Below are 72,089 nucleotides of genomic sequence, written 5' to 3'. Positions count from 1 at the left end.
ATACTCCATTGTGATAATGTACCACACTTTCTTTATCCATTCTTTGGTTGAGAAATATCTAGGTTGTTTCCAGTTTCTGGCTGTTAGGAAAAAATGCTGCTGTGAACATAGCTGTACAAGTGCCCTTGTGGTATGATGAAATGTCCTTTGAATATACTCCCCAGAGAGGTATATCTCAGTCTTGGGGTAGATTGATTTCTAATTTTCTGAAATCCACCATATTGACTTGCAAAGTGGCTTGAACATATTTGTATTTTGAAAAGCAGTGGTGAAATGTTCCCCTTGCTCTACCTCATCTACAAACTGAGTTGTAACCTGTGATTTTGATCTTAGCCTTTTTGACTGATGTAAGAAGAAATCTCAATGTATTTTGATTAGCATTTCCCCAATGATAGAGGATGTCGAACATTTCTTTAGGTGATTTTCAGCCATTTGATAGTCCTCTGTTGAGAATTCTGTTTGGATATGTACTCCATTTTCAAATTGGCTCATTTGATTTTTTGATATCTATTTTCGTGAGCTCTTTATATATTTTGGATATTAATCCTCTGTCAGATGTGGGCTTGGTAAAGATCTTTTCTTATTCTGTTGGCTACCCTTTTGTCCTTTCCTGTACAAAAGCTGTCTGTTTTTATGCCAATACCATGCAATTTTTTATTATTCTACTTCTATAATACAGGTTTAGATTAGGAATGGTGATGGCTCTGGAAGTTCTTTTATTGTACAGGATTGATTTAGCAATTTTAGGAGTTTTTGTTTTTTCATATGAAGTTGATAACTGTTCCTGTAAAGTCTGTCTATACTTGTGTTGAAATTTCAATGGGGATTGCATTGAATCTGTAGATTGCTTTTGGTAAAATGGCATTTTTTACTCTGTTAATCCTCCTGATCCCTGAGCATCTTTTCTTTCTATAAAGACTTGAAGCTCTTGTCAAGCAGATCTTTCACTTGCTTGGTTAGAGTTACACCAAGATATTTCATAATATTTCAGACTATTGCAAAGGGTGTTGATTCCTTTCTCTACTCATTTATCATTTGTAGATTAGAGAGAGTCGTTTTTTTTAACTTTTGAGTTAATCTTGTATCCAGCCACTTGACTAAAACTCTTTCATCAGCTGTATGAGTTCCTTTCTAGAATTTTTGAGTTTGCTTACGCATACTTTCACATCATTTGCCAATAATGCTGTTCTGACTTCTCCCTTTCCTATTTGCATCCCCTTGATTTCCTTTAGCTGTCATATTACTCTGTTATTCTAGATAGAAATTCAAGTAATATATTGAATAGGTATGGAGAGCTTGGACAACCTTGTCTTACCCATGATTTCAGTGGAATTGCTTTGAGGTTTCTCTCCATTTAATTTGATGTTAGCAATTGGCTTGCTGTATATTGCTTTTATTTTTTTTAGGTATGTCTCTTATATTGCTGATCTCTCCTAGACTTTTATTGTGAATGGGTTTTGGATTTTGTCAAAGAAATTTTCAGCATCTAATGAGATGATCATATGGTGTTTTTCTTTCAGTTTGTATATATGGTGGATTACATTGACATATTCTCATATGATGAATCTTCCCTAAATCTCTGGAATGATGCCTACTTCATAATTATGGATAATTTTTTTGACCTGTGCCTGGATTCAGTTTGACAGGAGTTTTTTTTTTTTTAAATATTTTTACACCAATATTCATGAGAGGAATTGATTTGTAATTCTCTGTCTTTGTGGGGCTTGGTTATCAGGGTGACTTTAACTCATTTAAAGAATTTGGCAATTTTCCTTTTGTTTCTATTCTTTGGAAAATCTTAGGATTAATGATGTTATCTCTTCTTTTAAACTTTGATGAATTTCTGCACACAAACCATCTGGCCCTTGTTTCTTTGGAGAGTCAGGGAGACTGTTAATGACTGTTTCTGTTTCCTTTCATGTTGAAGGTGTATTTAAACTGTTTATCTGATTTTGTTTTAACTTTATTAAGTGGTATCTATCAAGAAATTTGTCCATTTCTTTCAGTTGTTCCAATTTTGTGGAGTACAGTTTTTTGAAGTATGACCTAATGATTCTCAGAATTTCCTGAAAGTCTCATGTTATGTCCCCATTTTCATTTCTGATTTTGTTAATTTGGATATTGTCTCTCAGTCTTTTACTTCATTTAGAAGAGCTTTTATCTATTTCATTGAAATTCTTGAAAAAACAAATCTTCCTTGCCAAATTGAATCTATTGACATTGAGAGATATTAATGACTAGTGCTTGTTAATTCCTGTTATTTGCTGTTGTTGTTGTTGTTGTTGGTGGTGGTGGTGGTGGTGTGTGTGTGTGTGTGTGTGTGTGTGTGTGTGTTTCCCTTCTTTGTGTTTTGCTGTTTTCATCATTGTAGGTAACTTCCTTAACTTGTGTTTTTTTCTTTTATTATCTTCTGTAGAGCTGGATTTGTGGATAGATATTGATTAAATTTGATTTTTAATGAAATTTCTCATTTCTCCATCTATGGTGATTGAAAACTTTGCTGAAAGTAGTAGTCTGGTCTAGTATTCAAGGTCTCTTAGAGTCTGAAAGAGGTTTGTCCGGATTTTTCTGGCTTTTAGTATCTTTATTGAGAAGTCAGGTATAATGCTGATAGGTCTGCACTTATATGTTTTTTGGCCTTTTTCCTTTGCAGCTTTTAATATTCCTTCTTTATCCTGTATGTTTAGTTTTTTGATTATTATATGGTGAGAGAACTTTTGTCCAGTCTCAATGATGTTCTGTAAGCTTCTTGTACTTTTATAGTTATTTTTTTCTTCCATGACTTTGTTGAATGTATTTTCTGGGCTTTTCAGCAGGAATTCTCTTTCTTCTTCTATTCCTCTTAATTTACTTTTAGTCTTTTCATAGTTTCCCAGATATCCTGCATTTTTTGTGCTAGGATTTTTTTTTTTTTGTATTTAACATTTTCTTTGACTGATGAATCTATTTTCTTTAACATTTTCTTCAATGTTGGAGATTCTCTCTTCCATCACTTGTATTCTGTTGGTGATGCTAGTATCTGCAGTTCTTATTTGTTTACCCATGTTTTATATTTCCTGAATCCCTTAGGTTTTGTTTTCTTTATTGCTTCTATTTCCATTTTTTAGGTCTTGAAAAGTTTTAATTGTTTCCATCATCTGTTTGATTATTTTTTTCTTAGGTTTTTCAACATTCTTTAAGAGATTTATTTATAGCTGGGTGGGGTGGTGCATGCCTTTAATCTCAGCACTCAGGAGACAAAGGGAGGGATAATCTCTGTGAGTTTGAGTACAGGCTGGTCTACAGAGCAAGTTCTAGGACAGGCTCCAAAGCTACACAGGAAAAACCTGTCTCAAAAAACAAACAAATAAACAAACAAAAAAAACCAGAAAAACAGATTTATTTCTTCTATTTCCTCCATTTTTCGTTGTCTTTTCCTCTGTTTATTTAATATATCTTTTCATTTCCTCTTTAAAAACTTCTATGAGCTTCATAAAGTTATTTTTAAGGTCATTTTCTGGTGCTTTAGCTTCTTTAGACTAATAACCACATTGGTCCTGTAAGTACAATTAAATATCTTCTCTGATTTATACCACAGATGTTAGGAAGAAATTCACCTATTTTTGAGAATAAATTTTTATTTTCCAACAATTGAGTAGGTCACAATCAACTAAAACTAGGAGAGAAATATTGGAATAATATAAAGAACCTTTTTTATTTCTTCAAGTGCAAAACAAAGAGACAAAATCAAGTGGGTGTCCAAGTTCATCCTAAAAACAACATAAAGAGATCATTAGAAATTAGGCTTCAAACATGATAATATTAAATCAGACTAATTGTGTTTATGTATTAACACTTGTTTTCTAGACCTATTCTTATGGTAATACAAGTCCTATTATTGTGTTGTCTGAGAATGTGAAATATAAACAACTGAGAAAGAAATTAAGCAGAGAATTAGATACAACATGTTTTTAATGAATGTACATTTATGTGTAGATAAATTAAGGAAATAATCAGTATCACAGAAACTTTTGAACATTAGTGCAATTTATGCCTAAATAATCAATTTCTTGCCTTCAAAAGTATTCCAGTTATCTAAACTAGAAAGATCACATCAATGAGAACTGTTGAGCCATATACTGGTGAGATTTAAGTACCAAAAACTGAGGAATTGCAATTTCTCTCACTTTGGCTCTCAAGAAAACAGTTTCTTGAAAGGGATTGGTGCCTCAATCCCTTTACTGAAAGTCTTGCCTTGTCAAATGTGATCCCAGTTCAGACTAGGTATTCACTTTTGCTAGGAGTCTTGCATGGGTTCATCCTTGTAGAATCCTGCAAGTTTTCCTATAACCGGCTTTTTACCTGAGTCCAGAATTTCACACCCAGCCTTCTAGTCATCTCTTTCAGTACTCTCCCTCTCCACCTCCCCAAGGAATTATTCATGTTTACCTAGTTTACCCAGGAGAACTCTTCTATTTCCCCTTCCCAGGGATGTCTATGCATGCCCACTTGGGCCCTCCTTGTTACATAGCATTTCTGAGGCTGTGGATGTAACATGGTTATCCTTTACTTTACATCTCATAGCCAGTGAAAATTTTGTCTTTCTGACTCTGGGTCAATTTTTCCTTGTCCTAAATCCCATTTTACTCTGCACAATGGGTGTTCAAAAGCATATATCCATTATTGTCATATGAAAACCATAATTGTTGGCTTTCATAGAGGCAGAAGTATTTATTGTACAATAAAGAACAGAAAATTCATATCTATAAACACCAATTTACATCTTTGCTATTTATAATGGAAGAGCAGACATATTTTTACATAGACATTCTGGTAAGGCTAGTGACTGCAGTTGTGGAGATGTTTTTTATAGTGATGAGAGTCCTGGTCGGGGGAGGGGTAGTAGTTTTGATGGCTGTGACAGTTATATTGCTAGATAGTGTAGTCACATTGGTAGAAGTAGTGATTGTGATGTTTGTAATGGTATAGTTGTTGAAGATGATGGTGACAATGATTGGTCTAGAGAGTAAATGGTGATGGATATGATAGTGTTGAGGAAGGGGTGATGCTGACAAAGATGGTAATTGTTACTGTTGTGATAGTGATGTAAGGGTGGTAGGAAATGATGGTTGGGATGGTGATCAATGTATCATGGTGGCCATGCCTAGGTTGAAGTATTTAGATGTCATAGTAGCGCTAGTGCAAGTGCTGACATCTCATGGTGTAGAGTGATGTTAAATTGACTGTGAAGTAATAACAATCATGTGTGCAAAAGTATTGCCATTGTCTCATGCATGTGAAATAATTTCATATGTAATTTATTCTTCATAAAGACACTATGGCATGGATACAGTTATCCTCAGTTTGACCATTAAGAAAGTACAAAGAGATTACTTCATTTTGCCCAAGGCCACAGAGCTAGGAGGCCCTGAAAACTATACTCTGAACCAGGTATTTTGCCTTTGGTTCTTTATATTTCTTTCTTTTCTTTCTTTCTTCCTTCCTTCCTTCCTTCCTTCCTTTCTTTCTTTCTTTCTTTCTTTCTTTCTTTCTTTCTTTCTTTCTTTCATTCTTTCCTTCTTTCTTTCTCTCTCTCCCTCTCTCTCTTCCTTTCTTCCTTCCTTCCTTCCTTTCTCTGTCTCTGTCTCTGTCTCTCTTTCTATCTTTATATATGTATGCATGTATGTATGTATGTTATTTAAATTTATTCATTTATTTTACATCTTAACTGCAGTTTCTCCTCCTTACTCTTCTCCAATTATCTCCCCATAACTCACCTCTGTCCCGCTCAAATCTACTCCTCTGTTTCTGTTCGAAAAGTTATAGGTCTCCTATGGGTATCAACACAGCATGGCATATCAATTTGTGGTAGGACTGTGTTCTTTCTCTTGGTCAGGCAACCCAGTATGAGAAACAGGTTCCCAAGACCTGCCAAAGTACCAACAACAAGCCCTGTTCCCACTGCTATGAGTTTCACAAGTAGACCACATTATACAACAGTCACACATATGTAGAGACCTTAGGGTCTCATCATGATGGCTCCCTTTGCTGTTGTTCCAGTGTCTGTGAGCTCTTATGTGCTCAGTTTAGTTATCTCTGTGGGTTCCGTTTTGATGACCTTGAGCCCCCGACTCTCACAGTCTTTCCATTATCTCTTCAACAGGATTCCCAATGCAGACACCAGTGCTTGGCTATGAATCTCTGTATCTGCTTCAGTTACTTACTAGATGAAGGTCCTCAGCTGGCAACTAGGGTAGTCACCAATCTGATTATATGAAATGGACAGTTCAGGCTACCTATCATGATTGGTGGGAGTCTTATCTGGGGTTGGCTTGTGGATTTGGGAGTTTCCATTTTACCATGATTCTACCTTATCCCCAAATGCATCCCTATCAAAACATCTCTTTTATTACTCATACCCCAACTGGATTACATCATACCCCAATTCCCACTCATACCTAGTTTATCCAGGAGATTCTTCTTAGGGAAATCTATGCATCTCAGTTCTCTGTTGGGACCTCATTGTTACCTAGCCTCTCTGCAGTGTGTATTGGAACATGGTTATCTTTTACTTTAGTGCTAATATCCACTTATGAGCAATCAAATACCATGTCTGTCTTTCTGGATTTGGGTTATCTTACTCAGGATGATTTTTTTCTAGATCCATCCTTCAAATTTGTAGATTTACCTTCATATTTCATGATGTCAATGTTTTAACAGCCGAGTAAAATTCCATTGTGTAGATATACCGCCACATGCCTATGGACATCTAATTTTTTAAAGAGGAACCAAAAATGTACAATGCAACAAAGAAGGCATCTTTTTACAAATGGTGCTAGTATAACTGGATGTCAGTGTGTAGATTAAAGCAAATATATCCATATTTTTTGACTCTGGACAAAACTCATGTCCAAGTGAATCAAAGACCTCAACATAAATCCAATTACAGTGAACCTGATTAGAAGAGAAAGTGAGAAAGAACTTTGAATTCATTGGTACAGGAAACAGCTTCCTGAATATAAGACTAGTAGCACAGACACTAAGATCAATATGTAATAAGTGGGACCTCATGAAATGAAATAGCTTATCTAAGGCAATGGACACTGTCAATAAAACAAACTACCAGCCTACACATGGTAAAAGAACTTCACTCACCCCATATGCAACAGAGGGCTAATTTCCAAAATATATAGATAACAAGAATCTAGACATCGGAAAACTAAATAATCCATTTGAAAAATGGGGTAGAGACCTAAACAGAGAATTCTCAAGAGAAAATCTCAGATTGAATGGAAACACTTAAATAAATGTTCAACATCCTTAGCCACCAGGGAAATGTAAATCAAAATGATTCTGAGATTTTATCTTACACATGGCAGAATGGCTAATACTTAAAACCAAAGTGGTAGCTCATGCTGGAGAGAATGTGGGACAAGAACACTCTTCTAACTGGGTGGTGGTGGCCCATGCCTTTAATCCCAGTGCTTGGGAGGTAGAGCCAGGCAGATCTATGTGATTTTGAGACCAGTCTGGTTTACAGAGCGAGATCCAGGACAGGAACCAAAACTACACAGAGAAATCCTGTCTCAAAAACCCTCACACATAGAAAAGAACACTCTTCTGTTGCTGGTGGGATTGAAAATTTATACATCCACTTTTGAAATCAATATGGTGGTTTTTCAGAAATCTGGGAATTGATCTACTTTAAGACTCAACTACATCACTCTTGACCATATAACCAAAGGATGCTCAATCATACCACAAGGACACTTGCTCAACTAAGTTCATAGCAGCTTTATTCATAATAGCTAGAAACTGAAAACAACCTAGATATCCCTCAATTGAAGAATGGGTAGAGAAAATAGTTTTAATGGCTAAACTGTTGAAGTATGATTTTTCACTTATCACATACTTTGCTTGGGTCATGTGACACAGTTGTACAACCTCAACAACAAGACCATCAGATGTTAACAATATAATAGAAAAGAAGAGTGTATTGTGGGAAGGAACTCCACAGTGAGTGGTGAGACCAGTGATCCTCTTTCACTAAGCTTTATCTTTCCATGTGAGGACCATTTCAACATGATGACCTTAAGAACCAAGCCTTTAAACCACAAGAGTTTGGAAAGAAATGACATCTAATCATAACAAATTAATTCCACATCTCATGTACAAAGTTTGGTACAATTGCAGAAGGAAACATTGTTCCATTTTAATAATTTTATATAAAAATTCATGAATTTCTTTCAAAAATTTATATGCAAAATAATGTTTGGGGATTTTCAGACGACATGTGTCCATTGTATTCCAGTTGAAATAAAGGCAATAATATTAAGAAGAATATCTACTCAGTAGACAAATCCCCAGCGTGAATTAGTTTTTAGTCTTGTTTGAAATTATTTGACAGAATTTACTTAAGCATGGAAGTGTTAATTTTATTTATTTTCATGGCTTGAAGGTAAAGTCTGTCTTGGTTGGGAAGTCATGTGAGACAATCTTGAGTCAACTGGTACCACCACATCTGTGAGCAGGAAAGCAACAAATAAGAATGCTATTGTTTAGCTCATATTCTCCATTGTATTCAGTACAGGAACACAACCGAAAAAAGAATTGCAACTGCATTATCCAATCCATAATAATTCAACAAAATCTGGAATCCCTGATAGACATTCTTTGAGTTTTGTTATCATATTTATGCTGAATCATATCAAATTGATAATTAACATTATGCACTACAATGACCTTGGTTTAAGAACACATTTCTATGTGCCTCGACAAGATCCTTCAATCTACCATGCAGGATAACATCCCATACTATCCACCAGCTGTACAAACTTGTAGAAGTTTTTTGATTGTAGTGTATTATATATCTGGGATGTGAAATCCCACATTTAATGTTTCCATATATTCTAGTGAGGCTCCAATGTAGACCCTGAGTTGGAATTTTGCTGTTAATATCTGCACATAACAAAGGAAATGTTGGAGAAATGATGTGCTAGGATTATATGATAAACAGTATGCTAGAGGGAAAAAATAACTTTGTCATCAGAGACACTGACTAGAACAAATTAAGGGAAATAACCCCCAGGCATCCTCAAGACCCATGCTATCCTTCTGTCTCAACAATTTGAAATCATGCACAAATATACTGGGGGACACAGATGGTATGGTATACCATATCATTCTGGATGTCAATTTTCTAGGCCCAGGCATCCTGATAATAGCTAGGCAAATCAAGCTGTAAGCTAGGGACACTTGACACTTTTAAACACATTACTACATACAATGTTAAAGAAGTTTAATAAGAATCTTGAGACTTTGATTGCAGAGAAAATATGGAACATAAAATAGTACCAACAAGCTCATATGATGGCTACAGCAACTGTGTATTTTCTGCAAATCTCATGAAATCCTAGAGCTATATATAGAAGACACCTTGTTCCATCTAAGGAAACCAATTCATCTTCAAAATGAGTGATACTTTCCTTTGATTATTATTATTTTTTTTGGTTTTAGCCAAAACATAGGAATCAGTGTGTAGTATTGTCAGACGCCAAGTCCAGTCTTCAAATTGAGTATCTAATATAAGTAAGAGCATTGTTTGTAATAGCCAAAACCTGGAAACAACCTAGATGCCCTTCAAATGAAGAATGGATAAATAAATTGTGGCACATATACACAATGGAATAGTACTCAGCAGAAAAAAACAATGACATCATGAGGTTTGCAAGCAAATGGATGGATCTAGAAAAAATCATCCTGAGTGAGGTAACCCAGACTCAGAAAGACAAATATGGTTTGTACTCACTCATAGGAGGATACTAGAGGTGGAACAAGGATGACTGGACTGCTACTCAAATCACCAGGGAGGCTACCTGGAAAATAGGACCCCAAGAAAGACATGAGAATCGCCCAATGATGGAGAAATGGCTGAGATCTACATGAACAACCTGGACATGAGTGGGAGTAATGAAGGGCGAAGGGCACGGGAAAGAGAGCCTATGGGAGCAGGAGATCCCAGCTGGATCAAGAACAGAGAGGGAGAACAGGGAATAGGAGACCATGGTAAATGAAGACCACATGAGAAAAGAAAGAAACAAAGTGCTAGAGAGGCCCACAGAAATCCACAAAGATACCCCCTCAATAGACTGCTGGCAATGGTCGAGAGACAGCCCAAACTGACCTACGCTGGTGATGGGATGGCCAAACACCCTAATAGTCATGCCAGAAATCCCATCCAAGGACTGAGGAATCTGGATGCAGAGATCCTTGGCTAGGCCCTGAGTGGAGCTCCAGGAGTCTAATTAGCGAGAAAGAGGAGGGTTTATATGAGCGAGAATTGTTGAAACCAAGGTTGGATAAAGCACAGGGACAAATAGCCAAACAAATGGAAACACATGGACTATGAATCAAAGGCTGACGGGCCCCCAACTGGATCAGGTCCTCTGAATAGGTGAGACAGTTGATTGGCTTGATCTGTTTGGGAGGCATCTAGGCAGTGGTACTGAGTCCTGTGCTCATTGCATGAGTTGGCTGTTTGAAACCTGGGGCTAATGCAGGGACACTTGGCTCAGTCTGGGAGGAGAGGACTGGACCTGCCTGGACTGAGTCTACCAGGTTGATCTCAGTCCTCAGGGGAGGCTTTGACCTGGAGGAGGTGGGAATAGGGGGTGGGCTGGGGGAAAGTGGAGGGGGGAAGTAAGGGGGAGAACAAGGGAATGCGTGGCTGATATGTAGAACTAAATGGTATTGTAAAATAAAATAAAAGGAAAAAATATTGACACCATAGTTGGAAACATAAAAAATAATAAGTAAGAATAACTCAAATTTGGAGTTGAGGGTCCTAAACTAATAGCTAAAATATACACACAGATGACATGGTCCAGAAATGTGCAGACCCTGTGTCTGGTGCTTCCATCTATCTGAGCCTATATGCATCCTTTTTTCTCATTTGATTATGGGAACAATTGTCTCCTAATGTCCTCCAACCCTTATGGCTCTTAAAATCTTTATGCCTGCATTTGTGTGGAATTCCTTGAGCTCTGAGGGGAGGGATTTGATGTAGCTCTCCAACTTAATCTTCCTCTCCACAAAATATCTGGCTCTGGGTCTCTGTATCTTCTCCCCTCTGCTGCTGGAGGAGGCTCTTCTGATGATGATTGAATCAGATACTGATCCATAAAGATTGCATATTATCCACAGGAATCATTTTATTGGGTTTCTTTTTAGACAAGTAAGTAGTCTTTGGTTTTACTCCTGGTTTCAGAGCTATCTAGTGTCAGGTCCTTGACTATCCATTCAGTTATGAGTGTGAGTTCCATTGCAAGAAGTGGACCTTGGTAAAAATAGACATTGTTTTTCTATATTTAAAACTTCCCTGACATCATTGCTCTAGCATATTTTGCAGGCAAGACACATTGTAGGTCAAAGGACTCTTTAATGTAGGAGTGAATGGTTCTCTGACACTTATGCCTGCTTTGGGGTTTTCCCCCTTTCCTGTTAGGTTGCCTTGTCCAAATTCAATGTAATAATTTTTCTTTACATTATCATGTTTTTATATTTGGCTCTTAGCCTTTTTTTCTGATGAGAGATATAAGGGGAGTGGTTCTGGAAGGAAGGGTAGGTGGGGAGAAACCAGGAGGAACAGAGTGAGGGGAATTTATAATCAAGATACTTTACATGAAAAAGTATCTATATTCAAAAAAAGAGGAAGAATATCCAAGAAAAACTAGTAAAAGATGCATGCATCCTAATGTAATGTTCCACATCATCCCATAAAAAAATGCCATAAGTCACAGAAAAGAGCCTCTGCTTTCTCATTATTTCTGAATTTCATTTGTAATTACTGTGGATAGTAGGACAAGTTGACTCTTCTTTAATACTCAGGTTGTTATGGAAAAAGGATTTTTGAAACCTAAGAGAATGTCTAAGTTAAAGAACAATGTGTGTGTGTGTTTATGTAAATGTGCACATGTATGTAAATGAGTGTTTATTTGCAGGAGTATATGTAGGATGTGAAGGGCATGATAAATAAAGAAGAAGGAAAATGAGAAAATTTTCTGTTCTTAACATTATGTTTTTAGTGAAATAGAATAATGTCTGGACTCTCTCCCTATCTTTCCTACAGTCACTGTCACTCTTCACAAGACCTGATTTTCAAGGTAAGAGATGCTTAAATTTTATTATTTTTGTTACATATCGATGTATATATGTCATATAAATACAAATACTTGGTCCAAAAATGAATCAATTAATTTATGTAAATTCCTCTTCATCCCATATAAAAGTGAATCATCATTTAAATACATGTCTATATACTCTCCACTGTAATGATTTAGTATGGAGTACAACCTTACTCTATAATTTATACTGGAAAAGCTATATTAGATGTTTTTATGTAAAATTCAGACTAATGCATTGCTGTTATCCAACTCAACAACAAGCATAGGTATAAAGAAGGAAACCAGCATTACTGACATAGTAATGTCGGGTCATCAAAGTCCATGTGAACTGAGATCAGGACCATATTTTAAAACTCTGCTTTGTAGTTTATTTTCTGCTTTTACTCATGAGACAAAGTACATATTTTGACCTAAAATTTGAGCATCAAAATGTTAGTGTATTCTTATTGGGAAGTATGTTCTAATGATAAAGGAAAACTTAATGAGTATTTTCAATTTTAAAATGCACATTTCCAAACTTTTGAAAAGTATTTCTCTCAGGTCTTAACAAAATAATGAAACATTTTGGAGCAAATATGCAAAGAAGCAGCCCTGCACTGGAGGCCAAGATACAGAACACCTCCACTGCCACCATAGCCTTGCCCTTGGTGCTATGGTATACAGGGAGGAAGGTAACCCAGACACTACAGAACACCAGCATGCTGAATGTCAGGTACTTGGCTTCATTGAATGTGTCAGGCAGATTTCTAACCAAGAAAGCTACAGTGAAACTTCCCATGGCAATCGAGCCCAAGTATCCCAGAACACAATAGAAGGCAATGATTGACCCTTTGTTACAGACAATCAAAATGTGTTCTTTTTCAACATGTAAGTCAACATCAACAAATGGTGGGGAAGTTCCCAGCCAGATCGCACATAGAATCAGCTGAATCACAGTGCAAACTGGAATAATGAAGTTAGGTGCCCCTGACACCAGCAGCCACCTCATCCTTCTACCTGGAGTTGTAACCTTGAAGGCCAGTAGTACTGTAAGTGTCTTGGCCAAGACAGTAGAAGCAGCCACAGTGAACGTTATTGCAAATATGGTCTGCTGCATGAAGCATGTGGCCATATTGGGTTGGCCAATGAAGAGCAAGGAGCAGAGAAAGCAAAAGATGAGGGAGATGAGTAGAACATAGCTCAGAGCTCGGTTGTTGGCCTTGACTGTGGGAGTGTCCTTGTGCTTCAAAAAGACACCCAGTACAAAAGCTGTGAGAAGAGAAAAACACAGAGCCAAGCAGGCTAGAGACATTCCCAAGTGGTCTTCATACCCAGGAATGCCACCACTTTTTTGAGACAGTGATTTCCTTCAGGGTTGGCATACTGATCATCAAGGCACTTCACACACTGATCCATGTCTGGTACAGGAATAAATGTATCATTAGTTTTAATATTTCTTGGTATTTTACAGGACATATTATATCAATGCATTAAAATTTCTTCTGAAATAGCCTTTTTTTCATTTTTATTTTTTGTTTTTTTTGAGACAGGGTTTCTCTGTGTAGCTTTGGAGCCTGTCCTGCAACTCGCTCTGTACCCCAGACTGGCCTTGAACTCACAGAGATATGCCTGCCTCTGCCTCCTGAGTCCTGGGATTAAAGGCTAGCACCACCAATTAGCCTTATTTTCTTGAGGTAGATAGAAAGTTATTTTTTTTTATTTAAGAATTAATAGCAATAACAAAATCTAATATTTTAATGCACAATTTTGAAAGTCTGTCATTTATCATTTATAGCCAAGACATTTTAGTTGTTCATCAGAATTAATTAACATGTGACAGAATATTGTTTACACAACTAAACACCTTATTGAGTACAATATAGAAACACATATTTATTCTTAACATTTCAGTAGATTATAAAGTATAAAATCATAAAAGCAGGTTCTTCCATAGATAACTTTTGTCTTTCTATCAGCTGCAAGGCAAGTACTACATACCAGTGGCCTTTTGTAACTTCTTGTGTACTGAAACACAAGGCCACATGAGTAATGTCAGGGAAAGCAGAAGATTCATGAATCATTTACCACATAAAGTCTCTACATGTTAAATGTATCCCATTTATTATTAGGTTTCTTATGTATTTTGGTAATAAACAGAATCTCCCAGTTTACTAATTTCTGTAAGTTTGGACTATAATAGAAAAATATTTATTGAGAACACAACACAAACTGGATACTTTCCATATTTTTAAATTAAACAATTTTATTCATTTATTTTACTTCCAGACCACATTTTCTCTTCCCTTATCTATTCCCATTTATTTCCCACAGCTTTCCTCTACATCCCAATCCATGTCTCCTCTGTTTCTCTTCAGGAAGGGGCATGCCTTCCAGAGGTACCAAAGAAGCCTGGCATATCAAGATGAGGTAGGACTAGACCCCGCCCCTAAGAACATAGATAAGGTACACAATAAAGGATAGAAGGAAGAGCTCTCATTTACCCATATCATGTAATTTATTACATCATATTTTTCAACTGCATTCAATTAAATGGATCAACAGAGCAAACTTAATGTAACAATATTATCCTTATTATGAGTCTTCCATTCATGACTGTATATCATTACCAATTACTTTTATTCTCTCATATTTTAGTATGTAACATTATCCAAACAATTGGACAAAAACATTCATATTCTTTTATTTTTCTAATCATTTTATATTATTGTTTGCTATAAAATATTTTATTTTCATTATTTGAAAATACACATAATCAGTTAACAATTTAATAAAACCTGGTACATTATTTTTATTTTCAATTACTCTAAAGTTAATTTATGTAAAACATAGTTTTCATCAATTTATTTTCTACTTAGTATTCCATGAAACTTTTTCCCATTATTTACTTGGTCCTCTACCATATATGTTTAATATTTTAATAGAATTATTTGTATGTAAACTCTGCATGAATCTCCATGCTAATGATGTTTAAATTATTTAGAACAATTTATATTCTCTTCTGCAGATTAAATAAAGCAGCAATTTTATATTTAAGGTTTATGTTACTACTTACTCCCAAAGCAATTAATTCCTTTTTTCAGTTACCTGCTATGGTACTTAAAACATCACTATTAAATGTTTCCTGGGTACCTTGTCACTAAAAAGATATCCCCACCTATTCAGTCTGAAAAGTTTGCATGCATACTTGTTTTCATTATTGAAATATTAAAATAAATGTTTCAATTTTGAATTCTATATGTTGTCTAAAATTTCACCTGTGGACTAGACTACAAATGAAAATACAACCAAACAACTGACAGCATGATCTAAACAGGACATATGAGAAAATGCATGTCTCTTAATCAGGAAGCATCATCCATGATCATCTACAAATTATCACAAATCTCACATATGCTATGTAAATAAGAATGTGCAGATCCCAAGTCTTAGGAATGAAGAAAAAATTAGATATATTATGAAGGACTATTTTCCTGGCTAAGATAAATGCTATAGTGATATTTAGTACTCTAAATCAGTTTCCAAATGAAACTACTATGTAAATAGGTGCTGGAGTAATGATTCAAGTATGCGTCTCAGGACACGGGTTGTGATGCTCAAAGGCAGAATTGCTGCTCATTTGACTACATGATGAATTTTATCTTTTCAATTCCCAGAAGCTGTCATTTGGACAACAGAAATTAACTAGTCTAATGAATCTGTTGGTATGTAGTATATTTACCTGATATATTGGAAATCTCATTCTCTGGGCAGGGGATGCAATCAAAACAGCAGACAACCTTTCCCTGCTGAGGGGATTTTCCAAATCCTGGACTGCAGGGCACCCTGCATATTGAGGATGGAATCTGAGAAATAAAACAAATGGAATATATTGAAAAAGTCTTATCTACTTGGGAATAGTGATAGAAATTTAGAACATGGTACTATTGAAATACACCCTTTTATAAATTTGCAAATAAATAAAAAAGCAACATTCATTTTGTGTTGTAGTTATAAATTGTAGATGTATTATGATTTATATAATGATAAAATAATCATTTTTATATATCTGTTTTTATTTAATCATTATTTATCTATCTGTTGCATACATAGACATATAGACATATTTGTATGTAGCTACGATGTTGGAAGACATTGCTGTCTGGTAAATGCCAAAACCTCCCCATGGCCTGGCAGCTTATCTCAGTAGCTCTCTAACATGGGCCTCCCTTCCCCCAGAAGAATTTCCTGCCCCTACCCCTGCCCTTATTTGGAGAATGTACCTGAGCCTGTGGGACTAAAAAGCTGTCTCTAAACCAGATAGATGCCTGTCTCTAAAGCAGATGCTGATTCATCTTTGTTTTGAACTTTGGCACAAATCCTTTCTAGAAGATTTGTGCTAGGAGTTCTGCTATAGAACACTCCTGCCACATATGAAGCCTTGTGATGACAGTTTGCCACTTAATGCAAATTATCATTTGTCCCCACTCTCCTCAGTCTTATATTTCCTTATATTCTAGAAAAAAGTTGAGCTGATTCATCAAAGACTGTCTCCTGAAGAGCTGTCTCTGCTCATGCTCAAGGGCCCTGTACAAAGCTTTCTGTCAGAGCTTCTGACTGGGCCCTCTCAACTTTGTGGCCCACAAGCCAAGAGTAAAAGAAGACCCCTCACAAATTATGAATATTCATACTACTGAAATAAAATATGTCCTGAAAGAAAAATTTAGAGATGTGAGAAATAAGTTAGTGAATATATTTGAAAATACTCTATCTCAGGAGGGTGCTAAAGTCAACCTTGAGATTTTGGTAATTATGTTGCTTGTGGAGTTGTTCAAGTAAGTCCAACAAACCTGACTAAAGTCTATGATCCACTTTATCATCTCTTCAGACATATACAATTGTTGACCATGTAGCAAATGTTTGGAAAACATTCCTATTTTCACCTTAAGTCCAAGATTAGGCAAAAACTCAGTGCTGTAGTTAATGTCATACTCCACATACTGATTTTCTTTCTGATTCATGTTCACTTGTTCTCCAACAGGGTTTTTAAATTGTATGTTCTTGAGGAAATGGACCATCTGAAACATTTATTATTTTAGGTTCAAGTATGCCTACACATTAGAAGAAATATTTAGAGGTGTAGATTTACACTAATTATTGTTAATCTGTCTAGAAATGTGACATAATACCAAATACTCATACAGTAGAAAGAAAAATTCAAATAGGGATAATAACATTATTATTATGGAAATACCTCTAGCTAGAGGTATTTCCTGCTTTGCCCACAGTCAGGACAAATATCTCTTAACTGCCAGTCCCACAGCCGCTCAGACCCAACCAAGTAAACACAGAGACTTATATTGCTTACAAACTGTATGGCCATGGCAGGCTTCTTGCTAACTGTTCTTATAGCTTAAATTAATCCATTTCCATAAATCTATACCTTGCCATGTGGCTCGTGGCTTACCTGCATCTTCACATGCTGCTTTTCGTCGTGGCAGATGGCAGTGACTTGTTCTGCCTTCCTGTTCTTTCTTTTTTCCTCTCTGTTAGTCCTGCCTATACTTCCTGCCTAGCCACTGGCCAATCAGTGTTTTACTTATTGACCAATCAGAGTAATTTGACATACAGACCATCCCACAACAAATACCAACCTCTCACTGATGTTAATTATTTAACACTTGCCCACCTGAATGATATTCCTGGAGAGTAGAGAGATATTACCCACATTATTTCTTCCAAATGTTACCTGATAATTAGCTAAGGAATTGAGGTCGTTAGTGTGTTTAAAAAAGTGTTGAAGAATTACTTGCTGTTATTTAGAATCTATTCACTTGATTGCTGACCAATATCTTGATCACTTAAAAGGACATTCAGCTTCTTGTTGGCTTTCAAATTGTGATGGAAAGAAATACATTAATATTTAAAATATTAAAAACATGCATATGTGGAAGAAATATTATGGGAAATATTCTTGGCATAGATCATGAACATCTGTCTGTGTCAGAGTTGGCTGGATTGAAGTCTATAAACAATAAATTTCCTATGAAATTCTGTCTAATGTACACAATTGTTGTGTATGATAGAAACGACCATGGAATTCTTGGAGAAAACCTATATTATCTATTATGAAATTATATTTATGACAATACATTACATTCATTGGAATACATATTACCTGCCAAGAGTCAAACTCCAGTTTTTCCCCAGAATATGTTGACAATGTATCTACTTCTTGTAGCAGCATCTCATGGAGTGCATGGGCCACAGAATACACAGTATTGTATAGGACATAACCTGTACCACTCACAGACACTTCAAAATGTTGCTGGAATAACCACTGCATTCCTTTTTCTATTGAGCAATTCTTAAGGTTCATAGAATTAAATGAAGTCAGAGAACAATTAAAATAAATCCAACAAAATTTGGCAAGGGAAATTTTATTACTATGCTTGGAAGGATCTGCTGTCTCAATAAATTTTTTTAAACCAGGTAATTCATAAAAGTGAAGTAAAAAAGTAAATGTCCCATAGAATGAATCAAGAAGTAATCTGCCATTATGTGTTATCATATCCCACTGTAAAGTAGTGACCCAGATCCTCTTAAGGTTTGATAATCTGTAGAGTCTAAGGTTAAGTTGCAGATGAGAGTCTTTGTCTCCATAAATGACAACAACTTTGGCTGATGACGTTGTGATCTCATTATAATAAATATTTACATTTTTCCGGAATAGCATTTTATCTTCCATAATAATATGCACAAAGGCTAAGCACACACTGTTTCTTTGCATCTCTCTTCTTAATTCTGAGAGAAATTCCAGTCCTAGGTCATCATCTGAAATGATTGCTCCAACCCAGTTCCATCTGAAATACACCACCAAAGACACCATGGACAAAGGCAGAGATGTGTCCTTAGGTGCCATGTGGTAGAGATGTGGAAACTGTTCATGGTTGCTCAGGAGAGGATGAAATGGTCCATAGTAAAACTGAAAGACAATGAATTGAAGAAGGTAGAATGCATAATGATCAGTCTAAAACCAATTGTGCTCATCATAACCTGGAAATATTAGGGCATGTGGATCTTCATCTCATTAAATCTTATGTAATTTCTTGTGAATATCTTAAAAGGTACAGATGAGCCAAATCTGCTACTAAAATACTTCAAATTTCTCTTTGCTTTGGGTCTATTTATGCTAAAGTACTGGTATATGTCAATGCTTTCTGAGTATATATGCTTTCAATTCTATGCATCAAAACACACATATACATAATTTTTTCTTTAATCAGCCTTGGTATCTGATAATCAGCATGAAAGGAGCCAATGTTTCATTAACTCACACATGCTTACCTCTGGTTTATTTGTGATGTACAGGAGTTGTCCAAGCATAGCAGATGATAACCAAATTGGACCTGTAAGTGTGATTAAATATCTTCTCTGATTTATACAGCAGTAGTTAGGAAGAAATTCACCTAATTTTGTGGATAAACTATTCATTCTCCAATCATCCAGGAGGTTACATTCAACTTTAACTAACAGTGAAATGTTGGGTAAAATGTGAGGGTCTTTGTTGATACTTTCAAGAGCAAAATAAAGAGACAAAATCAAGTGGATATTTTTATATGTCAACCTGAAAAGAGAGCAAACAGATCATTAGAGATGGAGTTCTAAACGTAACATTAAATTAAACCATTAGGGTTTTTTTTTTGAATCAGGGTTTCTCTGTGTAGTTTTGGTGCCTGTTCTTGAACTCTCTCTGTGGACCAGTCTGGCCTCAAACTCACAGAGATCAGCCTGGCTCTGCCTCACGTGTGCAGGGATTTAATGTGTGTGCCACCACTGCCCAGCCTTAAACTAATAGTTATAATGTATTTAATGCTTGATTTTTTCCAATTGCTTTGGAGACACAAGACCTGTTACTGTGCTGTTTGAGAACATGAATTTCTGGAATTAAGTAAGAATTCTTAAAAGTTTTGGAGGTGGATCTCACTCATGTGGGATGCTCTGATTTTGAACTCTCATACAGTTTTATTTCTTTGTCTGTGAGCATGGTGAGAAGAAGGTCTTAGAAGACACTGAATCGGCTCATTCCATTATTATAGAATTATTGTAAATAACATAAATGTAAAATAGGTGGATATTATCTTCTACCCAGATAGTGATAGATTTTTAGAACAAAGCAACTGTTGACAATGCCCTGACTTGGTTATGAATATAAAGAATGGATAACAAAATATATCAATCTGTATCACCATCTCTGGGAACCTTTAAATTTGTAAGCAATATTAATAGCATATTTTCTTTTAATTTTTCTCTGTATTTCATGCACCTTTGTCCTTTTCCATTCTATTTGATGCTCTGTAATCTTCAATGATATATTATTGTTTAGAACAATGACCATATATTACAAAGAATAAGCCCTCTTCACATGGGCCCTTACTGTGGGATGTCTTTCTGTATGATGTGAATATGTATTGCTCTGATTGGTTGAAAAGTAGTTGTTTGACCTATGGCAATTCAGGTTATAGCTAGGTGGAAAATTGAAAAGAGAGACAGGAAGAAGAAAGGCAGAGAGGAAAAGACTACATCCTGCTATCGAGGGAGCAACATGAAATCACACAGAAGTAAAGCCACCGAACACATGGTGATATATAGATTAATAGAAATGTGCTGAGTTTAGATAGAAGAATTAGCTTATAAGAAAATTGAGTCATAAGTCATGGCTATATAATTCATAATTAATATAAGCCTCTATGTGTTTAGTTGGGTCTGAGTGACTGAGGCACCAAGTAGGACACAGAAAATCTTCCAGCTACAGCCCCTTAGGTTGATGATGAATAATTTAATTTTCATTTGTTCATCTGAACATGCTAGTCTTATTTCTAGATTACTGTTGGTTTGTGCTAATTATCAAAATAATTGTCTTTCTCTAATATCTTAACTTTTAATCTCCATGCAGATCCTCTGATATCAATAATGGAGAGGGTGAGTGAACTGGCTTACATCAGTAATCATATTGCTGAATACCCTGTCAGCATAGAGCCTTCATCCAGTAACTGATAGAAGCAGATGCAGAAGCCGGGCGGTGGTGGCGCACGCCTTTAATCCCAGCACTCGGGAGGCAGAGCCGGGTGGATCTCTGTGAGTTCGAGGCCAGCCTGGGCTACCAAGTGAGCTCCAGGAAAGGCGCAAAGCTACACAGAGAAACCCTGTCTCGAAAAACCAAAAAAAAAAAAAAAAAAAAAAAAAAAAAAAAAGAAGCAGATGCAGAGATCCACAGCCAAATACCAGGCTGAGCTCCAAGAGTCCAGGCAAAGAGTGAAGAGGGATTCCTTGAGCAAGGGCATCAAGGTCATGATGGGGAAATGTACAGAGCCTACTCATGGGAACTCATGAACTGTGGACCAATAGCTGTGGATCCTCCATGGGACTGGATTAGGCCCACTGTATAGGCAAGGGAATTGTGTAGCTTTACGTGCTTAAGGACTCCTCCCCAGTTGTGAGATCAAGATCCAACCCAGGTGCATGTGTGGGCTTTTTCGAGCCCAGTGCCTCCGGTGAGACACTTTACACAGCCTTCGTGCGGGGGGGGGGCGGGTTGGACCTGCCACAAATGAGTGCACCAGGCTCTGCTGACTCCTCATTGGAGGCCTTGTCTTGGAGGGGTTGAGTTGGGGCCTATGTTGGAACAGAAGGCTGGAGGATGTAAAGAGGTAGGGGAGGGCGATCTGTGGTTGGTATGTAAAATGAATAGAAAATTTCTTAATAAATAAAAAAAATCATATGTAACAATTTGTTAATAATTTGTTTCATTGTCTATTTTTCTCTTATTGTTTCAGCTTTTGTTTCCTCTTGTGTATATTCTATTTTTTTAGGACAGTGTTCCATATCTGAGTGTACTGTCCTATTCTGTTGCTCTACAGCTAGTAACCAATTGAATGAATAGTATATTTGCCCTAGAATTTATGGTTCTAATGCTTGAATAATTTTACTCTGAAGTTTTCTATTCTTTTATTTTTAAAGTTTTCTGTTGGATTCAGAAATAACCAAGCCTGAATTGTTTTTTAGTGCTCTGCCATTTGGGTTGGATTTTACTGATGTATGGGTATTTCCAGTTTTAAATTTGAATTATCTAGTTCAAACAACAAAGTTACTATTCTATGACATTAATATCTAAAATCGCTAAAGTCATTTTTTCCAAATAAAGTTTCAGAATTTATAGTTCTTATTCTTATGGATTTAAGTCATCAATTTCCACGAACTCTTACTTTCTATTCATCTTTCATTTAAAGGTTTCTATATCATATCTTTGACCAATTAGTGATTTACATACTTTTTAAAAAATCATTTTTCAAAGTAACATCGTCAATATTTCCACATTTCCTAATATTATTGACCACCAGTTCTGGATTTGCATTTTAATCTATGGACAATCTGAATATATAACTGAATATTATTTACCCTTCAATTCATCACATTGTCTTCTTCTCCAAAGCATGAATGTGATAAGTTACTGTCAAACTTGAACACTGTTTGTTTTGTAGACCAAAATTTTGTTGCCACCATTTGTTTATAAGCTTAAGAAAATTCCTTTAACCCCAAGATTTCTATTGGTTATCCCTACTGGGATAATCCTCATTTCTTATCTAGTACCATTCCTCTGTGTTTTTTTAGGTATCTCTTGCTTTATTTGAAGTCATGAACTTGCTGATTTGTAAAGCCTTTATACATATATAACAGAAATAATCTAAACACAAATCTCATTCACCACATAAAAATGGTTATAGATTAATAGATTAATGGCATATAGATTAATATTGGCCATTAATTAATTCTCAAAAGGGAAGAGTCAGTTTTCTTTAAGAGTATGACCCGGCTATTCATGTAGATCTTGTCCATTTCTCCGTGTCTTTTTTTTGGGGTCCCATTTTCCAGGTAGCCTCACTGGTGATGTGAGTAGCAGTCTAGTCATCCTTGTTCCACATCTAGCATCTTCCTATGAGTGAGTACATACCATATTTGTCTTTCTGAGTCTGGGTTACCTCACTCAGGATGATTTTTTCTAGATCCATCCATTTGCCTGCAAACCGTGTGATGTCGTTGTTTTTCTCTGCTGAGTAGTATTCCATTGTGTATATGTGCCACAATTTATTTATCCATTCTTCAGTTGAAGGGCATCTAGGTTGTTTCCAGGTTTTGGCTATTACAAACAATGCTGATATGAACATAGCTGAGCAAGTGCTCTTGTGTCATGAGTGGGAACAATGAAGGGCGACAGTCGAGGGAAAGAGTGGGAGATCCTAGCTGGATCAAGAAAAGAGAGGGAGAACAAGGAATAGGAGACCATGGTAAAAGAAGACCACATGAGAAGGTGAGAAGGGGAGGAAGCAGAGAGCTAGGGAGGCCCACGAAGATCCACAAAGATACCCCCTCAAAAGACTGCTGGCAATGGTCGCGAGACGGCAGGAACTGACCTACTCTGGTGATGGGATGGCCAGACACCCAAATAGTGGTGCCATAAACCCCATCCAAGGACTGAGGAATCTGAAGGCAGACATCCACGGCTGGTCCCCTGGTGGAGCACTGGGAGTCTAATTAGTGAGTAAGAAGAGGATTTATATGAGCGAGAATTGTTGAAGCCAAGGTTGGATAAAGCACCGGGACAAATAACCAAATGAATGGAAGCACAGGATCTATGAACCAAAGGCTGAGGGGCCCCCAACTGGATCAGGCCACCTGAACGGGTGAGACAGTCAGTTGGCTTGATCTGTTTGGGAGGCAGCTGTGCATTGGTGCCAGGTCCTGGGCTCGTTGCATGAGTTGGCTGTTTGAATCCTGGGACTTATGCAGGGACACTTGGCTCGGTCTGGGAGGGGGGAATGGACCTGCCTGGACCGAGTCTACCAGGTCAACCCCGGTCCTCGGGGGAGACCTTGATCTGGAGGAGGTGGGAATGGGGGGTGGGCTGGGGGGAGGGGTGGGCGAGAGGGGGAGAACAGGGGTTTCTGTGGCTATTATGTTGAACTGAATGGTGTTATAAAATAATAAAAATGAAAAAAAAAAAAAAAAAAAAAAAAAAAAAAAAAAAAAAGAGTATGACCCATAGTGGATCATTCATTTCCCAGTGGAAGGACTCATGCAGAAAATTAATCAGAAGCACAAAATATACTTGGTGGCTAAATAAAAAAGAGTGGTGAAGGAGAGGAGCAATTATCATTAAATTACATTATACCAAACTCTTAACCAACTAATAAAAATTGTGCCTTATGCAATTAGCTTCAAATCATGACAGTATTATATGAGTTCACAATTTTGGAGATTTAACTTTATGTGAATGCGTTCAATTGCTATTCCTGGTAGAACTGTGCATCTAGGTTGGAGACAGTGAAGGACAAAGCATTTACATAATATCTTGAGTAAACAAGAGAAAATAGTAGAAAATAAATTAGGATTCTACAATTCCAATTGAATACCTTATCCCTATATCAAGTGTGCCAAAAATAAAGTGTCAAACTGAAGTTTGGTTCATCAGTATTCAAGAATTTTAGTGACCCTCAAATCAAATCTATAATTATTCTTAATATATAAAGAAATAAAATACAGTCTCCCAGCTGCGATTGGACCAAGCAAGCCTTATTCCAGTAACACATGGAAGCTGATGCAGAGAGATCCATAATCAAGCACCAGGCCAAGCTCAGGGAGGCCAGTTGAATAGAGGAAGAGTGATTATAAGAGGATGCGGGGTCAAGATCATGATGGGAGCAATCTGCAGAGACTCCTGAACCAATCTCAAAGCAAATCATGATCTTTGGACAATTTTGGAACCTGCAAGGCACTGGACTGGACTCTCTGAATTCCAGAGACACTTGTGTAGCTAGGTATGTGTGAAGGGGCCCTGGCAATGTGATCTGGGTGTATTCCAGGTGAATGAACTGGATTTCTGGATCTCATTATCTATAGTCAGACACCTTGTCCACACTTGATGCAGTGGGGAGAGGTTTGGTCCTGCCTCAACTGAATGTACCGGGATTAGCTGTCCTTCCTCATGGGAGAAGTTACCCTGTTGGAAGAGGGGATGACGGATAGGAGAGCAAAGGCAGGAGTGGGGGAATAGAGGGTTAGGGAGTGGAGGTATGGGGGAGGAGAGGGAATGGGAGGAGGGGTGAGAAGCAGATCTGTGATTAGTATGTAAAATAAATAATTTTTTTTAAAAAAACATACAATATACTACCTTTCTGTCATCAATCAATCCAATCACAAGTTCTAGTGAATTACTGAATCTACAATGGAAAAAGCCTCTGATTAGTCACAGATATTCTGATTATGTGTGTCATCAAAGGAGTTGGAATATGGGAAATCTAATTTATTATATTCTACACCAAAAAGGCTGATTATACTCTGAAGTATCTAGTCAGACAAGTCAACAAATAATCATTTTTAGTGATTACATTTTGAAAACTGTGCTGTATAACATGAATGAAAATATTTTCTTAATTAAAAAAAAAGAAAAAAACCAAAACAAACAAACAAAAAATGATTAACTCTAAAACTCTTCCAGAGACAACATGAAGTACAAAATCCAGTAAAGCACATAACTTCATTGTTACTGGCATTAGAAAAAAGTTTTGAGACATTTGGTAATTTTGAGATGTCTTTGGCCAAGTCATGAGTAAACATGTAACTGAAGAAAAATGGCTGGTGGATTTCAAAATAAAACAAGGGGGCTTCACTGAAGATGATGAATGTGTGACCTTCTCTGTGGTTTTTTGGTATTTTTTTCTAAAATCTGATGTGTAAAAATTTATATCCTGTTAAAACAAGTTTTTGATATTATTTTTTCAACCACTTTTTTCTTGTTTGAGAATTTCATGCACATGCATAGTATGTTTGTCTATACCTTTAACTCACATTCCTTTCAAGTTTGAATTTGCCACCTATCATTGTTTGAAATTAACTACTGTCTCAATATAATAATAAAGTTGAATTAAAACTTGAAAAAAAAAGAAAACTGTGGATGCCTATATTTGTGTGGTATATTGAAGCAATTCTTCAATTCAAGTTTAAAATGAACTCATAGCAAACATTTCATTTTAATACTCTAATTTGTCACAATATCAATTACTAATGTTCTACAAGGCCCATGAAAAGAAACAATGACTAGGGTAGTCACATATTGACATATGCTACAGTCAAACATGTTTACTAAAAACAAATGAACATTTCTTCTGGGATCCAATAAAAATCAAATTCAAATGATATTTACCTGATTTGGAAGCTCTCATTGAATTAAAAGATGTAAAATAAAACAGAGAGGATGTTAGAGAGTGTTTCTTTCAGTGTTAGATTACAAAACTGAGGGATAAACACACTAATTTCAAAGATATTTTAGCAAATTATAAATGCTAAAAGTTTGAAGTTGCTAATGAACAAAAAGGGTGAAAAATTTTAAATTAAGTTCATAGGATATAGGGTTAGCTGAAAATAATATAAAAATCATAAAAATATGATTAATAAGTATTTAAGCAAAATGCTTATTCATAACACAAAAAATTTAAACTAGATAAATATTTGAAATATATATGAATATATATGGTATATATTTGTATGATGTGTATATATGTATATATTTATACATATATACTATAAATTACCTGTATTATACATGTGTTTTGGCAATGAATAGTTTATTTGCTTTAGTATAAAATTAGATCTCAATTCAACTTGACAAAGGAACATGTAGGGAACTTTTGCTCAATTTTTTAATTTTTACAACATCATTTTCTTTATCAACTATTATGTTCTTTTTAATGATACAACATATAAACCGAGATAATGCATGTTTAGAAACATTCTTCTATGATGTTTTATGTAATAAATACATGCTTCAAAGAGTATCAGATAATTCAATGCCTTTTTTTGAACAAATGTTTATTTACATGTAGAAAATCATGAATAGCATCAGTACCATTTAGCAACTTTTGTATCTTGGTTGCTTTTATACCTACGTTATTCATTTCTTGCCTTAATGAATATTCCAGTAATCTTATCTAGAGAGATCATGTCATTGAGGAGTGTTTAGCCATAAACTGATGAGATTTTCGAATCAGTAAAAAGGGAAATTGCAAGTTCTCTCATCTCTACTTCCAAGAAGACAGTTTCCCTCCAACTTCAAGAACTCTAGTGACTGGTAGAGATATAACAAAACTGTGCCTAACTTGAGTGAAGATTTTCTCATTCATGCTCTAATGAACCTCCTCTTAGAGATTTTTAAAATTTGTTTGGTATTTTGGGCTCTGAGTCATCACTCTCATGCTCCCTTTCACTGTGAAAATTGCTTTGTCAATGTAAAAAATATGTGATGTCACTTGAAGTCATTCCTCATTGTCCTTCATAGCTATGGTTATGTTTTACACTGAGGCCAGTTTTATTCCTGTTCTTCATTATTTCCTTAATCTTCTTGAAAATTTCTCTCCTCTGTTCCATGATCCCAAACATCATCCTCTGCTATGAATTGCATTCACCTGTATGTTACTAATAAATGAATACAAATTTTGTCTCAAATATTAAAACTTCATTGCGGAATTCCACACAGAGAGTACAATGCACAAATTGTACATGTTTATTACCATATATTTAGATTGTTACCTGTGACAATTTGCTTAGCATGCCAAAGGAGACATTGCTACAGTTATCCAAACCAACTATCAAATCCAGTACACATCACCAATCCAGCTAAATTATGATCAAATTTAAAAATCTACAGTATGCTGTACATATTCCCATAACATGTGAACACACTCTTTATAACTGGGAAAAAAGGAAAAGAGAAACAAATGTGGAATAAGTGTCAGAGATTAAAGTTATGGATCAGAGAATCAAGACATGAAAATATAAAATAAATATTAAGAGTAGTATCCATATTTGTGTTTAGTAGATTTCTTTCAAATATTGGCATGTGCTACAGATAGCAACTTTCATTCTACCACTGAACAAGGGAAATATAAAGTCAATATTTACAGTGACATACTATAGTTGAGTTTTTCTTTGGGTGGCCAGATTAAAAAAAAAATGATAGGGAGACGTGTTAAGTATAAAAGTTCAGCCTTAACTTAGGCTTGTGTCTAACTTGCTCTTATAATTTTAACACATTTCTGTTAACTTACTTTCTGCCTCATGGTTTTATAACTGTATTTCTGTAGTGCCCATCTTGCTTGCTCTGCATTTCCTGGCATCTCTGCCTTCTTATTTCCAGCATCCTGCCTACCCAAAAATTGTGCCTAGACATATCTTGACAGCATACTCTCTTTATCAAGTACACAAACTGTCTCCTGAATTTGTATAAATGGCTTTTATACATGAACAACATAGAATTTAAAAGAAAAATCACTACTGACATTAGCAATAGAAAGAAATCTGGCTGTACATGTTCTCAACTGAAACAAAATTTAATGCAAAGAATAAAATTACCACCGTGAATGATCTTTCTGTTTTTATGCTTGATTTCAGCCACAGGAGTCATACAGCACAGCAGTTTTGAAATGATGACATAAACAACATTTGAATAAAATAAAGTATTCTTTTAAGATATGTACCCATGAAGCATTTAAGAAATACCAAATTGGCCAAACCCCTTGTGACGGAAAAACACTAGCACAACACTTATTGAAAAATTTACTCAGCCTCAAAGAAATGGACTCATGGCAGTACCTTGGATTATGTTTCTTGGAAATATCACTTGGCAACATACAGTAGGAATTGCCAATATAAAGGAAATCTCTCCAAAGGAAATATAGACAGTGTGTATCATTCAGCTTATAGCCTGAAAAATCTGACTCTAAAAAGATGAATCAGATAACCAATAAATCACCTGAAATATGGAAATAATCAGCATAAAAATAAATTTTGGTCATGTACTAGATAGGGAGGTAGGGCAAAACAGACAGAAAACTTGGAGAATGATGTTTTGACCATACTTGGGCCTTCTAAGTGTTACAATGATGATCAATCAAAAACAAATAAGTGAAAGGCACTTACTTCTTATCTAGATTCCTGGTTAAATATTCGTTCTTGATGTGACCATGCTTTGTGTAAACAGAAAAAATACAATCTGTGTCTTTATCTTCACCCAGGTATGTGGATCTTTAAATCTCAGAAAGCACCTGGGATCCATCAAACTGCAGAAAAGGAAGGAAAGCCTGACGACCAAGAAAAAAAGCTTCAAATAGAACATCTTTATAATGTCACCAAGACTGGAACCTAGATAAAAGTGTAAATAAGCAGAGTTTCACAGAAAACCATGATTCAAATGTGCCTGTACACACACGTGTCTCTTTTTTCTGTTCTAGTACTCAGAAATGTATTTTTATTTCCTAATATAATTTTTCTCAGCTTATTATTCTCTGGAGAACTCTGAAACATACTCAGCTTCAGGGTCTGCATCTGAGTGACTATGCTCAGGTGCAAGAAAATTTCAGTAATTCTATTTAAGTAATTATCTTCATTTTCACATTCCTGTGATTCCCTCCACATCACTAGACATGAAGTCCCCAGGCTAGATTCGTCCTGAGATATCTGTGTAACCACCCTAATCCACATGATCTCTTTACTTATCAACATGTCAAATATTTGAAGCATATTGCATATTGCATTAGAAATTCCAAACCAAGTATGATATGGAACCCATTCTAGTGAGAGTTAACTGTAGATAAGCAGGTATTACATCTATGCATGTTTATGAGATGGTATGCTTTATCCACTATTTGGTTTACTGATGTCTACACAGCATGCAATTTAACACACACACACACACACACACACACACACACACACACACACACTGAGTGGCCACAGGCAACACAAAATCTCCCACAGTTGCAAAGTTAAGAGAACCAATAATCATCCTGAAATCATAAATTTCAAATAGTATCTCAATATCTATGCAGAAAGTAAACAGCTTTTTTATAGTTCTATTAATTGTCTGAGCCTCAGTTCCAATTAATTGATATCCCATGATCATACACTTCTATATCTACAATATTGGTTATTCACATTATTTTTTTCTTTGAATAGTCTAGTACCCATAACTTCCTACATATTTTAATGACTTATATGTGAATAAAACAGTACAGATCTTGGTTTCTTTTCTTTTCCATATTTGTTTGGTGAGTTGGTATTTTTATTTTTATTGAAAATAACCATTTTCTCACAAAATATATCCTGATATGGTTTCCCCATCATCTACTCCTCAATGTTCCCCCCTACCCTTGTAACCAGATCTTTCCTGTTTCTGTTTCTCATTAGAAAACAAACAGTCTTTAAGGGCTTATAATATAAGAAAATGTAGCTTAATATATTCAAACTGACCAACACACAGAAATTAAATAAAATGTATAAATGGAATAAAAATAGTCCAAGGGAAGGGAAATGAATCAGATGTTCTGTTGTGTAATACATAGAATTTTATAACTACAAATCTTATATATACAAAGGAAATGTACCATAAATATATGGAAAATAAATACATAATTACTATAAAAGACAAAAAGAAAATGACAAACTTTCAAAAATTGTAAAGTCCTGACATGACGTTATGAGACAAGGAATTTCCAAGGATGACATGGAGTCTGGTTTCTGCTAGCCATCTACTGCTGTGCATGCAGACAAACCTTAAAAGTAGTTAGTTTGCCCAGTGATATTCACTTGGAAGCAGTTAACCAATTAAAGATTGCTTTTGGCTTAGGAATGGGGGCATGTGTCTACATCTTCTTTCAGCTCTAGTTCCCTATTTGGTGGAGACTCATAAAAAAACCATGCATGCTGTGTCAGTGAGTGCATATGTTCATCAATCAAGTTGAAATACATGTTCTTGATTTCTTAGTGTCCTTCATCCTCTCTAGCTTTTATACTTTCTGAGAGGAGGCCTTTGATAGTTAATACATTTAGGACCAAGTGTTTCAGTGTTTCTCACTGTCTGCTAATGTTTTGCTTTGGGAGTCTGTATGAGTTACAATCAACTGCAGGAGGAAGTTTCTCTGATGATGGCTGAGAAAGGCATTGAACTTTGATTATGGCAGATTGCCATTCAGAATCTTTTTATTAATATAGATTTTGGAACAGTTGCATTTGACTCTACCCTAGGTCCCTGGGCTATGTAGTTTGAAGTTCTTGGTCAAGCAAGCGGTGTTGAGTATGATTTCTATCTAGTGGAGTTGCCTCAGTCAACTTGGTATTGGTGTGTTCCTACCAAAACATTTGTTCTACCATTGAACTAGCATTCAGTATAGGCAGAAAAACAGTGTACATTAAAGAGGTTGAGGCTGTGTTGTTGTTTATGTTTCTACTTTGATGGAGTATAGAATACTTTCCTGTACTGAAGATTCTCGCATATCAGAGTGAATGTTCCATGTAGACACTAGCTTTACATCTTCATTTTCTGTGAGTTGTGTAGGTGATGTCTTCCTCAATGGGACTTTGCAATGAGTGTGGTAAGAACACCTCTTGATGACAGACTGGTTTGTTTTGGGTTTGCTGTGGGACCTCATTGTTTAATGCTTCAATTAAATGTAACCTAATCCTGGTACTGGAAACTTCATTAGTGAGTGAATTATGTCCATTTGGGGCTCTTTCTCCCTTATTGGCTGATATCATTTAGATCACCTTCATGGATGTGTCTGTTAGGAAGCTCCTTTTTATTAGATTTAGATATAGCACTCAAATGGCCTCAAGTTTAATTTTTTCCCTTCCTATTCCCATACTCAGACCCTTCTTGACATTTGATAGTCCTATTCCAGCCTCTTCCCCATCCATCTGTACCTAGCTATTCTCTATCAATGTCCTAGGAAAATATATCTGGCCTTCCTAGTCCTTTATTTTGTACTTGGCCTCAATATGTCTGTGGATTCTAGTTTGCTTGTCATTGACTCAAAAGCTAACATGTGCATATAAGCCAGTACCTACCATATTTATCTCTTGTATCTGGGCTACCTACTGAAATGATGTACCATTAAATTTTATAATGTTTTTATTTAAATGGCTGAATAATAGTACATTGTATAAATGTATTGCATTTTATTTATCCAAGTATTTGTTGAGAGACATCTAGGTTATTTCCAATTTCTGCTTTTTATGAATAGAACCACAATGAGATTAGGTGAGCCAGTTGCACGATGTGGTATGATGAAGCAAATTTTGGACATAATCTCAAAAATGTTATAGCTGGATTTTAAGGTAGACCAATTGCCAACTTCTGGAGGAACTAGTAAAGTGATTTCTCTAGTGGCTGTACTAGCTTGCACTCCAACCTACAAAGGATATGTGGTTTTTTTTTTTTTTTTTTTTTTTTTTTTTGGTTTTTCGAGACAGGGTTTCTCTGTGTAGCTTTGCGCCTTTCCTGGAGCTCACTTGGTAGCCCAGGCTGGCCTCGAACTCACAGAGATTCGCCTGGCTCTGCCTCCTGAGTGCTGGGATTAAAGGCGTGCACCACTACCGCCCGGCCGAATATGTGTTTTCTTAAGTGCACATTCTTAGTGGTGTGGGCTGTCACTTGTTTTATTGATCTTACCTATGCTGTCCGAACATATAGAATGTTGAACATATCTTTAAGTGTTTCTCTGCCATTTGAGATTCTTCTTTTTAGAAATCTCTGGATTTGTACTTCTTTATTTCTTATGTTTATTTTACCTTGAAATTATTTTTAATAATATATATACATACATATTTATATAATTATACCCACCAAGTTGGGGCTCTGTCCCTAATTTTATTTACCCATCCTTGCTCACCTCCATTCGTGCACATCTATCTTTTCTATTTCCATTTACTAGGAAAGTGTATCTGTCCTCCTAACCCCTTATTCTATACTTATCCTTCCTACATCCATGGATTCTAGATTGATTGTCTTTGACTCAATTGCCCAAAAAAGAGTGATAAATTATAATGTATTTGGATATATCTACATACAGCCATCCAGTTTGACTGGTATCATTTCTTGACGAAGTTGTCTATTTTCCCACATGTATTTCTGGCATTTATCAAGAATCAGGTGTCTGTAACTGTGTGTATATATCTGAATATTCATTTGTTTTCATTGTTCAGTTATATACAAATTAGCATGTTTTAATTTCTATAGATTTTGTATTCTGTTTTTAGATTAAGGCATGATGATAACTCCAGCAGCTCCTTTATTATTCATATTTTATCTATTCGGAGTTTTTGTGAGTCCATATGATGCTGAGAAGTGTTCTTTCAAGATCAGTGAATAATATGGACTTTTGATGGGGATTACAATTAATCTATATAACTATTTCAGTAAGATGGCCATTTAAACGATATTAATCCTATCATATCATAAGCATAGGAGATTGTTCTACTTTCTGATAACTTTTTTCATGTTTTTGTCTTTATATAGTTGAAATTTTTACAATACATATATTTCATATTCTTTGTTTGTTTCTAGTTTCACACACACACACACACACACATTCTATCACAAAACATTTGTCATTTTATATAGGAGAACTGTTAATTCTTTTGTGTTAATTTATTCCAACTATTTCAATGAAAACGTTTATCAATTTTAGGGGTTTTACTTGTGGATTTATTTAATCTTACAAGGAAATTTATCTTTTCAAATGCCATAAGACATCAGAGGTATGTAAATATGGGAGACATTAATTCACCTAATGAATCTCTTGGTAAGTTATATACAAATGAGTCATGTTGGAAATTTCATTTTCTGGGCAGGGGGTACAATCAAAATAGCACACAGCCTTTCCCTACTGATGTGATTTTCTGAATCCTAGAGTTTACGGTATGTACAGTATGTGTGTACGGTACGTGTACACACATACTGTACAGTGTGTACAGTTTGCACACTGCATACTGAGAATAGAATCTGAATAAAGTAACAAATGAGTTAGAAAAAAATGGTTATTCATACTTGGCAATAGTTCCAGTGACTTAGAACATGGCATCACTGAAAAACATCCTTGAAAGGACATGAAATAAATTAAAAGTAATATTTCACTCTATTTTGTGGTTAGATAATATAGATTTATTATTACTTCTATAATGTGAAACATATCTAAATATGTGCTTTTATATATCTATAATAAACATCTAATTATTATCTATCTATTTATCTATCTAACTTTCATATATCGGCATGTGTGTGTTAATATATGTGGTGATATATTGTGTAACCTAATAAAATTTGCCAGAAGATCAGAGAATAGAATAAGCCACTAAATTAAACATAGACACCAGGAAGTGGTGGCACATACCTTTAATCCTAGCACTCGGGAGGCAGAGCTCTGTCTGGATCTCTGTGAATTCAAAGCCACCCTGGACTACATGAGATTGACTCAGTCTAGGAGAACAACAGAGACAGGCAGTGGTGGCACACACCTTTAATCCCAGTTTTGGGAATCACAGGCCTTTAATCCTAGTACTAATAAGAAGGTTTTGGCTGGGCACAGAAAGGTATATAATTCATGAGGAGACAGGAACTAAAGGCTTTTCAGGCTGGGGAGTCCTAGATGCCAGATATGGTCATGGTTTGTTCCGTTGTCCTTGTGATATTAAGACATATTTTATTATGGCACACAATATATCAACACGCACACCAACACATATGTGTATAACTGAATCAAATACACACCCACACACAAACACACACACATATACATATATATATACACACACACACATATATATGTATATGTATGTGTATGTGTATATGTATGTGTATATGTATATGCATATGTAACTGAAACAAAATATGTCCTGATAGGAAATCTTGAAATTTGGGATATGAGTTAGTGACTACTAGGCAACACTCTATTCCATGAAGATGCTCAAGTCAATCTTGAGATTCAGTGTAATTATGTTGCATATAGAGTTTTAAAAATAAGTCCAACACACCTACCTGATATTTGTGTTCCACTTCATAATCTTTCCAGGCATATAAATTTGATGATTATGTGGCAAATATGGGAAAAAACTTTACTACTTTCTCCTTAAGTCAGAGAGTGGCAAATAATCATTAGTGTAGTGAATGTCATACCTCATATCCAGTTTTTCTTTCCGGTTCATGTTTATTTGGTCTCTAAATGGGTTTATAAATTGGAGGTTCTTCAAGAAAGGGACAATCTGAAACACTTATTATATTAATCTCAATAATGCCTCTACATTTGAACTGAAAATATGAAGTTTAGATTGCCTCTAATTTTTATTAATCTGTTTCAAATTGTGAACTACTTACAAGCATTAGATAGTAGAAAAATCTTGATAGTAGTAAAAAATATCATATTTTGGAAGCACCAACTTCTCACTGCAGTTTATCTCTCAAACTTGCAAACGTGAATTACCTGGAGAGTGTTGAGATAATCCAAGCCTATGTCCTGTTTTATGGTATCTCTCATTCTGTTAGGGATTTCCTGTCTCAATTGATTAAACAATATGACAAAGACACTTATTATTTGATCTCCAATTTCTTGATTACTTAAACAACCAATCAGTTTCATGTTTGTATTAAAATTTGCATGAGAAAACACTAAATTTTTGTTTCAAATATTAAAAACATAATTTCACATGTGTTAGAAATATAAACATTTTGAATTGAATTATGAAACTCTGAATGGATGTCAGTTTTGGCTGGATTTGAATCTATCCAAAAAATGAAGTTCACATGATATGTAGTCAAAGCACAAAAAAATTTATGTGTTTGAGGGAAGCTACTGAAATACTTGAAGAGTACCCAAGGTTCAGATTATAAAAATGATATCTATGGCACTAATATGATATTCATTAGAATACATATTACCTGCTACGAGTCAAATCCCAATCTTTTCCAAAAATTTTTTGGCCACATGTCTAATTATTGCAGCAACATTTCATATAGAGTGTGTTCCAGAGCAAGCACATACTATTGTATAGGATGTAACCTGTACAATTAGAGAAATTTCAAAATTATGCTTGAATAACCATATCAATCTATTTTTAGTTGAACAATTCTTAAGATTCTTACCATTAAATGATTACAAATTACATTGAAAAATATATCCACCATTGTGACCTGAAATCTAATAGGTCTTTTCATAAAAAAAATCAGAACCAGATATTGAAGTAAATGCTAAAAGATCAGAGAGGCAAAGGAACAAGCCTCAGCTACTTCCTAACTCACCAACTTGATGAATGTTCTGAGTGTCTCCGAGTCCTTAGCCAAAAGGGGTCCAGCCAAAAAGGGTTTCAGCTGAAAAAGCTTCAGCTGAGAGATGGATTCTGCCAAAAAGCCTTTCTCAACACAAAAGGGCCCTTGTTCCTGTGTCCTCCTGCCTTATATACCTTTTTGTCCCAGCCATATTACATCCTAGTGCTGGGATTAAAGGCATGTGTGCTTCCAAGGTATTGGAATTAAAGGTGCATGCCACCACTGCCTGGTTCTGTTTCTTTTCTAGACTAAATCAATCTCAAGTAGTCCAGAGTGGCTTTGAATTCACAGAGATCCAGACAGATCTCTGCCTTCCCAGTGCTAGGATTAAAGGTATGTGCCACCACTGCCTGGCATCTATATTTAATCTAGTAGCTTGTTCTGTTCTCCAATCTTCTGGCAAATTTTATTAGCATACACAATATATCACATTTCCCATTTTGTCTAAAATAAAAGACGATTATATCTAATATAAGAAAAACTATATATAATAAGTACAATAAGTTTATACAATATATACAGTCAAGAATTACATTAACAATGTTCAGTCCATAAATATTTGACAAAGTTAGGGAAAATACTCTAGTATTTATCCTATTTTGGTGAGCCTAAATTTTACCTAATGCACTTTTTATCCTAACTAGTATTACCAAACAAAAACTATCTTTTGATATCTTTCAAACCTATCAACTTTACAATTCCCTAGTGAGTTTCTTTTCTGAATTTGTTAACAAGGAAAACTATAACTATCTAATCTTCAACTCCCTCAGAGACCTAAGAAAGAAATATTAACTGAGTAAGTAAAAAGTGCAAGTAAGCAACTTACAAAAATTGTGAGGGATGACAGAAATAGCTGGCTGCCTGAACAGTCATTTAATTTACTCTGCAACACTGGGGCATCCATCTTAGCCTAAATGTCTAGCATATCTCACAGACTCATCTGTAGCAGGATTTTTTTGAAGGGATGTCCTACTTTGTCTTGTAATATTTGCAGTCCTTTCTTTTGTGTTCTACTTGTCCCATTAGGACAGCATAATGTCAGCAGTCAAAGCAAAGGCATTTTCTGTCCAGTGGCTAACTTGTTACAAAGAAAGTGAACTCCATAGAGAATTTCTGTGATACCCATCATCTTCTCTGAAGTAGATTGATGCTACCAAGTGTAGACATGTATCATGTTCATAAAAAATAATCTGTTATTAAAATATTTTAAATGCCATATTCTGTAGATCTCTGAAGTATTTGAAGATGACCTGCCTATCTAAAATATGTTTTGACATTGGAAAAATACCTAACATTACTACAAGTTCAATTGTAATGACTAACTACTAACTTTCATTTCCTTATATCCTAATTAGTTGGTAATAATAACTTCCCAAAACTAGCAATTTGCATTACATTGTTCCTTGAACTGTATAGGTATAGTACCTTAAATAGGAGTAGAAATTCATATATAGTATGATGCAACAAAATAGTCTCAAATTTGTATCAATATACAAAATTTGTGGTGGTATTGTGTTCCCCAAAATATTGTGCACTCTAATAAACTTATCTGGGGTCAGAGAACAGATCAGCCACTAGATATTGAGGCCAGAAAATGGTGGTGCACACGCCTTTAATCCTATCACTCAGAAGGCAGAGATCATCTGGATCCTTGTGAGTTCAAAGCCAAACTAGAAACAGCCAGGCATGGTGACTCACGCCTTTAATCCCAAGAAGTGAGCCTTTAATTCCAGGAAGTGATGGCAGAAAGCAGAAAGGTATTTAAGGCACGAGGACAAGGTACTAGAACTGGTTAAGCTTTTTTGGCTTTTAGCAGCAGTTCAGCTGAGATCCATTCAGATGAAAACTCAGAGGCTTCCTATCTGAGGAAACAGGATCAGCTGAGGAACTGGTGAGGTGATGAGACTGTGGCTTATACTGCTTCACTGGTCTTCTATCATTCACCCAAATACCTGGCTCAGGTTTGTTTTTATTAAGACCATTTAAGATTCGTGCTACAAAAATTTGTATACAATATACAAAAATCCAATCCAATATAAAATATTTAAAAGTAGCTTCTCTAAATAATCCAGTTGAAAAATGTGGTAGAGACCTAAATAGAGAATTCTCAAGAGAGGATTTTCAAATGGTAGGGAAACATTTAAATAAATGTTCAACATCCTTAGCCAATAGGGGAATGTAAATAAAAACAACTCTGAGATTCTATCTTATACTTGGCAGAATTGCTAAGACTTAAAACACATGTAGCAGCTCATGCTGGAGAGGATGTGGAATAAGAACCCTCTTGTAATTGGGTCATTGTGGTGCTCGGCTTTAAGCCCAGCACATTAGAAGCAGAGCCAGGTGGATCTCTGTGAGTTTGAGGCCAGCTTGGTTTACACAGCAAGATCCAGGACAGGAACCAAAACTACACAGAGAATCCCTGTTTCAAACACACACACACACACAAATGTACACTCCTCTATTGCTGGTGGGAGTACAAATTTATATAGCCACTTTGAAAATCAATATGATGGTTCTTCAGAAATCTGGAAATTGATTTACTTCAAGACTCAACTATATCACTTTTGACCATTTAACAAAAGGATGCTCAATCGTGCCAAAAGGACACTTCTCAACTAAGTTGACAGCAGCTTTATTCATAATAGCCAGAAATTGAAGACACCGTAGGTGTCTCTCTACTTAAGAATGGGTAAATAAAATAGTTTTAATGGCTAAATTGTTGAAGTATGAAATTTCAGTTATCATATACTTTGCTTGGGTCAAGTGACACAGATATACAACCTCAAAAATAAGGTCATCCAGATGACATCAATGTAACAGACAGGGACAGTGTATTGTGGAAAGGAACTTCACAGTGAGTGGTGAGACCTGTAATCCTCTCTCACTAGGCTTTATCTTTCCATGGTAGGCACATTTCAACATGATTACCTTAAAAGCAAACCTTTAAAGTTTAGAAATTTGGAACGAAATGATATCCAGTCATAGCACCTTAACTCCACAACTCATGTACAATGTTCGGTACAATGACAGAGGAAACATTGTTGCATTTTAATAATTTACATAAACATTCATGAATTTCCTTCAAAAAATTTATATGCAAAATAGTGTTTGGTGATTTTCATACAACATATGCCCATTATATCCCAGTTGTAATAAAGGCAATAATATTAATAAGAATATCTACTCAGTAGACAAATCCTCAACAATGCCTGAATTAGTATTTAGTAGTCTTGTTGTATGAATTATTTGACAAAATTTACTTAAGCATGGAAGCGTTTACTTTTTTTTTATAGCTTGAAAGTAAATTCTGTCTTGGTTGGGAAGTCATGTGACATGATCTTGAGTCAAATGGCTCTACCACATCTGTGGGCAGGAAAGCAACAAATGACTTTTTTTGTTGTTTTAGACAAAACATAGGAATCAGTGTGTAGTCTCTTCAGAAACCATGTCCAAATTACAAAGTGAGTATCTAATACAAGGATAACTCAAATTTGGAGTTGGGTGTCCTAAACTTATAGCTATAATATACACACAGATGACATGGTTCAGAAGTATGTAGATCCTGTGCCTGCTGCTTCTATCTACCTGAGCCTATATGCACCTTTCTCTTATTTGATTATAAGAACAAATGTCTCCTAATGTTGTCCAACCTTTATGGCTCTTAGAATCCTTATGCCTCCACTTGTGTGGAATTCCTTGATCCCTGAGGGGAGGGATTTGATGTAGCTCTCCAACTTAGCCTTACTCTCCACAAAATATCTGGCCTCAGATCTCTGTATCTTTTCCTGTTGTTTCCTGGAGGAAGACTTTATGATGGTGATTGAATCAGACACTGATCCATAAAGATAGCAGATCATCCACAAGAATCATTTTATAGGTTTTCTTTTTACACCAGTAGTCTTTGGTTTTACCCCTGATTTCGGAGCCATCTAGCCATAGGTCGTTGACTATCCATTCAGTGATGAGTGTGAGTTCTATATAGCAAAAAGTGGATCTTAGTCAAACCAGACATTGGTTTGCTAATTCCAGAACTTCCCTGCCATCATTGCTCTAGCATATTTTGCAGGCAGGGCACAATGTAGACAAAAGACTCTTTATTTTAGGAGTGAATGGGTCTCTGACACTTATGCCTGCTTTTGGGATTTCTTCCCACCCCCCCCCATTATTTTGCTTTGTCCAACTTCAGTGTAATAATTTTTCTTTGCCTTATTAGATTTTTTATATTTGGTTGTTATCTCTTAGAAGACTTTCTTTTCTGATGAGAGATATAAGGGTAGTGGTTCTGGAAGGAAAGGTAGGTGGGGAGATACCAGAAAGAATACAGTGATGGGAAATTATAATCAGGATACTTTGCATGAAAAAGTATCTATATTCATAAAAAAGAAAGAATAACCAGAAAAAACTAGTAAAAGTTATATATCATAATGTAAGTTTCTACATCTTCCCATAAAAAAAATGCCATGTTATGAAATACAGCCTCGGTTTTCTCATCAATTATGAAATTCATTTTTAATTATTGTGGATAGTAGGACAAATTGACTCTTCTTTAATACTCAAGTTGTTATGGAAGAAGAAATTTTGAAATCTAAGAGAATGTTTAGGTTAACGAACAATGTGTGTGTGTGTGTGTGTGTGTGTGTGTGTGTGTGTGTGTGTGTGTTTCTATGTAACTGTACATGTGTATGAAAATATGTGTTTATATGCATGGGTATATGGTATGTGAAAGGCATGATAGTAAAGGCATGAGTAAAAAGAGAAAATTTTCCTTTCTTAACATTATGTTCTTAGTGAAAGAGAATATCTTGCCCCTCCCTTTCCTTTGTCCAGTCACTGTCACTCTTCTTGAGATCTAATTTTCAAGTTAAGAGACATTTATTTTTTTTTTATTTTTGTACATATTAATGTATAGGTGTCATGTAAACACAAAATACTTGGTCCAAAAATGAATTAATTTTGTGTGAATTCCTCTTTATTACTAATTAAATTAAAGTTAATCATCATTTAAGTACATTTCTATATACTCTCCACTGTAACGATTTAGTATGTAACACAACCTTACTGTATAAGTTATACTGGAAAGTGATATTAGATGTTAATATATAAAATTTAGAGTAATGCATAGCTATGATCCAATGCAACAACAAGCGTGGCTATAAAGAAGGAAACCAGCCTTACAGGTATTGTAATGTCAGATCACAATGTTTGGTCTATAAGAATGAATTGTGGGCCAAATTTTATTGTTTTATTTTTTTATTTTATTTTACAATACAATTCAGTTCTACATATCAGCCACAGATTCCCTTGTTCTCCCCCATCTGCCCCCCTCCTCTTACCACAAACCTACCCCCTATTTCCACTTCCTCCAGGGCAAAGCCTCCCCCGAGGACTGAGATCAACCTGGTAGACTCAGTCCAGGCAGGTCCAGTCCCCTCCTCCCAGTCCTAGCCTAGCACCCTGCATAAGCCCTAGGTTTCAAACAGCCAACTCTTGTGATGAGCATAGGACCCAGTCCCACTGCCTGGATGCCTCCCAAACAGAACAAGCCAATCAACTGTCTCACCAATTCAGTGGGCCTGATCCACGTGGGTGCCCCTCAGCCATTGGTTCATAGTTCATGTTTTAAAACTCTACTTTGCAGTTTATTTTCTGCCTTTACTCATGACACAAAATACATATTTGAGAACAAAAATGTCAGGGTAGTCTTATTGGGAAGTATGTTCTAATGATAAAGAACATCTAATGAGTATTTTCAATTTTGAAATGCACATTCCTGAACATTTGAAAAGAATTTCTCTCAGGTCTTAACAAAATAATGTAGCACTTTGGGGCAAAGATGCAAATAAGCAGCCCTGCACTGGAGGCCAAGATACAGAACACCTCCACTGCCACCATAGCCTTGCCCTTGGTGCTATGGTATACAGGGAGGAAGGTGATCCAGACACTACAGAAAACCAGCATACTGAATGTCAGGTACTTGGCTTCATTGAATGTGTCAGGCAGATTTCTAACCAAGAAAGCTACAGTGAAACTTCCCATGGCAATGCAGCATAAGTATCCCAGAACACAATAGAAGGCAATAATTGATCCTTTGTTACAGACAATCAAAATGTGTTCTTTTTCAATATGTATGTCAACATCAACAAATGGTGGGGAAGTTCCCAGCCAGATCCCACATAAAATCAGCTGAATCACAGTGCAAATTGGAATGATGAAGTTAGGTGCCCCTGACACCAGCAGCCACCTCATCCTTCTACTTGGAGTAGTAACCTTGAAGGCCAGTACTACTGTAATTGTCTTGGCCAAGACAGTAGAAGCAGCCACAGTGAACACCACAGCAAATATGGACTGCTGCATGAAGCATGTGGCCATATTGGGTTTGCCGATGAAGAGCAAGGAACATAGAAAGCAAAAGATGAGGGAGATGAGTAGAACATAACTCAGAGCTCGGTTGTTGGCCTTGACTGTGGGAGTGTCCTTGTGTTTCAAAAAGACACCCAGTACAAAAGCTGTGAGAATAGAAAAACACAGAGCCAAGCAGGCTAGAGACATTCCCAAAATGTCTTCATAACCCAGAAATGCCACCACTTTTTTGAGACAGTGATTTCCTTCAGGGTTGGCATAGTGATCATCAGGGCACTTTAAACACTGATCCATGTCTGGTACAAGAGTAAATATATATCCAAGTTTAATATTTCTTAGAATTTTACAGAACATATTACATTAATGCATTAAAAAATTCTTCTTAATTTAGTTTAATTTTTTGAGGTAGACAGAAAGTTAGCTTTTTTATTTAAGAATTAATAGTGGTAGCAAAATCTAACTTTTTAATGCACAATTTTGAAAATCTGTTGTTTGCATTTTTTCATTTACAGTAAAGACATTTTAGTTGTTTGCCAGAATTAATGGCATGTAACAGAATATGTTTACACAATAAAACATCTTATTGAGTACAATACAGAAACACATATTTATTCTTAACAATTCAGAAATTTTAAAGCATAAAATCATAAAACCAAGTTCTTCCCTAGATATTTTTGTCTGTCTATCAACTGCAAGGCAAGTACTATATATCAATGTCCTTTTGTAACTTCTTGTGTACTGAAACACAAACAACCCCATATATTGCTTAAAAGAAGGCATGAAAAAATGTCAGGGAATGCAGAAGATCCATGAATCTTTGACCACCTAAATCTCTACATGTTAATGATATCACATTTATTATTTGGTTTATTATATATTTGCTAATAAAGAGAATCTACCAGTTTACTAATTTCTCTAAGATTGGACCATTGATAGAAAAATATTTATTGAGAAAACAACATGATGGAGATACTTTCCATATTTTCAAATAAAACCATTTTATTCATTTATTTTACTTCCAGACCACAGTTTCCTTTCCTTTCTCTATTCCCCTTTCCTCGCACAGCTCCACTCTCCCCCCACAATCCATGTCTCCTCTGTTTATTTTCAGAAAGGTGCATGACTTCCATGGGTTCTAAGGAAGCCTGACATATCAAGATGAGGTAGGACTAGGCTCGGCCCCTAAGGACATAGATAAGGCACACAATAAGGGATAGAAGGAAGAGCTCTCTTCCACCTATATCATGTAATTTCTAACATATTTTTCCCTGCATTCAATTGAATGGATCAACAAATCAAACTTGAAAGTAATAATATTATTCTAATTAGGAGTCTTTCCATTCAAGACTAAATCACATTCAAATAGCTTTTGTTCTCTCATAAATTAATATGTGATGTTATCCAAATAATTGTACAAAAACATTCATATTTTATTTTTCTAATCATTGTATAATTATTATTTGCTATAAAATATTTTATTTTGATTATTTTAAAATACACATAAGCAGTTACTAATTTTCAAATATTTGTACATTAATTTTATTTTCAATTACACTAAAGTTAATATATGTAAACCATAGTTTTCATCAATTTATTTTCTACTTAGTATTCTGTGACACTGTTTTTCCCATTATTCACTAGGTCCTCTACAAAATATGTTTAACATTTCAATGGAATTTTTTGTATGTAAACTCTACTTGTATCTCCATGTTACTTACATTCAAATTATTTAGAACAATTCTTGTCTTCAGATTAAATAAAGCAGCAATTTTATTTTTTAGGTTTGTGTTATTACTCCCAAAGCAATTAATTCCTTTTTTTAGTTACCTGTTGTGGTACATATAACATCACTATCAAATGTTCCCTGGGTGCCTTGTCACTAAGTCGATATTCCCACCTATTCAATCTGAAAAGTTTACAGGAATACCTCCTTTCAAATTGAAATATGAAAATAAATGTTTCAATTTTGATTATATTTGTTGTCTAGACACTAACCTGTGGACTAGTCTACAAATGAAAATACAATCAACAAATTGACAGCATGATCTGCCATTGGACACATGAGAAAATGCATGCCTGTTAATCAGGAAACATCATCCATGACCATCTACAAGTTATCACAAATATCATAGATGCTATGTAAATAAGCATGTGCAGCTCCCATGTCTTAGAAAAGAAGAGAATATTAGATATATTATGAAGGACTAGATTACAGACTGAAATAAATGCTATAGTGATATTTAGTACACTAAATCAGTTTCCAAATGAAACTACTACATGAATAGTTGCTGGAGTAACAATTCAAATATGTGTCTCAGGACATGGGTTGTGATGCTCAGAGGCAGAATTGCTGCTCATTTGATTGCATGACGAAATTTATCTATTATATTCCCAGAAGGTGTCATTGAGACAACAGAAATTAATCTAATGAATCTGTTCGTATGTTGTACATTTACCTGACATGTTGGAAATCTCATTTTCTGGGCAAGGGATACAATCAAAACAGCACACAGCCTTTCCCTGCTGAGGGGATTTTCTGTATCCTGGACTGCAAGGTATACTGCAAATTGAGGATGGAATCTGAGGAAAATAACAAATGGAATATAATAAAAACGTCTTATCTACTTGGGAATAGTGAGAGAAATTTAGAACATGGTACTATTGAAAAACACCCTTTTACAAATATGCAAATAAATAAAAAGTAACATTTATTTCATATTGTGATTATATATTATAGATGTATTATGATTTATATAATGATAAACTTGTATGTATATGTGTTTATATTTAATTTATATTTATCTATCTATCATATAAATAGATACATAGACATCTAAATATGTAGCTATGATGTTGGAAGACATTGCTGTCTGGTAAATATCAAAGCCTCTCCATGGCCTGGTAGCTTATCACAATAGCTCCATAACATGGGGCTCCCTTCCCCCAGAAGAATTTCCTGCCCCTACCCCTGCCCTTATTTGGAGAATGTACCTGAGCCTGTGGGAATGAAAAGCTGTCTCTAAACCAGATGCCTATCTCTAAAGCAGATGCTGATTCATCTTTGGCTTGAACTTTGGCACAGATTCCTTTTAGAAGATTTGTGCTGGGAGTACTGCTGTAGGACCCAACTGCCACAGAATAAGGCTTGTGATCACAATGTGCCACTTAATGGAAATTATTTTTGTCTTAGGCTCCCCAATCTTATATATTCCCTATACTCTGATTTAAGTTGAGCTGATTCTTCAAAGTCTGTCTCCTGAAGAGCTGTCTCTGTTCGTGTTCAAGGGCTATGTGCAAAGTTCTGTCAGAGCTATGACTTTGCCCTCTCAACCTTGTGGCAAACAAGAAAAGAGTAAAAGTGGACCCCTCACAAATTATGAATATTCATACTACTGAAATAAAATGTGTCCTGAAAGAAAAATCTAGAAATGTGAGAAATAAGTATGTGAATATATTTGAAAATACTCTATTTCAGGAAGGTGCTGAAAGCAACTTTGAGACTTTGGTTACTTATGTTGCTTGTAGAGTTGTACAAGTAAGTCCAACAAACCTGCCTAAGGTCTATGTTCCACTTTATCATCTCTTCAGACATATACAATTGTGGACCATGTGGCAAATGTTTGGAAAACTTTCCTATTTTCACCTTAAGTCCAAGATTAGGGAAAAACTCAATGCTGTAGTGAATGTCATACTCCACATACTGCTTTTCTTTCTGATTCATGTTCACTTGGTCTCCAACAGGGTTTATAAATTGTATGTTCTTCAGGAAATGGACCATCTGAAACATTAATTATTTTAGGTTCAAGTATGCCTACACATTCGAACAAATAATTTGAAGTGTAGATTGCCTCTAATTTTCATTAATATGTCTAGAAATGTGACTTAATACCAAGTACTCATATAGTAGATGGAAAAACCCACATAAGGATAACAACAACATTATGATTTGGAAATAGTAGCTTGTCATTGATGTTAATTATCTAACACACGCCTCCATGAATGCTATTCCTGGATAGTAGATAAATATTACCCATAATGTTTCTTCTAAATGATAGTTGACAATTAGCTAAGGAACTGAGATTTGTATTATGATAATACAAATGTGGAAGAATTTCTTACTGTTATTTAGGATCCACTTAATTGCTGACACACATTTTGATCACATAAGAGAACATTCATCTCCTTCTTGGCTTTCAAGTTTTCATGAGAAAGAAATATATTTTTATTTCTAATATTAAAAATATGTATATCTAAAAAAAGTATTATGGGAAACATTCTTGGCATAGATCAGGAATATCTATCTGAGTGTCAGTGTTGGCTGGATTAAGGCCTATAAACAATTAATTTCCCATGACACTCTGTCTAAGAGTACACAAATTGTTGTATATGATAGAAATGACCCTGAAATTCTTAGGTAGAACCAACATCAACCATTATGAAATTATATTTACAACACTACATTACATTCATTAGAATACATATTACCTGCCAAGAGTCAAACTCCAGTTTTTCCCCAGAATACTTTGACAATGTATCTACTTCTTGTAGCATCATCTCATGGAGTGCATGGGCCACAGCATGCACAGTATTGTATACAACATAACCCGTACCACTCACAGATGTTTCAAAATGGTGCTGGAATAACCACTGCAATCGTTTTTCTATTGAGCAATTCTTAAGGTTCATAGAATTAAATGAAGTCAGAGAACAATTAAAATTAATCCACCACATTTTAGCAAGAAATAAATCACTACTATACTTGGAAGTATCTGCTGACTCAATAAATTTTTTAAAACCAGGTAATTCTGAAGAGTGAATTAAAAATGTAAAGGTCCCATAGAAGGAATCAAGAAGGAATCTGTCATTATGTGTCATCATATCCCACTGTGAAGTAGTGACCCAGATCCTCTGAAGGTGTGCTAGTCTGTAGAATTTAAGGTTAAGTTGCAGATGAGAATCTTTGTCTCCATAAATGATAACAATTTTGGCTGATGACGTTGTAATCTCATTATAATAAATATTTACATTTTTCCGGAATAATATTTTATCTTCCATAATAATATGCACAAAGGCTAAGCACAAACTGTTTCTTTGCATCTCTCTTCTCAATTCTGAGAGAAATTCAAGTCCTAGATCATCATCTGAAATGATTGCTCCAACCCAGTTCCATCTGAAATATACCACCAATGATACCATGGCCAAAGCCTGAGATGTGTCCTTAGGCGCCATCTGGTAGAGATGTGGAAACTGTTCATGGCTGCTCAGGAGAGGATGAAATGGTCCATAGTAAAGCTGAATGACATACAAGAGACAATAAATTGAAGAAGGTGCAATATATAATGATTAGTTTAAAACTAATTGTGTTCATCATACACTGGAAATATTAGGGCATGTAGATTTTCATCTCATTATTAAATCTTATGTAATTTCTTGTGAATATCTTTAAAAGTACAGATGAACTAAGTCTGCTACTGAAATACTTCAAATTTCTCCTTTTTCTTGGGTCTAATTGTGCTAAAGTACTGGTATGTGTCAATGCTTTCTGAGTATATATGCTTAGAATTCTATGTATCAAAATACACACATATATACTTTTTTCTTTAATCAGCCTTGGTATCTGAAAATCAGGATGAAAGGAAACAATGTTTCATTAAAACTAACTCACCCATGCTTACCTCTGGTCTATTGGTGATATACAGCAGTGGCCCAAGCATAGCAGATGATAACCAAATTGGACCTGTAAGTACGATTAAATATCTTCTCTGATTTATACAGTAGTAGTTAGGAAGAAATTCACCTATTTTTGTGGATAAACTATTCATTCTCCAATCATCCAGGAGGTTACATTCGACTTTAACTAATAGAGAAATGTTGGGTAGAATATGAGGGTCTTTGTTGATATTTTCAAGAGCAAAATAAAGAGACAAAATCAAGTGGATATTTTTATATGTCAACCTGAAAAGTAAGCACAGAGATCATTAGAGATGGGGCTCCAAACATGGTAATATTAAATTAAAATAATAGTTTTTATGTATTTATTGCTTGCTTTTTCAATTACTTTAATGACACAAGCCCTATTACTGTGCTGCGTAATGAGATTTCTGGAATTTTGGAAGGATTTTTCAATAATTAGGAGGTGTATATCATTCATGTGGGATGCTTTGATTTGAACTTTCTTACAATTTTATTCCTTTGTGTGTGATCACAGAAAAAAATGGTACCAAAAGACATTTAATCTACTTATTCCTCTATTGTAGAATTAAAGTCAATAACATAAATGGAAACTAGGTGGATATTATCTTCTATCCAGATTGTGATAGATTTTTACAAAGAAGCAACCATTGACAAGGCTCTGAATTAGTTATGATTATAAGGAATGGGTTAAAAAATATATCCATATGTATCACAATCTCTGAAAATATTTAAATTTATAAGCAATATAGACAGCATAATTATTTTTAATTTTTCTCTTTATTTGTTTCATCTTTGTCCTTTTCCATTCCATTTGATGCTCTATAATCTTCAGTGATATGTTATTGTTTATAACAATGATCATTTATGTGAAGAATATGCCCTCTTCACATGGGCCCTTCCTGGGGGACGTCTTTTGTATACTGTGAATATATATTGCTCTGACTGGTTGATAAATGAAGCTGTTTGGCCTATGGGAAGTCAGGTTATAGGTGGGTGGGAAATTGAAGAGAGACACTAGAAGAAGAAAGGCAGAGTGGAAGAGTAGCCATCCTACTGTTCAGAGAGCAGCATGCAATGGCACAAACATAAAGCCATGGAACATATGGTGACATATAGATTAATAGAAATGGGCTGAGTTTAGCTATAAAAGCTAGCCAGCAAGAAAATTGAGTTATAGGTCATGGCCATACACAGTTCATAATTAATATAAGCCTCTGTATGTTTATTTGGTTCTGAGCTGCTGTGGAACCATGAGAGAAACAGGAAAACTGCTAGATACAGGCCCTCAGGTTGATGTTGAACAATTTAATTTATATTTGTTTATCTGAACATGCTAGTCTTGTTTCTAGTTTCCTTTTGCTTTGTGCTAATTATTAAATATTTTCTTTCTCTGATATCTTTACTTTTAATCTCCATGAAGATCATCTCATATCAATAGTGGAGAGGGTGAGTGAACTGGCTTACATCAGTAATCATATTCGTGAATAACTTAACTGTCAGCATAGAGCCTTCATCCAGTAACTGATGGAAGCAGATGTAGAAATTCACAGCCAAGTACCAGGCTGAGCTCCCAGAGTCCAGTTGAAGACCGAGAAAAGAGGGATTCCTAGAGCAAGGGGCATCAAAATCATGATGGGGAAAGGTACAAGTGGGAACCCATGAACTGTGGGTCAATAGCTGTGGATCCTCTGTGGAATTGGACTAGGCCCTCTGTATGGGTGCGGCAGTTGTGTAGCTTGACCTGCTTAAGGAGCCCCAGTTGTAGGATCAAGATCTGTCCTCTGTCCACATGTGGGCTTTGGAGACCAGTACCTCTGGTTGGACACCTTATACAACCTTGGTCCAGAGGGAGGGGCTTAGACCAGCCTCTACTGAATGTACCAGGCTCTGCTGACTCTGTATGGAAGGCCTTGCCTTGGAGGAGGTGGGAATGGGGGGTGAGAAAGCTGGCGGGAAGAAGAAGGGAGGAGAGGGGAAATCTGTTGTTGGTATGTAAAAAAATAGAGAATTTCTTAATAAGAAAAAAGAAAATAATATATAAATTTGTTAATAATTTGTCTCATTGTCTGTTTTCCTTTGATTCTGCTTTTGTTTCCTCTTATGTATATTCTATTGCTTTAGGACAATGTTCCATATCTGAGTGCACTAGCCTATTCTGTTGTTCTACAGCTAGTAATCAATTGAATGCATAGTATATTTGCCCTAGAATTTGTGGTTCTAATGTTTGAATAATTTTACTCTGAAGTTTTTCTATTCTTCTATTTCTTAAACTTTTCTCTTGGATTCAGAAATAACCAAGCCTGAAATGTTTTTAGTACTCCGCCATTTCAGATGGGTTTTATTGATGTATGGTATTTTCTGATTTAAATTTGGATTCTCTAGTTCAAACAATGAAGTTACTATTGTATAATATTAATATCTAAAATTACTAAAATCCATTTTTCCAAATAAAGTTTCAGAATTTATAATTGTTCTTCTTTTGGATTCAAGTAATCAATTTCCATGAACTCTTACTATTAATTTGTTTTTGATTAAAGGTTTCTATCTCATATCTTTGACCAATTAGTGATTTACATACATTAAAAAAAATCATTTTTCCAAGTAACATCATTGAATTTTACACATATCCTAATATGATTGATCCAGTGCTGGATTTTCATTTTAATCTATGGACAATTTGGAGTATATCTGAATATTATTTCCCCTTCAATTCACCACATTGCCCTTTGTTCCAAAGCATGAGTGTGATAAGATAGTGTCGAAATTGAAAACTGTTGTTTTCAAGCCCAAAATTTTGTTGCTGCCATTTTTTCTAAGCCAAGAAATATTCCTTTAATGTCAGTATTTCTATTTGTTATCCCTACTGAGGTAATCCTCATTTCTTATCTAGTTCCATTCCTCTGTGTTTTTGTAAGTATCACTTGCCTTATTAAAAGTCATGAATTTGTGGATTATGTAAACCCTTTATACATTTATAACAGAAATAATCTAGTAACAAATCTCATTCACTACAGGAAAATATCCAAGTATAGATAAATATAGGCCATTAATAAATTCTTGAAAAGTAAGATTCAATTTTCTTTAAGAGTATGACCCATAGTGTATCATTTATTGACTAGTGGAAGGACTCATGTACAAAATTAATCAGAAGCACAAAATATACTTGGTGGCTTAATAAAAAGAGAGTAGTGAATGATAGGAATAAATATCACCAAATTACATTATACTCAACTCTTAACCAACTCATAAACATAGTACCTAATGCAATTAGCTTCAAATCATGACAGCTTTATTTTAGTTCACAATTTTTGAGATTTAACTTTATGTGAATGCAGGTTAATTGATATTTTTGGCAGCATTATGCATCTAGGTTGGAGAGAGTGAAGGCCAAAGCATTTACATAATGTCTTGGGTAAACAATAAAAAACAGTAGAAAATGAATTAGGATTCCACAATTCCAATAGAATATCTTATCCCCATATCAAGTGTGCCACATATAAACATTGTTCAAGAATTTTAGCGACCCTCAAATCAAATCTATAATAATTTTTAGTATATGAAGAAATAAAATGCAGTCTCATAGCTGCAATTGGACCAGGAGAGCCTTTATCCAGTAATAAATGGATGCAGATGCAGAGAGATCTACAACCAGGCACCTAGCTGAGCTCCAGGAATCCAGTTGAACTCACAAACTTGGACAGCTGTGGAACCTACATGGAACCAGACTGGACCCTCTTCATACCAGAGACAGTTGTGTAGCTGGGTCTGTTTTGAAGGGCTCCTGGCAGTGTGATCAGGGTCTATCCTTGGCAAATGAGCTGGATTTCTGGATCCCATTACCTATGGCCAGACACTTGATACAGCAGGGAGAGGTTTGGTCCTGCCTGAAATGAATGTACAGGGCTTAGTTGCACCCCTTCCATGGCAAAAATTACCCTGTTGGTAGAGGGGTTGAAGGATAAAGGATAAAAGATGGTGGTGTTGGAAGGAGAGAGAATGTGAGGACAAATAAGAGGGGGATCTGTGGTTGGTACATAATGAAATAAAAAAATAAGAAAAAGAAATAAAATACATACAATATAAATACCCTTTCCATCTTCAATCAATCCAATCACAAATTCTAATGAATGACTGAAGTCACAATGTAAAAAACCTCTGAGTTGTCACAAAATATTGATTATGAGTGACATCAAAGGAGTTGGAATATGTGAAATCTGATTTATTATATTATACACCAAAAATGCTGATTCAACTCTGAAGTAACCTAGGAAGACTGGTCAACAAATAATCATTTTTAGTGATTCCATTTTGAAAACTGTGGATTCCAAATTTGGTCTGATATAATGAAGCAACACTTCAATTCAAATTTAAAATGAACTTATAGCAAACATTTCATTTTAACAATATAATTTGTCATAATATCAATTATGATTGTTTTATAAGGCCCAAGGAAAGAAGCAATGACTAGAGTTGTCACATATTGACATATGAAACAGTCAAACATGTTTATATATATAAATCACATGAACATTTCCTCTGGGATCCAATACAAATCAAATTCAAATGATATTTACCCAATTTGTAAGCTGTCTTTGAAATGAAAGATGTAAAATAAAACAGAGAGAATGTTGGAGAATGTTTCATGCAGTTTTAGCTTATAAAATTCAGGGATAATCACAATAATTTCAAAGATGATTTTTCAAATTAAAGAAGCTAAAATTTGGAAGATGCTTACGAACCGCAATGGGTGAAAATGTTTTAAATTAAGTGTGTAATATAGAGTTATCTGACAACAATATAAAATATAATAAAAATATTACTAATAATTATTTAGGTATAATGCCTATTCATAACACAAAAATTTAAATGAAATAAACATTTGAAATATATATGAATATACATGGTTTGTATACATGTATAAATATATATATTTACCTGAATTATACTTGTGTTTTAGAAGGGCATAGATTATTCCCTTCACTATAAAATTAGATCTCAATTCAACATGACAAAAGAACATGTAGGTAACTTTCCCCAAATTTTTTATTTCTACAACATCATTTTCTTTATCAACTATTATATTCATTTTCATGATAGACCCATCCCAATACTAGTAAAAATAATGATAGTACCTATATGCTGTGTTAGCACAACGTATGAACAGCGATAAGACATGTGAAGACATATTCTTCTATGATATTTTATGTAATAAATATATACTTCAAAGAGTATCAGATAATTCAATGCAGTTTTTGAAAGTATGTTTATTTACTTGCAGAAAATCATGGATATGATCAGTACCATTTAGCAACTTGTTTTATCTCTGTTGTTTTTATGCCTACATAATCCTTTTCTTGCCTTAACAAACATTCCAGTAATCTTATCTAGAGAGATCACGTCACTGACCAGTGTTTAGCCATAAACTGATGAAATTTAAGAACAAATAAAAGGGAAATTGCAAATTCTCTCATCTCTACTTCTACGAAGAGTTTTTCTCCAACTTAAAGTACTCTAGTGACTGATAGCAACATAACAAAACTGTGCCTAACTTGAGTGAATATTTTCTCACTCAAGCTCTACTGAACCTCCTCTTAGAGGTTTTTTTTTTTTTTTTTCGAGACAAGTTTTCTCTGTGTAGCTTTGTGCCTTTTCCTGGAACTAACTTGGTAGTCCAGGCTGGCTTTGAACTCACAGTGATCTGCCAGCCTCTGCCTCCAGAGTGCTGGGATTAAAGGCATGTGCCACCACCACCCGGCCTCATGTTCCCTTTCACTGTGAAAATTGCTTTGTCAATGTAAGAATATGTGATGTCACTTAAAGTCATTCCTCATTGTCCTTCATCGCTATGGTTATATTTTGCACCAAGACCAGTTTTATTGTTGTTTTACCTTATTTCCTTGAAAATTTCTCACCTCTGCTCCATGATCTGAAACATCATCTTCTGCTATGAATTGCATTCATCTGTATGTTATTAATAAATGAATACAACTTTTGTCTCAAATATTAAAACTTCATTGTGTTATTCCTCACATAGAGTACAATGCCCATCTTGTACATGTATATTACCAGATATTTATAATGTTACCTGTGATAATTTGTTTAGCATTCTACAGGAGACATTGCTACAATTATCCAAATCAAATATCAAATCCAGTACACATCACCAATCCAGTTAAATTATGATCACATCTAAAAATCTACACTATGCTGTACATATTCCCACAACATGTGAACACACTCTTTATAATTAGGAAAAAAGGAAAAGAGAAACAAATGTGGAATAAGTGTCAGAGATTAAAGTTATGGAGCAGAGAATCAAGAAATGAAAATAAAATAGATAGTAAAAGTAATGACCATATTTGTATTTAATAGATTACTTTCAAACTGTGGCATGTGCTACAGACAACACTTTCATTCAAGCTTGACAAGGCTAATATAAAGTCAATATTTACAGTGACATACTATAGTTGAGTTTTTCATTGGGCTGCCAACAAAAAATAATGACAGGGAGACCTATTAATTATAAATGCTCAGCCTTAACTTTGGCATTTTTCTAACTAGCTCTTATAACTTTAATACATTTCTGTTAATTTAGTTCTGCCTTGTGGCTTTATAACCATATTTTTGTAGTGCCCATCTTGCTCGCTATGCATCTCTAGGCGTCTCTGCTTCTTCTTTCCAGCATCCTGTATACCCAAAAATCCTGCCTAGATATATTAGACTTTCTGCTTTTTATTAAACCATAGTGACATGTCTTCACAACATACCCGCTTTAACAAATACACAAACTGTTTCCTGAAATTGTATAGATGACTGTTATACATGAACAACATAAAACTTAAAAGAAAAAACACTGCTGACATTGGCATTAAAAAAAATCTGCCTGTACATGTTCTCAACTGAAACAAAATTTAATGCAAAGAATAAAGTTACCACAGTGAATGATCTTTATGTTTTTATGCTTGATTTTATCCACAAGAGTCATACAGCACAGCAGTTTTGAAATTATGACATAAACAACACTTGAATAAAAATGCAGTATTCTTTTAAGAAATTTACCCATGAAGCATTTAAGAAATACCAAATTCAGCATTCCATCAAAATGGAAAAAACACTGACACAACACTTACAGAAAAGTTTACTCAGCCTCAAAGAAATGGTCTCTTGTCATTACCTTGGATTATGTTTCTTGGAAATATCACTTGGCAACATACAGTAGGAATTGCCAATATAAAGGAAATCTCTCTAATAGAAATATAGACAGGTTATATTATACAGCTTTTAGCCTGAAAATCTGTCTCTAAAAAGATGAATCAGATAACCGTTAAATCAACTGAAATAGTGTAATAATCAGCATAAAAAATAAAATTTGGTCATGTCATAGATAGGAAGGTAGGGCAAAACAGACAGAAAACATGAAGAAGGCCCCATAATTGGGCCTTCTAAGTATTTACATTGATGATCAATCAAAAACAAATAAATAAAATGCACTTACTTCTTATCTAGATTCCTGGTTAAATATTCGTTCTTGATGTGACCATGCTTTGTATAAATAGAAAAAAAACAATCAGTGTCTTTATCTTCACCCCAAGTATGTGGATGTTGAAATCTCAGAAAGCACCTGGGACCCACCAAACTGCAGAAAAGGAAAGAAAGCCTGACAACCAAGAAGACAAACTTCAAATAGAACATCTTTCTAATGTCACCAAGATTGGAACCAAGGCAAAGTGTAATAAGCAGAGATTCACAGAAAACCACGTTTCAGATGTGCCTGTACACATATGTGTCTCTTTTTCTGCTCTAGTAGTCAGAAGTGTATTTTTTTTCCTAATATATTTTTTTCTCAGCTTATTATTCTCTGGAGAACTCTTAAACATACTCAGCTTCAGGGTCTGCATCTGAGTTATTAAGCTCAGGTGCAAGAAAATTTCAGTAATTTTATTTATGTAATTATCTTCATTTCCACATTCCTGTGATTCCCTCCACATCAGTAGACATGAAGGCCCCAGGCTAGATTCCCCCTGAGATATCTATGTATCCACCTAATCCACATGATCTCTATTCTTATCAACATGTGAAATATTTGAAGGACATTGCCTTAGAAATTCCATACCAAGTATGATAGGGAACCAATTCTAGACAGAGTTAACTGTAGACAAACAAATATTACATCTATGCTTGTTTATGATATGGTATGCCTTATCACCTGTTGGTTTCCCTGACATACACAGAGTAGGGAATTTAACACACACACACACACACACACACACTGAGTGGTCACAGGCAACATAAAATCTCCCACAGTTGCTGAGATGAGAGAACCAATAATCATTCTGAAATTATAAATTTCAATCAGTATCTCCATATCAATGCAGAAAGTAAACAGCTTTTTTATAGTTCTATTCATTGGCTGAGTCTCAGTTCCAATTAATTGATATCTCATGATCATATAGTTCTATATCTACAATATTGGTTATTCACATTATTTATTCTTTGAATAGTCTACTACCCCTAATTTACTCCATAATTTTGAATGACTTCTATGTGAATAAAATAGTACAGATCTTTGTTTCTTTTCTTTTTCTTTGTTTGTTTGGTGAGTTGGCATTTTTTTCATTTTTCTTTTAAGAAAATTTCTACTCACTCCACATACTATCCACAAACACACCCTCCTCCCTGCTCCCAACCCCAGCCCTCTTTCTCAAACCACCCCACAAATCCACATCCACCAAATCGAGGTCTCCCATTGGGGAGTCAGCAGAGACTTAGGAGGCAGGCTGGGGAGGCTCTCAGGTATTTTTATTCTTATTGAAAATAACTCCTTTTCTCACAAAATACATCCTGATATGGTTACCCACCATGTACTCCTATAATTTTTCCCACTATCTTGTAACCAGGTCTTTCCTGCTTCTGTTTCTCATTAGAAAAAACACAGTCTTTAAGGGATGATAATATAAGAAAATGTAACTTAATAAATTTAAACTGAAACCAATACATAGAAATTAAATAATATGTAGAAAATGAAGAAAAAAATCTCAATGGAAGTGACAAGAATCAGAAGATCTGTTGGTATAACACATAGAATCTTATAAATACAAATTTATATATACAAAGGAAATGTTGCATAAATATATGGGAAAAATTAAAAATATAAAAGGCAAAAAGAAAATGACAAACTTTCAAAAACTGTAAAGTCCTGACATGGCATTGTGAGACAAGGACTTTTCAAGGATGGCATGGAGTCTGGTTTCTGCTGGCCATGTCCTACTTTGCATGCAGCCAAACCTTAAAAGTTGTTAGGTTGCCCAGTAATATAACCTAGGAATAGTTAATCAATTAGGGATTGCATTTGACTTAGGAATGAGGGCATGAGTCTATATGTTCTTTCAGCTCTAGGTCCCCATTTGGTAGAGACTCATGAAAAACCCATGCATGCTGTGCCAGTGAGTGCACACATTCATCAATCAAGTTGAAATATAGGTTCTTGAATTTTTAGTGTCCTTCATCCTCTCTAGCTTTTATACATTCTGAGAGGAGGCAATTGATATAGTCAATACATTTAGGAGCAAGTGTTTCAATGTTTCTCACTCTGCTACTGTCTTGCTTAGGCTGCAGGAGGAAGTTTCTCTGATGATGACTGAGAAAGGCATTGAACTTCGGGTATAGCAGACCGCCATTCAGAATCTTTTTATTAATATAGATTTTGGAAGAGTTGTATTTGGCTCTACCCTAGGTACTTGGGTAATGTAGTCTGAGGTTCTTGGTCATGCAAGCAGTGTTGAGTATAATTTCTATCTAGTGGAGTATGCCTCAGTCAAATTGGATATTGGTGGGTGACTACAACAACATCTGTCCTGCCATTTAATTAGCATTCAGTATAGGCAGGATAACAGTGTAGTTTAAAGAAGTTGAGGCTGAGGTGTTGTTTTTTCCCCTTTGATGGTATGTAGAATATTTTCCTGCACTGAAGATTCTAGCATATCAGAGTGAATGTTCCATGTAGACACCAGCTTTACATCTCCATTTTCAGCAAGTTGTATAGGTGTTGTCTTCAGCCATGGGACTTTGCAATGAGTGTGTTAAGAACACCACTTGAGGACATACTGGGTTGTTTTGGGTTTGCTGTGGAACCTCATTATTTAATGCTTCAATTAAATGTAACATAATCCTGGGACTGGAAGCTTCATTAGTGAACAAATTATGTCCATTTGGGGCTCTTTCTCCCTTATTATTGGCTGATTTCATTTAGATCACCTCCATGGATGTGTCTATGTTAGGAACCTCCTATTTTAATAGATTTCCAAATAGCACTCAAATGGCCTCCAGTTTAATTGTTTCTCTGTGTATGCACTTCCTATTCCCATACTGTGCCACCCCTCTTGCCATTTGATAATTCCATTCCAGCCCTTTCCACATACATTGTTACCTTTCTATTCTCTGTCCATTTCCTTGGAAAATATGTCTGGCCTTCCTAGTCCCTTATTTTAGACTTGCCTCTCTATGTTTGTGGATTCTAGCTTGCTTGTCACTGACTCAAAAGCTAATATCTACATATAAGCCAATACATACCATATTTATCTATTATACCTGGGCTACCTACTGAAATGATGTACCTGTGAATTTTATGATGTTTTTATATAAATGGCTGAATAATAGTACATTGTATAAATGTACTGCAATTTATTTATTCAAGTATTTGTTGAGAGCCATCTAGGTCATTTCCAATTTCTGCTTATTATGAATAATAAAGAGTAAGCCTACCATCCAATTCCAGTGACATGGGTACCTCCTCCTGGAATGTGCTGTGACCAGAATCACTGGATTAATCCTCACATGTTAGCACAACACTACTTCTTTTGATTGTAGTGATGTCATGTTGAAAAAAAGGAGAAGCCGGGCGGTGGTGGCGCACGCCTTTAATCCCAGCACTCGGGAGGCAGAGGCAGGCGGATCTCTGCGAGTTCGAGGCCAGCCTGGGCTACCAAGTGAGTTCCAGGAAAGGCGCAAAGCTATGCAGAGAAACCCTGTCTCGAAAAAACCAAAAAAAAAAAAAAAAAGAAAAAAAGGAGAATATACCATACTATACTAAAAGTTCATAGTGGTAGGGATTTAGATGGATCAAACCATCAACTTACTTTTATAGAAAAGTTATTGAGAATAATCTTTCTTAGAAAACTATACTTTCTTCCTCACCAACTTCATAAATGCTCTGACTGAATGTGTTTGAGTCCTTGGCCAAAAGGGGTCCAGCTAAAAATGGTTTCAGCTGAAAAGGTTTCAGCTGAAAGATGGATTCTGCCAAAAAGCATTTCTCAACCAAATGGGCCCTTGTTCCTGTGTCCTTGTACCTTTCATACCTTTTCTTGGCCCAGCCATATTACATCCCAACGTTGAAATTAAAGTGTGTGTGCTTCCCAAGTATTAGGATTAAAGGTGTGTGGTCCACTGCCTGGTTCTGTTTCTTTCCTAGAATTAATCAATCTCATGTAATCCAGGGTGGCTTTGAATTCACAGAGATCCAGACAGATCTCTGCCTTCCCAGTCCTAGGTCTAAAGGTGTGTGCCACCACTGCCTGGCATTTATATTTAATCTAGTGGCTTGTTCTATTCTCTGATCTTCAGGCAAATTTTATTAGCATATACAATATATCACTACATTTCCCCTTTTTAGTCTAAAATAAAAGATTATATCTAATATAAAAAACTATGTACAAAAAGTACAAGTGTATACAATATATACAGTCAAGAATTACATTAACAATTTTTCAGTGCTTAGATATTTGACAAATTAAGAGAAAATACTCTATTATTTATCCTACTTTGGTGAGTCTAAATATTACCTAATGTACTCTCTATCCTAACTAGTGTTACCAACCCAAAACTATCTTTTGATATCTTTCAAACCTGTCAACTTTAGAACTCTCTAGTGAGTTTCTTTTCTGAATTTATTAATAAGGAAACTATAACTATCTAGTCTTCAACTCCCTCAGAGACTGGAGAAGGAAATATTAACTGAGTAAGTAGAAAGTGCAAGTAAGCGACTTACAAAAATGTAAGGAATGACAGAAGTAGCTGGCTTCCTGAACAGTCATATAAGTTTATTCTGAAATATTGGGGCATCCATCTTTAGCCTACAGGCCTAGCATACCTCATAAACTCATCTGTCAAGCAGGATTTTTTGAAGGGCTGTCCTATTTTGTCTTGTAATGTTTTTCAGTCCTTTCTTTTATGTCCCATTGTCGCATTTGGACAGCATAATGTCAGCAGTCAAGGCAAGGGCATTGTCTTGTCCAGTGGCTAACTTGTCACAAAGAAAGAGAACTCCATAGAGAATTTATTTAATACCCATCATCTTCTCTGAAGTAGATCGATGCTGCCAAGAGTAGACATGTATCATATATATTAAAATAATGTTATTAAAATGTCCTAAATGCCATATTCTGTAGATCTCTGAAGTATTTGAAGATGACCTGTCTATCTAAAATATGCTTGACCTTGGAAACATACCTAACTGCACTACAAATTCAATTGTAATGACCAACTACTAACTTTTATTTCTTTATATCCTAATTAGTTGGTAATAATAACTTTCAAGGACTAGTAATTTGCATTACATTGTTCCTTGAACTGTATAGGTATACCTTAAACAGGAGTAGAAATACATATATAATATGATCCAACAAAATAGTCTCAAATTTGTATCAAAATTGTGGTGGTATTGTGTTCCCCAAAATATTGTGCACTCTAATAAACTTATCTGTGGTCAGAGAACAGATCAGCCACTCAATATTGAGGCCAGAAAATGGTGGTGCAAAAGCCTTTAATCCTATCACTTGGGAGGCAGAGATCCATCCAGATCTCTGTGAGTTTAAAGCCACATGGGAAACTGCCAGGCATGGTGACTCATGCTTTTAATCCCAAGAAATGAGCATTTAATCCCAGGAAGTGATGGCAGAAAGCAGAAAGGTATTTAAGATATGAGGACAAGGCATTAGAGCTGGTTAAGCTTTTTCAGCTTTTAGCAGCAGTTCAGCTGAAATCCAGTTGGATGAAAACTCAGAGGCTTCCATTCTGAAAGAGGATCAGCTGAGGAACTGGCAAGGTAAGGAAGCTGTGGCTTGTTCTGCTTCTCTGATCTTCCAGCATTCAGCCCTATACTTGACTCAAATTTGTTTTTATGAAGACCATTTAAGATTTGTGCTACAAAAATTTGTATACAATATACAAAAATCCAATCCAATATAAAATATTTAAAAGTAGTTTCACTTTGAAAGTAGATTCAATAATCTACTCTTTATCTCTGCACACCATAATGTAGATTAGCAAATATTGTAGCCATTGTTGAATGGAGTTCTGTCTGGATGTTTTAATCCAGATAATTCAGAATAGTAATATAAAAGAGTAAAAGCCCCATAGAAGAAATTAAGAAGATATTTCTCATTGTCTGGGATCATATCCTATTGTGACTCAGATTCTCTGAAGATTTTCTGATTTGTGGATTCTAAGATTCAGTTGCAAATGAGAATATCCATCTCAATAAAAGATAACAATTTTGCTGGTGATATTGTCATCATATATATATATATATATATATATATATATATATATATATATATATATATATATATATATATACTAATTTTCCAGAATAACATTATGCCCTCCATGCATAAATATACATAAAGGCAAAGAACTAATATGCATAAAGGTAATATGCATAAAGGCTAAAAACTCACTGTCTTTGCCTCTCTCTTCTCAATTTCAAGAGAAATTGAAGTTCTAAGTCTTCATCTGAAATGATCCCCTCCACCCAGTTCCAACTGAATTGAACCACCAAAGACACCAAGGCAATGTCCAGGGATGTGTCCTTAGGAATCAATTGTAAGGATATGGAAACTGTTTATGGTTACTAAGGAGAGGAAAAAACAGTCCATAGTGAAGCTGAAGGCCATAGATCACAAGCAATAACGAAAAGATGGAATGTGTACTCTTCGGTAAAATACCCAGTGTGCTCAACTGAAGCTGGAATTTTTGGATGAGTGGACTTTTCATATCACCATTAAAAAATATCTAATTCCTTGTGAATATCTTTAAAATTACAGATAACTGAAGCCTGCTAGCAAACCAGTTCAGTTTCCTGCTGTCCTTCACATCTCTGTGGCATAAGTAGTGGTATGTGCCTCTAGAGCAGTGGTTCTCAAACTTAATAATGCTGTGGATCTTTAATAAAGTTCCTTAAGCTGTAGTAACACCCAACCATAAAATACATTCATTGCTACTTCATAACTATAATGTTGATACTCTTCTTTTTTTTTTTTTTTTTTTAAAGATTTATTTATTTATCATGTATACAGAAGAGGGCGCCAGATCTGATTACAGACGCTTGTGAGCCACCTTGTGGTTGCTGGGAATTGAACTCAGGACCTCTGGAAGCGCAGTCAGTGCTCTTAACCTCTGAGCCATCTCTCCAGCCCCTTTTAAATGTGTAGTCCAGGCTGGCCTCGAACTCAAGATCCTCCTGCCTCTGCCTCCTTCAGCAAATCCTACCGGTGCGCGCCACCACAACCGGCAATACTCTTCTTAATTGTTATGTTTATATCACGTGTAGGGTGATATGGCAGCTCCAAAGATATCCTGACCCACAGATTGAGAACTACAGCTCTACACCTTCCAAGTATTTCAGGTTTGAATTCTATGCATCAAAATAAACACATTTTCTTCCTTTCATTGTTGATATCAGAAAATCAGGAAGAAAAGAGAAAATATTTTGCTAAAACCAACTCAACCAATTTTACCTGTTTCTTTTGGAGATATATAGGATTGATTCAAATATAGCATATAATAACCACATGGGTCCTGTAAGTACAATTAAATATCTTTTCTGATTTATACAACAGATGTTAGGAAGAAATTCACCTATTTTTGAGAATAAATTTTTATTTTCCCACAAATGAATGGGTCCCAATCATTTATCACTAACAGAGAAATATTGGATAAAATATGAAGGATCTTTTTTATTTCTTTAAGAACAAAGAGAAAAAAATCAATTGGGTGTCCAAGTGTCTTCCTGAAAACAGCATAAAGAGATCATTAGAAATTATGCTTCAAATATGATAAAATTAAATCAGACCAATTTGTTTATGTACTTAATGCTTTTTTTCTAGACTCATTCCTATAGTAACACAAGTCTTGTTATTGTGTTGGCTGAGAATTTGACATCTGAAGAACATAAGAAGAGACATTAAGTAGAGAATTAGATGCAATATATTTTTAATGAATGTATATTTATGTCTAGATAAATTAAGGAAATCAGTATCATTGAAACTTTTTAACATCTGTGCAACTTATACCTACATAATCCATTTCTAGCCTTGAAAACATTCCCGTTATCTAAACTGGAAAGATCACATCATTGAGTACTGCTCAGTCATATACTGGTGAGATTTAAGTACCAATAAAGGAGGAATTAAAAATTCTCTCACCTTGCCTTCCAAGAAGACAGATTTCTCTCCAAATTCCAAACCTCTAGAGCTATGTAAGAAGGCTTTGCCTAATTTGAGTTCATTTTTTTTCTTCAAACTCTATTGATCCTTCACTCAGATATTCCTCATATTTGTCTGATATTTGGACTCCTATGCAATCTCTGCTATGAGAAGTCATTCTGTATGCTGTGAATATGTGTTGGTCAGATTGGTTGATAAATAAAATGCTGATTGGCCAGAAGCCAGGCAGGGAGTGTAGGTAGGGCAAGCAGACAAGGAGAATTCTAGGAAGAGGAGGGCTGAGTCAGGAGTCTACAGCTAGACACAGAAGAAGAAAGATGACAAGGCCGAACTGAAGAAAGGTACCAAGCCGTATGGCTAAACATAGATAAAAATTATGGGTTAATTTAAGAGCTAGTTAGTAATAAGCTGATCTAATGGCCAAGCAGTTATAATTAATATAAGATTCTGAGAGATTATTTTATATTTGTTTGTGGGTCCTTGGTGCCGGTCAGGACAGGAGAAATCCTCTGACAAGTCAATCTCTCTCTCTCTTTCTCTCTCTCTGTATTTTATATCCAGACCACAGATCCCCTCCTGTGTTCTCCTCCCATTCCCATTCTCCACCTAACTCCTGCACTGGCCTCATGGACCTCTCATCTGTTTCTGTTCAGAAAATGACAGTGATCGCATGGGTATCAACAAGCATGGCACATTATGTTGCTGCAGGACTAAGCTCAACCCCTTATATTAAGCCTGGGTAAGTCAACCCAGTAGGAGGAATAGGTTTCCAAGAGCCAGACATAATTCTAGGGACAGCCACTAAATCTACTGTTAGGACTCCCACAGATAGACCAAATTACCCAACTGTTCCATATATATGTAGAAGGTCTATGCCAGTCCTTGACTGGCTACCTGTTTGTCAGTTCAGATTCTGTGAGCTGCTATGAACCCACATTAGTTGTTTCTGTGGATTTTCTTGTGGTTTCTTTGACCCCTGTGGCTCATATATTCCTTCCTTCCTTCCTTCAGCAGGATTCCCTGAGTTCTGCCTAGTGTTTTGTTGTTGGTCTCTTCATCTCTTCCCATAGTAACTGGATGAAGCCTCTCTGATGACAATTGAGGTACCCACCAATCTATGTGTATAGCACAATAATTTCAGGTATCATTATGTTGAAATGTTTTCTGTTGTTCTATCTTTTATCATTTGGCCATCCTGCCTTTAGTTCCAGGTACTCCGGGAAGTGTCAGGAGTGAGCTCATCCTTGTGGCATGTGTATCAGGCTGGACCAGTCATTGGTGGCCATTACCACAATCTCTATGCCTCACTTACCCCAGGCACAACCCACAGGCAGGATACAGTGTGTGTCAAAAGTTTGGGGGCTGGGCTGGTGTCCCAATCCCTTTACTGGAAGTCTTGCCAAGTCAAATGTGATCCCAGTTCAGACTAGGTATTAACTTTTGCTAAAAGTCTTCCATTGGTTCATCCTTGTAAATACTGGGAGTTTTCCTACCTCAAGCTCTTACCTGAGCCCCGAATACCCCCCATACCTTCTAGTAATCTGTTTCAGTATCCTCCCTCTCCATCCCTGAAAAAAAATTCCTCTTGTTCCCATTCATAAACTCTCCCAGTTTATACAGGAGATCTCCTCATTTTGTCCTTCCCAAGGTGGTCCTTGCATGCCCACTTGGGCTCCCCCTGTTACCTATTCTCTCTGGGGCTGTGGATGTAACATGGTTATCCTTTACTTTACATCTCATAGCCACTTAAGTTTAGTTTCTGACTCTGGATTACCTCACTGAAGATTGCTTTCCTTCTAATTTTCCCTGTCCCACATCCCATTTTATTTAGCACATTGGGTATTCAAAGGCATATATCCATTATTGTCATATGACAACTATAATTGTTGGTTTTCATAGAGGCAGGAGTATTTATTGTACAATAAAGAGCAGAAATCCATATCTATAAACTGAGCTTACACCTCTGCTATTTATAATAGAAGAACAAATATAGTGTTACATAGACTTTCTTGTAAGGCTAGTGACTGCCGTTGTAGAGATTTTTTTATAGTGATGAAAGTCATGGTAGGAGGGGTAGTTCTATTGATGGATGTGACAGTGGTATTGTCACAAATTTCTATTACAGCCTTCACAGTGCAAGCTGCAGCAGAGACTTTGAGAGAAGTAGCCTAAAGGTAATTCAGGGAATCCATTGTGAGTAGGGATGATATTATTGGGAGGACTGGCATAGAAAAATAAATGTTTGAGATTTTTTGATTATTTGCAATATCTGTATATATGTATACATACACATATATATATATCTTTTATTTTTCCTTGTGGATCAATAAAAAGAAAAGTGGATAAATTTTCTTTTACAATTACAGAATGTATTTCTGAAATTTTAAGTTCAATTAAGTACTAAAAGTAAGGTGAACAGTGTAGTATAGCAAAACATTTACTTAACATTATCAGAAATGTAATACAGCATCATCTTATTAAGTCCAGAAAATATTTGAAAGAATCCAGCTCTGCATCATGGTAAAAATCCTGCAGAGATTAGGGATACAAATGACATACCTTAACATACTCAAGGCAGTTTATAACAAGCCCATTGCCAATAACAAATTAAATGAAGAGAAACTTAATGTAAATTCTCTCTAAATCATGGAAAAGACAAGGTCATCCACTTTCTTCATACCTATTTAGTGTAGTACTTGAAACCTTAGCTAGATCAGTAGGACTACTAAAGGAGATCAAGTGTGTATAAATTGGAAATAAAATAGTCAAAGTATTACTTTGCAAATGATATGATAGTATACATAAATGACCCTAAGGATTCTACTGGAAAACTCCTATAACTTGTAAACACTTTGGCAAAGAAGCTTGCTACAAAATTAACTCATAAAAACCAGTTGTTTTCCACTGTACAACTAGTAAACAGACTGAGAAAGAAACCAAGAAAACAATATCTTTCACAGTAGCCTCAAGTAATGTATACTAGGGTAACTCTAAATAAGCAAGTGAAAGATTTATGTGGTGTTTTGAATAAGAATGGCCCCCATAGGCTAATGTATTTGAATGTTTAGTTACCAGGGTGTGACATTAGTAGCTTTGGCCATGTTGGAGAAAGCATGCCCCTGGGGATAGGCAATGAAGTTTTCAAAGCCGAAGCCAGGCTCATGTTTCTCTCTTCCTGCTGCCCATAGATCTGAATGTAGTATTCTCACTTAGCTGTCTGGCATTATGTCTTCCTCCATGCTTCCAAGCTACCACCATGATGATAATAAACTAAATCTCTGAAACTGCAAGCAATCCCCAATTAAATGCTTCCTTTTATAAGACTTTCCATGGACATGATGTCTCTTCACAGCAAGAGAGTATCGACTAAGACAACTTGTATGAAAAAGTTTTTTGAGAGTTTTTAGACAGTGCGGAAAGAAAGTAATGAAGATATCAGAAAATAGAAAGATCTCAATTGCCCAATGAGTGGTAGGATTAACAGTAAAATGGCTCGCTACCAAAGCAAGCTACAGACTCAATGCAATTCCCATCAAAAGTCCAACAGAATTATTCACAAATCTTGAAAGAACAATTTACAGCTTAATATGGGAACACACACACACACACACACACACACACACACACACACACACACACAAAACCAAACCAAACCAAACCAAACCAAACCAAACCAAACCAAACCAAAACAACAATAGCAGGATAGCAAAAATTAACCATGAATAGTAAAAGAACTGAAAGAGGTATCACCATTGAAGAACTCAAAGTGTACTACAAAGGTACAGTGAAAAAATAAAGTATCAGCATAAAACAGACACATTGATCAATGAAAGCAAATAGAAAATCCAGGAAAAAATCCACAAAACTCTTGACATCTGGTTTTGATTAAGAAGGTAGAAATAGACTCTGGAAAATTGACAGCATCTTTGAATAATGGTGCTAATCCTATAGCTTGATCAAAACAGATCCTTATCTCAATGAACAAAAATCAACTCCAAATTGATCAAAGACATCAAAATAAATTTGGATAAACTGATCCTGATAAAAAAAGTGGATAATAATCTTGAACTCATTGACATGAGAAAAGCCTTTCTTTACAGAACACAATTATCACATGATCTAAGGTCAACAATTAATAGTCATGACCTCATGAAACTGAGAAACTTCTGCATTGTGGAGGTCTTATTTGCAGTCTACAGAATGGGAAAAGATTTTTTAACAACTCCACATATAATAGAAGGTTAATATTCAAAATATATAAAGAACTCAATGATCAAGAAAACAAATAACCCAGGTAAAATGTGAGGTATATTTCCAAACAGAGAACGCTCAAAGGAGGAAACTTAAATGGCCAAGAAACATTTTGAGACATGTCCAACATACTTAGTCATCAGGGAAACACAATTCAGATCTATTGCTGTTGTGAATGAAGATGTACAGACACTCTGGAAATCAGTGTGGCAGTTTTCAGGAAGATGAAAATAAATCCACCTCAAGGTCCACCTATACGATTCTTGGACGTACACTGAAATGTTGCTCCATCCTACCATAGAAACACTTGGTCAAACATACTCATTGCTGCTTTATTCATAATAGTCAGAAATTTGAAACAAACTAGATATCCCTCAATTCAAGAATAGATAAAGAAAATGTGGTACATTTATACAATAGGATATTAGTCGGCCTTTAAAAATGTCTCCAAACAATGGTAGTAGGGGTATTTCTAACACTTTTACCATCTCGTGGTACATTTTGCTTCCTACTTGGTTAATTTATCCAGTCATGATATGACGGTATATGCCTAGCCTTCTTGCATCTTGTTATGCCTACTCTGGATGATATCACTGCTAAACCTGCTATTTTCTAAATGGAATTGCAGGAACAGTTAATCTTGGGGAGAAGAGAAGTGGAGGAGGGAGGGAAAAGAGGCTATGGTTGAGAAGTATTGTATGAAAAAATAATAAGTAAATAAAATAAGGTGAAATATGAAACACCATAGGTAAATAAATGGGATTAAAAAATTATCCTGAGTGAGGTAACCATGACCCAGAAATACTAATAGGGTATGTATTCACTTATATGTGAATATAGCCTTTATGTCAATGATGACCAAGCTACAATTCAAAGAACCAAAGAAGTATAGAGTAAGGGAGTAGGTGGGGAGAGATCTCATTTGAATAGTGAAATAGAATAGTTATGGAAGAAAGGGTCAATGGAAAAAGGGAATTAAATGTGGTGGAGGAGAGAAAAGGGGGATGATGGAGAATTATGGGGAAACACAACTAAAAATAACAGTCTTTGGAACAATATTACAGAAACTTCATACAGTAGAAGCGTCTCAAAATAAATACACACATGAAGGTAATCTAAAGGAAGTCATCAAATAATGAAGAGATAGAGACTGAATTGGCCATATATTTTCATTAAATGAAGCTCCCAGTATCTGTGTTGGGTTATGTGACACTGAATTGTTCCCCACAGAGGTCCCATTGGAACACCCAACACAACTCAGGCCATTGCCAAGTCTTTGAATTGCAAAAACTGACAGGAGACATCATTGCTTAAGACAAACCTGTACATTTTCACTGAACATGAAGAGTTGAATCAGATTCCCTTGAGTGTCTTAACTCTTATATTCTAGTTTATTTGTTACAAGGAGGAACTTTCCATGCTACCAAAGCAAAATGTAAACACCAATCCCTTCATAAAAATTATGATCTACAATGGTATCCTTCCTGCATGCTAGTACAATGGTGATGAATATTTTATGGGAGTAACCAAACAAGGTCTGATATGATTCAAGGTCCATGCTGCAAGATGGAATTCATACCCACCACCAACTGGATGACCAAGAACCTGAAACTAGATAGCCCCAAGGTCTAGGATAAAATAAAATACTACTGTTCTAAAAAAAAAAGAAATTAAATTAAAAAAAAAACTTAGCAATGAAACGATGCCTAATGACAATGCCCATTACTCATAGATTAGTATCTTGCTCGGCCATCATCAGAGAAGCTTCCGCCTGCAGCAGATGGGAACAAGTACAGAGGCCCACAGCCAAAAATTGTGCAGAGAGTGTTAGACATTAGATGAGTAAGCCTTAATGGTATGTCTCCATCAAATGCTTCCCCTCTAGGCTCAGGAAGCCCTGTGCTAGCGAAAGCAGAAACAGTATAAGAGCCAGAGTTGATGGAAGTCACAAAGTAAACAAGATCCTCCAATTCAACATGATTTATGCACGTGTGATTTCATAGAAACTGAGGAAGTATGCATGGGGCCTATGGGTCTCACAAGATGGGGTCCTAGAGCTGAAATGAGAATTGAGACATACCCTGACACCTAACCCAGGAACAATCTCTAATTGGTAAATGCTTTCAAGGAAAAATTTAGTTTTCTGTAAGAGAGTTTCAATGGATAATCAAACTACTCTTAAGGGTAGGCTAAACGCCAAGCATTAGATGGCTAACAGAAAATAAAATCAAGGGCATCATTTGAGGTTCCTTGACTCATAATTTCTTTTCAGGACATTTTGTTTGTTTGTTTACTTTATTTTTATAATCATATTGTTTCTAATTTTCATTATATATATATATATATATACATATATATATATATATATATATGTATTTCTCTTTTTTGCCCTACAACTTGGGTTTTTAATGGGCTTCTTCAGTGTTTGAATGAGTGGGACTCTCCATCTCCATATTTTATGCGCCTTTACCTGTGGTTCATTCCCATCTGTTTATTTTGTGTTATTCTAATGCACTAGATTTTGTCTTACCTTGTTTTACTTTATTTTGTTAATAACGCTCTGAAGGCTGTTTTCTTTCTAATGAGAGGTAGAAAGGTGATGGTTCCAGATGGGAGGACAGATGAGGAGAAACTTGGAAAAGCAGAGGGAGGGGTAACTATATTCAGAATGAATTATGTAAAAAAATCTCTTCAATAAAATGTCAAAAACAAACCTCTTTGAGGAGTGTGTGTGCTTGTATGTTTTCCTCTAGAAACCCCTGACCAATACAATTTCTTTTTATATTCTACTCTGGAAAAAAAATCCTAATGTTACTTTCCTCACGGCCTCCTTTATCTGTTTGTTTCTAAGACTATAGATGATAGGATTCAAGAATGGCGGGAAAACAGTATAAAACACAGAAAGAGTAATCTGCTGCACTAAGTCTGAAGTTACTGGAATTCTTAGATACACATAGGCACCTGAAGTAAGAAACACAGACACTACAATAATGTGAGGGACACAGGTGGAAAATGCCTTCCCTCGCTCCCCTTTGACAGGAACCCTCAACACAGTGGATAATATGTGAACATATGATATGGCGATGAAGGTAAAGCAGCTACCACTGACCCCAATGGCTGTCAGAAGAATTAAGAGCTTGTTGTTAAAGGTATCTGAGCAAGAAAGCCTCAGCAAAGGGGGAATATCACAGAAGATCTGAGGGACCAGGTTGGAGCGACAAAAAGATAACTGGAAGGTTTTGATAGTGTTCACACCCGCAATGATAAAAGAGGTAAGTAGGGAAGCCAGTGTCATCTGAACACAGAATTGGTGGTTCATGATCACAGGATAAAGGAGAGGTTTACAGATGGCCACATAGCGGTCCTGAGCCATGACAGTAAGAAACAGAATCTCTACACATGCACAGAAGAAGACCAAAAAGACCTGTACTGCACACCCAGCCACAGAAATACTCCTGTGGTTAGTGAGAGAGTTGACACAGGCATTGGGGACCGTGACAGAAACATAGCACATGTCTAAGATGGACAAATTCCTGAGGAAGAAGTACATGGGTGTGTTCAGGGTCTGGTCAACTGTGGTAGCAATGACGATGGTCAAGTTTCCTAATAGGCTGCCCAGGTACAACAGCAGGAACAGCACACTGAGTAGAACCCTGAGCCCCCAACTCTCCGCAAAGATCTCTAGGAGGAACTCCGTCACCAGTGTAGAATTGGCCATTGTCTCAAAGTACAGGTTTATCTGAAAAAGAAAAGCAGAGACAGAGAATAACCTAAAATAATTATTAACATTTTCTTATTTATTTATTATTATTTATTTCAGTTTTCTAAAACTGGTCGTTTTGTGTGAAAAATCAAATATATGTTTCTTTGGCTTATGTACATATTTTTTCTCATCATGCTTAGTTGTTAATACACAGATATGTGTCAGTCTTTCTG

At 35.5% G+C, this 72,089-nt stretch overlaps 2 protein-coding genes and 1 pseudogene across 2 annotated transcripts; all 3 read right to left on the bottom strand.

Annotated features, from left to right (window-relative positions):
* Positions 1-12,639: 12,639 nt before the first annotated feature.
* Positions 12,640-29,364, bottom strand: LOC102917530 (vomeronasal type-2 receptor 116-like; annotated as a pseudogene).
* A 12,717-nt stretch (positions 29,365-42,081) lies between these two features.
* Positions 42,082-56,091, bottom strand: LOC102917227 (vomeronasal type-2 receptor 116-like). Its single transcript, XM_076565890.1, has 6 exons — positions 55,895-56,091; positions 48,381-48,660; positions 47,191-47,997; positions 46,256-46,483; positions 45,162-45,285; positions 42,082-43,001 (listed from the first exon to the last, which is right to left on the bottom strand). Exons 1-6 carry the CDS (start codon positions 56,089-56,091, stop codon positions 42,082-42,084), a joined length of 2,556 nt encoding a protein of 851 aa, XP_076422005.1.
* A 14,530-nt stretch (positions 56,092-70,621) lies between these two features.
* LOC102916919 (olfactory receptor 14C36-like) lies at positions 70,622-71,871 on the bottom strand. Its single transcript, XM_015989850.3, has one exon. It carries the CDS (start codon positions 71,869-71,871, stop codon positions 70,933-70,935), a length of 939 nt encoding a protein of 312 aa, XP_015845336.3. The 3' UTR covers positions 70,622-70,932.
* Positions 71,872-72,089: the final 218 nt, after the last annotated feature.

This window comes from Peromyscus maniculatus, chromosome 1 (assembly GCF_049852395.1).
Source record: "Peromyscus maniculatus bairdii isolate BWxNUB_F1_BW_parent chromosome 1, HU_Pman_BW_mat_3.1, whole genome shotgun sequence".
Lineage (NCBI taxonomy): Eukaryota > Metazoa > Chordata > Mammalia > Rodentia > Cricetidae > Peromyscus > Peromyscus maniculatus.
Note: the sequence above shows the minus strand (reverse complement) of the source record. Positions and strands in the feature narration are given on the sequence as shown.

Excerpts from the sequence above, each read along its gene's own strand:
- LOC102916919 (XM_015989850.3), bottom strand. The coding sequence starts at position 71,871 with ATGGCCAATTCTACACTGGTGACGGAGTTCCTCCTAGAGATCTTTGCG.
- LOC102917227 (XM_076565890.1), bottom strand. The coding sequence starts at position 56,091 with ATGTTCTATTTGAAGTTTGTCTTCTTGGTTGTCAGGCTTTCTTTCCTT. Across the intron at positions 48,661-55,894 it reads ACCAGGAATCTAGATAAGAA|GTTGACATATAAAAATATCC; the intron begins GTAAGTGCATTT and ends CTTACTTTTCAG. Across the intron at positions 47,998-48,380 it reads ATATCACCAATAGACCAGAG|CTTTACTATGGACCATTTCA; the intron begins GTAAGCATGGGT and ends TATGTCATTCAG.